This window comes from Lepisosteus platostomus, chromosome 9 (assembly GCF_059453375.1).
Source record: "Lepisosteus platostomus isolate fLepPlt1 chromosome 9, fLepPlt1.hap1, whole genome shotgun sequence".
In the NCBI taxonomy this organism is placed as follows: domain Eukaryota; kingdom Metazoa; phylum Chordata; class Actinopteri; order Semionotiformes; family Lepisosteidae; genus Lepisosteus; species Lepisosteus platostomus.
Genome location: NC_142619.1, coordinates 31,034,805 through 31,095,878, shown reverse-complemented (window position 1 = coordinate 31,095,878; position 61,074 = coordinate 31,034,805). Strand labels below are relative to the sequence as shown.

The 61,074-nt window shown below is 38.7% G+C and overlaps 1 protein-coding gene across 3 annotated transcripts; it reads right to left on the bottom strand.

Moving 5' to 3' along the window:
• Positions 1-2,921: 2,921 nt before the first annotated feature.
• On the bottom strand, positions 2,922-39,516 carry LOC148654769 (rho GTPase-activating protein 8-like). 3 transcript variants are annotated; one of them, XM_088644701.1, is made up of 13 exons: positions 39,333-39,516; positions 34,857-34,961; positions 29,241-29,366; positions 27,998-28,085; positions 26,706-26,837; positions 26,030-26,116; positions 24,626-24,724; positions 16,436-16,546; positions 15,605-15,678; positions 14,917-14,994; positions 14,430-14,558; positions 11,871-11,974; positions 2,922-4,679 (listed from the first exon to the last, which is right to left on the bottom strand). In XM_088644701.1, the coding sequence occupies exons 2-13, from the start codon at positions 34,897-34,899 to the stop codon at positions 4,482-4,484; spliced, it is 1,269 nt and encodes a 422-aa protein (XP_088500827.1). In that variant the 5' UTR covers positions 34,900-34,961; positions 39,333-39,516; the 3' UTR covers positions 2,922-4,481. The 3 variants fall into 3 exon arrangements, with proteins under 3 accessions (XP_088500827.1, XP_088500826.1, XP_088500828.1); XM_088644700.1 differs by having other exon boundaries at positions 34,857-34,948; positions 39,333-39,515; XM_088644702.1 differs by lacking the exon at positions 34,857-34,961.
• Between the last annotated feature and the right edge of the window lie 21,558 nt (positions 39,517-61,074).

The following is a 61,074-nucleotide window of genomic DNA, read 5'->3' as shown; positions in this document are numbered from 1 at the left end:
ATGAAAGGACTGTCATAATCTCTGGAATGGTTTGGCCAATTACTAGACTACAATCTTATCAAACATTTGTTGACAAATATTGACCATTGACTCACCTCCAAGCTGTCCTCAGTACAGAGCAGGATTTATAATTGTGTCTGCAAAAATGCTATATAAATTGATCACCTATTGAAAAGTAAATGAATAAGGCTTTTTCATTGAGGTTTCAGTTTTACCATTGTTTTTTTCTTCCTGGTATAGCCTTAAAATACATTCACCATCTTTAATGTCTGGGCAGCAAAAGACCACATGAAATGTAGCATGTCTGTTTCTTGGAAGATAGTATTAAAACCCTATGGTTTTTGTAAACATACTTCTTGTAGAAAAAAAATATTTGAAAACCATTTCTGAAAAACTCCACAGCTGCCAAAAGCCGCATAGAAACCAGTACCACAGAGAAAACATATTTCCACTTCATGTCGGAAAATTTTATTTTATGTGATATGTGCCACTTACTCTGTACATCATCTGTACACAGGAAATACGTTCTGCTGCAGCCAAACAGTCCAAAGTGAAGAACAAAAACAATAGTGTGTTGCAAAAATACTCTCCCCATGGATGCCCGTTTTGTGAAATCACAAAATGAGGTTTACACATTACTTATAACTTAATATTTAATTCAAAACCTGAATGCACAAACTAAAGACTTCTAAGGGTAAGATACGTTACAGAAAGTGTCAGCAAAAACTCAAAACCCAAAAAGCAAAATGTATTGATTGCATAAGTACTCAGATGTGCAAACTACAGTGCCTTGCGAAAGTATTCGGCCCCCTTGAACTTTTCAACCTTTTGCCACATTTCAGGCTTCAAACATAAAGATATAATTTTTTTATTTTATGTGAAGAATCACCAACAAGTGGGACACAATTGTGAAGTGGAACGAAATCTATTGGATTTTTGAAACTTTTTTAACTAATAAAAAAATGAAAAGTGGGGCGTGCAAAATTATTCGGCCCCTTTACTTTCAGTGCAGCAAACTCACTCCAGAAGTTCAGCAAGGATCTCTGAATGATCCAATGTTGTCCTAAATGACTGATGGTGATAAATAGAATCCACCTGTGTGTAATCAAGTCTCTGTATAAATGCACCTGCTCTGTGATAGTCTCAAGGTTCTGTTGAAAGCGCAGAGAGCATCATGAAGACCAAGGAACACACCAGGCAGGTCCGTCATACTGTTGTGGAGAAGTTTAAAGCCGGATTTGGATACAAAAAGATTTCCCAAGCTTCAAACATCCCAAGGAGCATGTGCAAGCGATCATCTTGAAATGGAAGGAGTATCAGACCACTGCAAATCTACCAAGACCTGGCCGTCCCTCTAAACTTTCAGCTCAGACAAGGAGAAGACTGATCAGAGATGCAGCCAAGAGGCCCATGATCACTCTGGATGAACTGCAGAGAACTACAGCTGAGGTGGGAGAGTCTGTCCATAGGACAACAATCAGTCTTACACTGCACAAATCTGGCCTTTATGGAAGAGTGGCAAGAAGAAAGCCATTTCTCAAAGATATCCATAAAAAGTCTCGTCTAAAGTTTGCCACAAGCCACCTGGGAGACACCCCAAACATGTGGAAGAAGGTGCTCTGGTCAGATGAAACCAAAATCGAACTTTTTGGCCACAATGCAAAACGATATGTTTGGCGTAAAAGCAACACAGCTCATCACCCTCAACGCACCATCCCCACTGTCAAACATGGTGGTGGCAGCATCATGGTTTGGGCCTGCTTTTCTTCAGCAGGGACAGGGAAGATGGTTAAAATTGAGGGGAAGATGGATGCAGCCAAATACAGGACCATTCTGGATGAAAACCTGTTGGAGTCTGCAAAAGACCTGAAACTGGGACGGAGATTTATCTTCCAACAAGACAATGATCCCAAACATACAGCAAAATCTACAAAGGAATGGTTCACAAATAAACGTATCCAGGTGTTTGAATGGCCAAGTCAAAGTCCAGACCTGAATCCAATCGAGAATCTGTGGAAAGAGCTGAAAACTGCTGTTCACAAACGCTCTCCATCCAACCTCACTGAGCTCGAGCTGTTTTGCAAGGAAGAATGGGCAAGAATTTCAGTCTCTCGATGTGCAAAACTGATAGAGACATACCCCAAGCGACTTGCAGCTGTAATCGCAGCAAAAGGTGGCTCTACAAAGTATTAACGCAAGGGGGCCGAATAATTTTGCACGCCCCACTTTTCATTTTTTTATTAGTTAAAAAAGTTTCAAAAATCCAATAGATTTCGTTCCACTTCACAATTGTGTCCCACTTGTTGGTGATTCTTCACATAAAATAAAAAATTTATATCTTTATGTTTGAAGCCTGAAATGTGGCAAAAGGTTGAAAAGTTCAAGGGGGCCGAATACTTTCGCAAGGCACTGTATGTGGTGGAAGCGCCATTGGCAGCAATTTCCGCCACCACTTCAAACTTTGTACACCGTCTTGGTGCTGACTGTGCCCATTCCTTCTTGGCAGATTTGCCCAAGCTCTGAAGTTGCTTGGGGATCACTAAAGGACAGCAGTGTCCAAGCCTTTCCACAGATTCTCAACAGGACTGAAGTGAGAATTTTGACGTGGCCACAAAACAACACTCACTTTCTAATTTTTAAGCCAATAGGTGGGAGCTTTGGGTCACTATCCTGCATAAAGGTGAAATTCTGTCTTAGTTTTAGACCTGAATTAGGTTTTCCTTAAGATCTGCAAGTACTTTGCACCATCTATGTACCCATCAGGCTTTCCAAGTTTTACAGTCCCTGTTAATCCAGCAGTAGCATTAAAATGTGATGCAGCCACCAACATGCTTTACAGTAGGGATTGTGTGGACTGAATGGTGTGCTATTTTGTGTTTGCGATGACATTTCTGATTTAATTTGTTGCAGACTCCATGCGGGATTTGAGATGTGTTTACTGCTCTGCCATACAGGGCAGCTTTGTTCATGAATCATGCTCATTTTCTCAAATCTCAGTCACAGACCCCTGGAGCCCTTTGAAAGTCACAATTGGCCTCATAGTTGCATCCCTGAATAATTTCCTCCTTGCCCAGCTGCTCAATTAGGAGAAACAGCCAGATCTAGGCAGTGTCTGGGTGGTACCATGCAACTTCACATGCAGTGATTGACTTCACATGATCAAAGGGATATTCAGTGTTTTATGAATGGCTCGGCACCTCAGTACCTGTCTATTACCGCCCTACTCCCCACCTCGCAACCTCCGCTCTTCAAATTCTGCCCTCCTTACTGTCCCCCAAGCCCGTCTACATTGTATGGGTGACAGGGCCTTCTCCTGTTATGCCCCCAAGCTCTGGAACTCTTTGCCCAAGGATATCAGAGAGTCACCTTCTCTAAACTCCTTCAAATCCAGACTCAAAACCCTCTTCTTCAGAAAAGCCTTTACTTAACTGGTTCTATTCTTCACCACTCTGCTCTTCTTAGTACCACCATCCACGGTCTCCTCTATATATTGTAATTGTGTCTTGTCTTGTGTATTCTCATTATTTATTGTTATACTCTTCTTATTTATTGTTATTTCATCCTGTAAAGTGCTATGAGAAGCCAACTTTAAAGGCGCTATATAAAATAAAGTTTATTATTATATTATTATTATATTTTTATACCTTTCTCCTGACCTATTACCTTCTAGAGCTTTATCTCAGAGTTGTTTTAAATCTCCATGGTGTTTATGGTTGAAGCATTGCTAGAAATGCCTTATCTCACCGACGGAACTTACAGAGACAGGTTATTATTGTACTCAACTGATTGTGTGGCTGCTTTAGGTAATTATGTCCGCCTAAATTAATTTAGGTTTGCCACAACAAAGGTTTGGAATACTAATGCAAACAGGAGTTTTCCATTTTTCTTCTGCATTAATCACTTCTTTGTGTTTGTTGCAGTGAATGTGTATTGTGGTTGTGTATATAACCAATATTAATTGCTGCTCGACTGCCAGCTGTAAAGCAACACAAAGTGAAAAACTTGGAAAGGGTCCCGGTATTTTGCAAGGCACTGTATATACTGTAAGAAGAAATCAATGTACCTCTTCCTTTTGGGTTTAAAATAGGGGTTCTGTACAGCTGAAAAATACAGGGTTAGTCAAAATGCTGTCGACAACTATAAATGCCAATTATTTTACTAAAGTTTTGTTTTCTGCTCCACAGATGGTGAAGGATTGTAAGGAACTGTTAGAAACTTTGACAGTTTATTACAAATTAATTACATGGTTACTGTGTCAAAAAAGGTTTCAAACGAAAGCATAAATATCAAAGCTGTTGACAGCATTTTGACTAACCCTGTACACTGAAGTCAAATGTATGTCCCAAGATACCAATCATCCACACATCTTTATGGCATATAGGACATACAGTATATGTTCTGAGTTAATCCACAGATTTCCTTCATTTCCTCTGAGCTGAATTCTTTTATTTTTAGGGTATGACTCCTCTGCAGCTGCTAGGTCAGGGTAGTACCTGATTTGGTGGTGAGCGAGTGCTGAAGACAGTGTGGTAGTGTTCAATGAGAATCTCTGTGAATATGTTCAGGGGGTTCAGTTCACTCAGGGAGACAGATCCTTGTGGAGGCCAGATCAGATTCACTCCTAACACGCAGGCAAGGTTGGAAGGATTCATCTTGTTTCTGATGCTCTCCTGTGATATCTGTCAACAGAAAAGGTAAAGGATCTCAGAAGGAGGCAAATTACTGAAAAATGTCCAAAAGTAACAATAAAATTATCAGTCCAGAAATCTGAAGTGGCCTCAAAAATGACAAGCTTAATAGGATATAAATGCTAAGTCTGGGGTGAAACATCATTCTATATCAACACAAGGCCGTTCTCACTGTAATTTGTTTTTAATTTAATCCATCCACCTCATTTCCAACCGTTCACTCCTGGTGAGAGTCGTGTCCCAGGCTATCTCAGCGGGCAGTGTCTGGTTCAACTCCAACAGTAGGCACCAGGGGGCATCCTCACCAGAGGCCCAAACCACAACTGGCTCCTCTCGATCCAGAGGAACAGCAACTTTATTCCTAGATCCTCACAGTCTGCTGAGCTCCTCACCCTGTCTCAGGCAGAGAGGACGCCCAGCAGCCCTACAGAGAAACCTGATTTCCATCACTTATACCCAAGATCTCATTCTGTCAGTCACTACCCCAAGCTTGTGACATATTTAAATCAAGAATTCCAAATGCAATGTGTGGCTCAAATTGTATTTGTCGAAATGTTCAAAATTGGACTTATTTCAAGAAATTACAATGCATGAGACAGGTTTCTTTTGAGTTTTGCAAATTTGAGAAATCAGAAATTTAAAAAAATGTGGAAATCATAGTAGAATGCTACCTAAAAAATATTCATTAATGTACCATTCAGAGAGAATCTGGATCTAGGTTTTTTAAAGGTTTTTCATAGGTAAACAAAATCCATTAGTGCTAATTATACAATTACAAAACATAAAGGTAAAAACATTTTCCAGTAAAAGTATCTGTACTGTACATCGATAAAGAAGATGGCAAAACACTTTGACTACATTTTCTTGAAAACAGTGCCGCCCAGTGGTCCTTTAAACTGGAGTTTCTAAAAGATGATGCTTTACACAAACAGCTCCTAAAAGCGAAAAAAAAACCCACTAAGCTAACATTTTAATCTTTCTACATTGATTTAATTTTAATATCAAAATTTTGTTTTTTGTCCGTTTCTTGTTCCTTCTTTGCTTGTATGTTTCATTTCTATAAAACCTTTGAACTTCATCTAGTCTTTAGACCTCCTAAAAAGTCTGCTAACGTAAATACAGTTTTGCTTCAAAACACAAGGGGGGAGGTGGTCTGGGAATGGCTACGTCACGCTCGCCCTGCCTGGCTCAGCGATGCCTGATGCCTGCCTCGCTGTTATGTGGCCACATCGGTGTTTGGTGTATCTTTGGTTTCCCTCACTGTAAATAAAAGAGCACCGTTTTTTTAATCTCATGGCTTTGTGTGTGTCTGTTGTCCTGGTCTGGACTAGTTACGGCACGCCCAATAGGCAGTCACACAGCGTGTTAGATAGATTTTGTGCTTAGCCTTTCTAGAATGTTAAGAGAAATGCAGAAAAATTCAAGCTTGAAATCACATTTCTCTTCAGTGTCAGCAGAACAAAATATGTGACTGTAGTTCAAAAAATCACAATTTTGCTTGCACTAAAAAACTATTCCGATGTTGAAAGAATGGCAGAGAACACTAAAATCGTATACCTTGCTGATGGAGGAATCCAGGAATATACTTAAATTGAGAAAATACAGGAGGACTGAAATCTTAGCACAATTGTGCTTCTTTCCTGTACAGTTAACGAGGTAAATTAATTTTGCATTGTGTTTTAATTTTCTACTTGGTTTGATTGAAGATATTAGGATACTGCATGCAAAGGAAATTAAATGCACGGTGATTTCAGGACCAAGCACATTAACACCCTCCAAACTATTATCCTTTTAGCATGTATGGAAGCTAACAGCCGTGTAACTCTTATTCATGCAATCATGATATTTTGTGTTGAGATTTTATATGATCATTATTTGATTTTCTCTGTTTATTTGTACACCAAATAACACTAATCTGTTTTTGTTCTAGTAGACTTGGGTTATGAGGTCTTATAGAATGCAGGTGCTGCAACACATTTGTAGAAATCTCTCATTTGTCAGGTGTAAGAAAACATTTTTCCAGCCATTCTGTTTATACTGTAGAGCCTTCATGAACATGGAGTAAGGGATGAAATAATGGTTTAATTTTTAAAGACATTATTTCACATTTTATTGTTTTTATTCTACTCTTTAGATCTATGGTGCCATCATTTTTGTAATATTGAAGATATTAAAGTTATACTGTATATATAAAGTTTACAATTTGAGAGGTGTGCTAATCAGCAATGAGAAAGCTTTTAAGAGCTGTAAATATGTCATCACGAGATTACTTGAAACAAGATTTCACATGTTTGAGCATTGTAAATTGCAAATAACAGGTTATGTGTGTTTATACTATATTCCAATTAATTCAGATAGCCATCTAATTCAGCCTTTGGGGATAATACAATTTTTTCACTGTAATGATTCAATTAACATAGGGTTCTTTTACACAGAGAACACAGAGAAAAATTCAGCAACACTAATGTTTTAACTTCTCACTAAGAACAAGCAATTAATCTTTCAGTGTCTGACCTGATATGTCATGTTTCCCACAAAATTTTGTTTTTGTGAAATGGAACTGATTTAGATCAAAAGGAGCACGTCTTCATGAATTGCTTTATGAGAGAATACTCTGGCTAACTCACAGGCATGCCAGTGTTTTCTGAAGGCTTATTTGTTACAGTCTTCAAGAGCAATCCACAGCAAAAACCAGTTACATATACAAAAATGTTCAGACTCACAACACTAAAGATAACAGTGAATGTAATGTAATGATGGTAACGTTCTATTTTGTTTCTTAAACGGTCCATATGCGTCTATCAGTATACAATCAGTCTGTCTCAGTATATATTATGCAACTTATATGATGATGCTGATGAGTAGGCCTTGCTATATTAACCATCTTGTTTGTGATGGGTTTATGAACTTAGAAAACAAGCTAGCTAAGCAAGACCTACCCATCACCATTATCATATAAACTTGCAGTCATTAAACATCATAAAACTCCAGAGTTTTTATACATTAACACATTAACTTAGGATCATTAACATACAGTAGCAACAAATCAGCTTAGATTTGTTTCTAGGAGAACGTAGTTCCCAAATGCTACTCCCAAAGGTATAAAACAAATATTAGAACATCAGAGTTTAACAACAAACTTCTATAGGTCTACAAAAAACAATAGTTGTAAAGGATATAAACAAAACATATGATACAGAACATTTTCAGAAGACTTTTGATCAATTATTTGAAAGCTACAGGCAATAGGTATTCCATACTTATACAGTATATTGGATAATGGACAGAAATACTGGATAAAGGGAAGGTGTGAATGTTCAAATTGGGGTGATATAACTTGCTAAGTACCACAGGGATCAGTATTAGGACAACAAGACAGCTACTCTTTCTGATTTATATGATTGGTTTAGATTAAAATAGGGAGATTAGCAACATGTACAAGTAAGTGTATCATGCAACAGGTAGATGACTTTTAATTTTAAAAAGAGCAGGATGTTGCATGCAGGTAGCAAAAACAAAGTATAAATATAAAATATGTACTGTAGCACTGAGCTTGAAGGGGCTATTTAGGAGAAATATATTTTTGAATAAACAGAATTTGTATCTTCTACACACTAAAGAGAGGCAATTAAAAAGTGAACAGAGAACAGAAGACTGTAATTCCAAGACTTCCAATTGTACAATTGTAAGAATTTAAAATAGTGTAGAACTTTCGTTACCGTGTTACAAGAACGATATCACTACTTGGAAGGCAGTCCAGAGACTAGATATCGGATACATTCTGGGGCTCAAGGAGAAGTCCTACACCGACAGGCTGAAGAAACTCAACCTTTTTAGTCTTAACCAGAGAACACTAAAATGAGATCTGATCCTTAAGGGCACTGAAAAACCCTGCATACTTATTCAAAATAAATAGTGAGACATGAAGCAGATGACACAAATGAAATACATTTGGAACAACAAGAACAGGGGCCATTTTATAAACAAAGGGTTGTTGGAATGTGGAATAAGCTAACCAAGCATGTTGCTGAAGCCAATCCAGTGGCTTCTTCAAAGAAACTGCTGAACTAAACCCTTGGATCACTTGGATACTAACTTAACCACCAAATGAGCCAGATGGACTGAATGCCCTCCTCTCATTTACAAAGCCTCTTATGCTCCATTATGTAAGTTGATTGAAAGAGATTGCTGATTCCCTGGTTTTGTTACATCCATTGTCTGCAAGTGACATATCAGTAATGCACAAAAGTAAAAACATTTCTATATAAACACAAACTCAACAGGTGTGTTGCTGTAACTTAATGTTGTGTGCTATTGCAAAGCACTATAACTTTGGCTCACCTTTCCTTCCTCATCTCCCTTACAGAAAAATCAAGTATAATGATAGTGAGATGAAAGAGCTTTCATGGGTTTTAGTTCACTCCACTGTCTTGAAACAATTTATTTCAAAATACAATGGAAGCATTTTAACATTGACAACATTGTGTTTCACACTCTTCTTTCTGCTATAATTATCTGGCACAGGGTTTCCAAGATCACTAGACAATTTATTTTTACACGTCTAGAGGGCAATTTGAAAGTGTTACATTTAAGGCTCCACGTTCTAAGGAACTCTCTTCTAATTAAACATTTAATTCTCCAGTAACAACGTAATGTTTGATGGAGTGAGAATAATGAATAATAAAATGGAAACCAAATAACTTTCTGTTAAAGAAAAGCTGAAAGATTTTTGAAGCTGAAAGAATTAATTCAGGACCATAACACAGACATGGTTATGTTAACTGTTAAGACTTTGGCATACCAAAATCAACAATTTGAAATATACAAAAGAAGAAAGAAACCAGAGGTATAATTACCAATCAGCAAAGACTGAGTCAGCCAATAAAACATCTAGAGTTGATGACAGAAAAAAATATCAGAGCTGTCAAGTAAAACCCTACAAGCACTGTGGGTGATTTCACCAAGTACCTTCAGAGAACCGGAGGTGAGCATTGCAAATCTACAGATTACAGACATTTTACAGATAGGCGAGACCAAAATTAACCTTTATCAAAGGGATGGAAACGCTAAAGTGTGGGGAAGGAAAGTAACTGCAGATGTTCCAAAGAACACTACTGCTTGAGTCATGGTGGAGGTAATGTCACGGCCACCTCTGGGACAGGCTCACTCATCTTTAAACTAATGATGGCAGCAGGATGAAGTCTGGAGTCTACAGAGAAATGATGGCTGCTTATTTAGAAGAAAATATTTCCTAACTTATTGGGCGGTTCTTCATTCTGCAACATGAAGATGACCCAATATATACGGGCAGTGTCACCAAGGAATTCATCAGGAGAAAAGAGTAGAAAATCACAGACTGGTCAAGTTAGTCTCCTGATTTAAGTCAATTCGAGCATGCACTTCACATGATGAAGAAAACTACTGAAGTCAGAAGACCCTAAGAACAGGCAAGAATGCAAGCTGGCTGCGACAAAGCCATGGCAAAGCATCACAGATGATCATGCAAAGAGTCTGTAGCTCTCAATAGGTCACATTCAGACTTCATGCAGTTGTTGCCCCAAAAGGCAACCAAATACTGACTTGCACACTCTGAAATCTACTTGAGTGACTACTTTTAAAATTCATGGTCACTTAAAATGACTGGGTTGTACATGAAGAATATTGTTTTAATAAGATCAAATGTACGCATGCAATTACTCAAAAAGAAAATATACTTTACAATATACTTATAGTTCATATTCATCCCATGATCACAATCAGAAATTGCTGAACTATTGATTTTTTCATTTTGGAGGAGACCATATTTTATTTGAGGTTTTATAAAATCCATTTCATTTTAAACATAGCTATTTAATTTAACCAACTTGTTAAACTTTCTGTTGTGCATAGTCTTAGTAATTACCTTTATCTCTTCGATCAGTCACTTCTGAACCTAACCAGTCTGGAGGGGAAGGAGGGTTATAGAAGCCTAAATTCATATATATATATATATGATAGGGAATCTCTTGGTTTAACATTGATTGTTTCCACAGCAGACATTGAACACTGAATATTGGTGAGTCCTGTTTTCAAGTTTGTTTGTTGTTGAGGCCTATGTCAGCAGGGTTCTGCAGAGTGTGCATGTAGTACTATTAAAACAAACTACACAGAAAATGATAACACATCCCATCAAATTTAACCTCTTTGCCCTTCACAGTACTTTGCAGTGTGGATGTGCTGCTTCTTCTTGCTCTTAATCTAAGCGCACAGATGTTATTACGCAATGATGCAGGAATGAATGTAAACCAGAGATCAGAGATTAGTTTAGTTGTGACAGAAGCGGCCATTTCTGGAGATCCAATTCAATGTGTATTTCCCACAGTGTCCTGAATTACATCAGTGTTACAGAGGGTTTTATAGTCTGAGTACAGCCAGTTTGGCCACCCTGTGTCATTACCATGAATGGGTTTTTGAGGTACCATTAACAACATACTGCTGCTTATGGCCCAGTGGTTATTCCTGATGATGTTATCCCCGTTTTTCATCTCTTTCTGAGATACCACATACAATAGCAAGTGTCTGTTTAAAACTCACTCAAGGGAGGTGAGGAGTAATAACCATAGACCAGAGTCAGATTATTATTGCATATTCCTGCAGTGCTCTTCTTACCTACAGTACCACCCTGCAGACGTTTTAAAAAATAAATGTTTACAGAAATAAGTCAGGCAGAAATATTAGGCTAAAAACAGAATAAACCATAAAGCTATTAAACATCAAAACTCTTCAGCTGATCAAGTACTAATGATATGGTCACATCTATCTCCAACTGTAAAAATAGTTGAAAATGAAAACCTGTATTTTGGGCAAATTTACTAAAGGTGGGTCATGCATAGAAATAAAAAAAAAGAAAAACTTGACGAGGCACTCTGGAGTATAGTTTTGATAAGATACAATCAGTAATATCATACAATAACACACAATGTGGCACATAACCATGGTACCTTAATGCTAAAGGTTTAAGATGAGAAGTTTTTTTATGAAAGTCTTTGGTATACTTACCTGTAACTACACAATCGTAAGCCACTGCGCATATTTAGAAACACAAACCATTCACTGTAACACATTCGAATGAATCAATTTTCTTGTGCTTGTGCAGAGTTAAAAAAAAACATGATCCTTTGCTATGGACAAAATTACACTTACCATGTGCAGGAAGCATATAAGGTACTTGAGCACGATAAAGTTATGTTCTGGCAGACTCTCTATGATGTCTTTGCATGCTTTTACTCGCAGACTGCTCTCCACTCCTGCAATAGAGGGGGGAAAAACACCAGACCAGAAAAACATATTCACTGGTGTTCACCTATCTCAGCATTACTCATTATCTCAGCATTACCCAATATCACATTGCCTCTTATTCAGGTAAGGGTGTCACAGAGTCTACTGTGAATTGGCTACATTACTCTGCTCTCCTCCCCACTGATATCTGATGTGTGGTGAGCGTTCTGGCGCACTATGGCTGCCGTCGCATCATCCAGGTGGATGCTGCACATTGGTGGTGGTGGAGGGGAGTCCCCATTACCTGTAAAGCACTTTGAGTGGAGTGTCCAGAAAAAGCGTTATATAAGTGTAAGCAATTATTATTATTATTATTATTATTATTACTACTGCGAATTCTTAGTGTGAAAGGCAGGACTACACTCTGTACCGGATGCCTGTCCATTGCAAGACATTAAAACACAGGAAGAACTTAGAGACGCCAATTAACCTAATGAGTCTTTGGAAAGTGCAAGGAAAACAGAGCGATACAGGTGGCTCTGGCCAAGGAGATTTGGCATCCCTTTAGCAGCACTTATATAAAATGCCAGGGCAGGACCTCTACTGACTCAGAGTACAGTTTCCTTTTTTCTTTTGTAATTCTATAACCACTGCAATGAAAAACATCCTCACAGTTTTCTTAAAGTGACGACACAATTGTAAGTACTGCAATTTAACTTTTCGCCATGGTACTGTAACTGTGCCGGGCAGTATAAATATTGCTATTTTCAAATCTAAACTGAAGAACTTAAATGAGTGCAACAGTCCTTTAAGATTAGGAACGTGAAAGACTTTGATCTAAAATCGAAAGTGTTTGCATTCTAAGACGAATCTTGTCTCTTTAAAAAGATTAAAATTAATCTTTAAAAATATGTTTGATTGTGATTAATAGAACATATACAGTACAGTGTTTTTCATCCCAAAGTACCATAAAACACCTTACATACTGCATGTGAGCCCCTTCTTTCACCACATTATGCACCAGAAACAGTCCACAGCAGGGCCGGTGGGGATGTGAGAGAGTGTTTCAGCTAATAAACTACAGAAGGAATTCCAGTAGGTAAGCCAGACTGTGCAAGACTGAAGCGGGGTTAAACGAGTGCAGCAGGATAACAGCCCTATTCTCACAAACAATACCATGGTAGGCTCCAAAAAAAGAGGAGGCCATGTCATCACCCTTGGCAAATCTATGTGGCTGATTGATCTGAGGATTTCTTCTGGTCTTTTCTATAAAGAAGCCAAGGCTTTGGCTTTAAAAGTGTGTCTGGGCAACGTGATCAAATCAACTACAATACTTTGTGCGAAAACGTTTATCTTATTCTCAGTTTGGAATGTCTACCAAATCCACTTACAGCAGCATCCAGGTCTTGTTAGAGTCTCACATCCAACTATTGATCATGTCCACCTCGTCTTTGCTTCTAAGAGCAGGCTAGAATGTGGCAACATCAAAATGGTTGCCTTCATAGTCTATTTAATCAGGTCTCTTTGAGGAAAAATAGTATTCCTTTATTAGCAAGTTCAGAACAAAAAATGTGCTTTATTTACCCCCAGAGGCATTCCATTAGACAGGACAGCTTTTCATAACGCAGGAAAACAACAAATATTCTTTGACAGGTCTCGGCTTGCATTATCTTACAGTCTTCATGCCAAGATCTTGTTTTACTGTACCACGGAATCTAATTGGCAAAGTATCCACTTAATTACCAGAGCTTATATCAACGTGTGAATGTAGTAAAAAATATGTATTATAGCCCACAGATGAGCACCATAGATGAACAACCAAACACGTGCATGGGCTTAGTCCCACATTCCAGAAATCCTAGCATGCTCAGCAGGGATTTTATAATAGGATCCTAGGTAGAGCAGCCATAATTATTTATGATGTTGCCAGTATGGCATTATGCCAGAAACACATGCAGAACATGTTTTTGGAAAGAGGCCTTTCTGGAGGATATGTGGCTGTCAAATGTCCATAAACATTTAAATGCTACAATCCGTCATCCAAGGTCAACAACCACATATTCGGAAGCTGGCAGCCAATTCAAAGTGAAAACCCCCTTCAAGTGGTCTCAAATACTATGATTTATGGCACTTTAACTTAAGTCGGATAGGATAGACTTTCCTTAAGCCTGACCAGTTTATCTGAAGCCAGAAGATAAAGTTACAAGAAAAGGAAAGACCTTGAAATTTCATTTTCTATTTTCGAATGTCGCAGAACCTTATATGGACATGGCCTTTTGATATGTTAACAGGGTAATACATTCTGATGAATGTGAAAATCATGGGAAATGAAGGCATGAAATGTACATCACTGCTACCGTGATGTACATCTAGAGACTCAGCAGGGCTGCAGCTGATCAGAGTTTAAGCCATACTACAAGTGCCCGAAAAACACACCACTGCCAGCAACAGAAACGTTTTGAAAAAATCCTCCTCCCTACTTACTGATTATATCTTGGATTTGCTCATAGAGTTCAAAGGTGAGCAGCGGCTCAGGCAGCTCTCGTAGGAAGGTTTTCAGGATGACAGCAGGGACGTGGATGTCGTTGTAGTCATCAAAGTTCACAGGCTTTCCTGATGAGAAGAGGCGGCAGTACATCTTTACAAAAACACCGGCAGTGTGCAGCCCCTTGGACTTCAACGTGACCATTTTCTACTCGACATCTAATGCACAGCACTACACTTCTCCTTCAATGCAGCCCATGAAAAAAAATCTCTTTAGCAATCAGCTACAGCGGAAACGCAGAGAGATGAATGAAATACAGCTGTTTACAAGTAACAGCGCTTCATCACAGGCACTGGTGGGTAGGAAGCAGTTCAAGTATTCACATCCTGGGTTTTTTTCAATCTCCGTGTTCTTTTATCGATTTAAATAAACTGGTGTTACTATAAATGAAGTTGCCAGTGAAAAGGCGATGAACAGAATACTCACCTACATTGTACAGTTTCTGAATGTCTTTAACAAGCTGGACTCTGGCTGACCTTCTAAAAATGCCCTCTGTGTAAAGCCCTAGCAACACAAGATTGAATCAATTACACATCCTGAAGCCAAGAGCAGCCAGTAAATCTAACAGACTTCACAAAGATCCTATTTTCTCAGTTTTAACCACAGGTGTCTAAAGTGAAATCCTCAAGCTGACAAAATTATGCAGACTGTGTCCTAAGCAGCTCTGTTCTCATCCTACACTCAGCTCACAGTTCACATCTGTCAGTACATCCTCATAGGGAAATCTCTCTAGTATTAAGCCCATCTTTTGAGAGTGGTCTTTAAATTACAGTGGATAGAAACATTTTTATTCAGGCAAGGTTTTGTAATTTGATCTATCACAATACTGTAGATCACTATATCAAAAACAGAACTGTAGAGAATAGCAATGAAGTATTTAAATATTTTCTTAATTGGCTTTTAAAAAAATATTGCTTGGCAAAACTAAGAAGAAATACTGAAAATGCTTGAGAAAATAATTATAGTTGTATACAGTTCATGAAGTTGAATTCTGCAGTGGTATTGAAATCAGGCAATTCCATTAAAGTAGTACCCTGTGTTTCTGGGGTTGTTTAAACAATTTCACTGCATCACAATAATGTTTTTGAAGAAAAATCTCCCATCAACACTCTACCTTTCTCTCGAATATAGGACACAGTTTGAGACATCACTGGGGGGATTAACAGTCCTTTGTTTTTCTCTCGAATGCTGGAGAGAACAAAATAAATGATATTTGTCATTGAATAATTGATCACAATCAATTTACCATTTATGCACACTAGACCAAAGCACAGGTGATGCACAACAGGCGTTATTTGATCTCTTCCCCTTCACCATCTGAGAATCCTAAGCAGAAATGTTGAATGTGAAAGGGCAGAGTTCCTGAGCATCTACTCAGCAATGATGGTTACAGTATATTCAGGCTAACTATACCAGAATTAGCTACCAGACCAGTGGCTCACCAGTGAAAATCAGAATTTCAGCACATTTGTTATCTTTCAATGTCAGTGAATAAGGCATTAAATCAATATCACAGAATCTTAAAAGTTATCAAAAAGCATCACCTATTTCAGACAAGATTTGACCCTTCTGTGACACAAAATGTATATTCCTGCCTTCATCTCCCAATTTAATGAGTTGATAAAGAATAAAGTATTTCTAGCATCCCACTCAAACACAATTTTAACAAAGTAAGACATACCAACTAGTTTAATTTAGGTAACAATGAGAAAAAACATTATTACCATTAAGACAAAAAACAAAAACAAAACCAATATTTTTTTTTAACTAATGCAGCCAAAACCTAGCTTTAATCTAGAAAAGAAAGGTCAAATTGCAAGAATGGTATGAACGAAACACCTACGGTAGGTCTAACTCATTCTGGGATTTTGATCCCTAAAAAAATCAAAACAGGTCTACCATTAAATCCTGCAAACCCAAACCGTCAGAAGAGATCCATACTCACTACTGCAGGCTCACCGCGAACTGCTGTGTGGGGAGAGGTGGCCGAGGGGGGCGCGTCTTTATAGGAGGTGGAGGACCTCCTCTCTGTGCAGCTCTCAGCTTCTCATCATGTCTGTGAGACACAAGAATACACAGGGCTGCCACACAAAGCCAAGGACACAAAGAAGACCAGGTGCAAGTTCAAGAAAGAACAGTACGTTTCTGATGCAGCAAGAGATGCTTCCATCTTCTAGGACACAAGAGTAAAATGCAAGAGGCTAAAGTGAACTCTTTTGAAAAGAACACTGGAACTGTTGCTACTGTAAATATGTAATAGGTTTATTCCATGCTGAAAAAAAGAAGAAAGAGAACACAACGTTTCGGCCGTGGAGCCTTCTTCAGGTGTGAGAGAGACAGGGCAGTAGGCAAAGGTAAAGTAGCGGGAGAACAAAGGTTGGGAGGGAGGAGGAGTGAGAGGCGGGAGCAGGGGACAGAAAGAGAGGCCAATCAAGAGGTGTGAAGTCAGAATGGGTGCAGAGAGGTGTGAAATGAAACTTCCAATGAATGGAGAAAATTTAAAAGAACAGTAGTCTGTCGTTAAGAGAAGGGAGAATGTGTGATCCTAGCTACAGAATAATTTTAGTTTTGGTGGTCTTTCTGATGTATGAGTTCGGAAAACCGTCTTTGAGAACACAGACGGAGAGATTAGAGTGGTCGTGGCCGTCAGAGGTGAAATGAGAAACAATGGGCTTGGAGAGATCTTTAATCTTCACAGCCCTGACGTGTTCTCTGAAGCGGTCTCCGAGTCTCCTTCCTGTTTCTCCAATGTAGATGGCTGGGCATTTACTGCAAGAGATACAGTAAATAAGGTTGCTGGATGCACAAGATGCTGTCTGGGTGATCCGGAATTGTCCTGAGGGGCCTTTAATGAGTGTGGTGGTGGCTGTGTACTTGCAGGTGATACAGCGAGCTCTGTTGCAAGGGAAAGTGCCTGGTGTGGATGGTTGTTGAGGGCGGTCAAGGGAGCTGTGAACAAGGAGGTTACACAGATTAGGTGGTCGGCGATATGAGATGACAGGGCGATCAGAAAAGAGGGCCCCAATGGAGGGATCATCCTGTAGGATGGAAAAGTTGTGGTTAATGGTCCTGGGGATAGGAAGTGTGTTGGTGTGGTAAGGAAGCACCAAAGGAATGCGGTTGTTACGGCAGGAGTTCCTGATCGGGTTGATGGTCCGGGGGGTGATTTTGGCTCGGGCAAGGGCCCTGTCAATCACACTGCTGGGGTATCCTCTGTTGATGAAAAAGGAGTACATTTCGAGGGCTTGGTTCTCGAAGTCGATGTTGTCGCTGCACAATCGTCGTAACCTAAGGAACTGTGAAAAAGGAAGAGAGTTTTTAGTGTGGTTGGGGTGAAATGAGCTGTACAGGAGGTAGCTGTGTGAATCCGTGGGTTTATAATAAACTGAAGTGGACAGTTGGGGGTAGTTGATAGACAAGTGGATGTCTAGAAACGGAAGAGTGGTGGAAGATATGTTAACCGTATATTTGAGGGACGGGTGGAAGTTGGTGAAATGGTGCAGGAAGAATTCAAGCTGATCGTTGGAGCATGTGGCGGCACCGACGCAGTCATCAATATATCGTTTGTAGAGGTCAGGGACATAGCCAGTGTAGGAAGCGAAGAAGCGTTCTTCTACCCAGCCGACAAAAATGTTGGCATAGCTGGGTCCCATTCTGGTGCCCATGGCAACTCCACTGACCTGTTGGTAAAAAAGATTATTGAAAGAGAATGCGTTCAGTGTGAGGACCAATTCTGCAAGGCGTACCAGGGTGTGGGTGGGTGGATCAAGCACTGTGCGTTTGTCCAGCGTGTGCTTGAGGGCTGTAAGGCCGTCATTATGGGGAATGACGGTGTACAGAGATGTGATGTCCATGGTAAAAATGTAGCATTCGGTACCCTGAAATTGGAAATCATTAAATTTTTTCAAAGATATATACAGTGCCTTGCGAAAGTATTCGGCCCCCTTGAACTTTTCAACCTTTTGCCACATTTCAGGCTTCAAACATAAAGATATAAATTTTTTATTTTATGTGAAGAATCACCAACAAGTGGGACACAATTGTGAAGTGGAACGAAATCTATTGGATTTTTGAAACTTTTTTAACTAATAAAAAAATGAAAAGTGGGGCGTGCAAAATTATTCGGCCCCCTTGCGTTAATACTTTGTAGAGCCACCTTTTGCTGCGATTACAGCTGCAAGTCGCTTGGGGTATGTCTCTATCAGTTTTGCACATCGAGAGACTGAAATTCTTGCCCATTCTTCCTTGCAAAACAGCTCGAGCTCAGTGAGGTTGGATGGAGAGCGTTTGTGAACAGCAGTTTTCAGCTCTTTCCACAGATTCTCGATTGGATTCAGGTCTGGACTTTGACTTGGCCATTCAAACACCTGGATACGTTTATTTGTGAACCATTCCTTTGTAGATTTTGCTGTATGTTTGGGATCATTGTCTTGTTGGAAGATAAATCTCCGTCCCAGTTTCAGGTCTTTTGCAGACTCCAACAGGTTTTCATCCAGAATGGTCCTGTATTTGGCTGCATCCATCTTCCCCTCAATTTTAACCATCTTCCCTGTCCCTGCTGAAGAAAAGCAGGCCCAAACCATGATGCTGCCACCACCATGTTTGACAGTGGGGATGGTGTGTTGAGGGTGATGAGCTGTGTTGCTTTTACGCCAAACATATCGTTTTGCATTGTGGCCAAAAAGTTCGATTTTGGTTTCATCTGACCAGAGCACCTTCTTCCACATGTTTGGGGTGTCTCCCAGGTGGCTTGTGGCAAACTTTAGACGAGACTTTTTATGGATATCTTTGAGAAATGGCTTTCTTCTTGCCACTCTTCCATAAAGGCCAGATTTGTGCAGTGTAAGACTGATTGTTGTCCTATGGACAGACTCTCCCACCTCAGCTGTAGTTCTCTGCAGTTCATCCAGAGTGATCATGGGCCTCTTGGCTGCATCTCTGATCAGTCTTCTCCTTGTCTGAGCTGAAAGTTTAGAGGGACGGCCAGGTCTTGGTAGATTTGCAGTGGTCTGATACTCCTTCCATTTCAAGATGATCGCTTGCACAGTGCTCCTTTGGATGTTTGAAGCTTGGGAAATCTTTTTGTATCCAAATCCGGCTTTAAACTTCTCCACAACAGTATTACGGACCTGCCTGGTGTGTTCCTTGGTCTTCATGATGCTCTCTGCGCTTTCAACAGAACCTTGAGACTATCACAGAGCAGGTGCATTTATACAGAGACTTGATTACACACAGGTGGATTCTATTTATCACCATCAGTCATTTAGGACAACATTGGATCATTCAGAGATCCTCGCTGAACTTCTGGAGTGAGTTTGCTGCACTGAAAGTAAAGGGGCCGAATAATTTTGCACGCCCCACTTTTCATTTTTTTATTAGTTAAAAAAGTTTCAAAAATCCAATAGATTTCGTTCCACTTCACAATTGTGTCCCACTTGTTGGTGATTCTTCACATAAAATAAAAAATTTATATCTTTATGTTTGAAGCCTGAAATGTGGCAAAAGGTTGAAAAGTTCAAGGGGGCCGAATACTTTCGCAAGGCACTGTAGATCCTTACGCCACACCACAACAGGAGGTGCTATTGTGCTATTGGATCTATATATCTTTGAAGCCTCTAGACAACTAACTGACACTTCTGCCTACCTCCCTCTCCAACAGGACCCTACCACTGACTACCAAAAGGAAGTGGTATCCACCATTTCTCTTCTTATCAGCAGTAATGAGCTCCCCCAGGAGGCAAACCGGCTCATCATGGAACATCCACAGGTATCTCAATTTTACCTCCTCCCCAAAATCCACAAACCGGACACCCCTGGACGCCCCATCGTTTCAGCATGTAACTGTCCAACTACTTACATCTCAGCCTTTCTCGACAGCCTCATGAGACCGCTGGTTGAAGATCTTCCCTCATACATCAAAGACACCAACCACGCGCTCCAACTTTTTAATGATTTCCAATTTCAGGGTACCGAATGCTACATTTTTACCATGGACATCACATCTCTGTACACCGTCATTCCCCATAATGACGGCCTTACAGCCCTCAAGCACACGCTGGACAAACGCACAGTGCTTGATCCACCCACCCACACCCTGGTACGCCTTGCAGAATTGGTCCTCACACTGAATGCATTCTCTTTCAATAATCTTTTTTACCAACAGGTCAGTGGAGTTGCCATGGGCACCAGAATGGGACCCAGCTATGCCAACATTTTTGTCGGCTGGGTAGAAGAACGCTTCTTCGCTTCCTACACTGGCTATGTCCCTGACCTCTACAAACGATATATTGATGACTGCGTCGGTGCCGCCACATGCTCCAACGATCAGCTTGAATTCTTCCTGCACCATTTCACCAACTTCCACCCGTCCCTCAAATATACGGTTAACATATCTTCCACCACTCTTCCGTTTCTAGACATCCACTTGTCTATCAACTACCCCCGACTGTCCACTTCAGTTTATTACAAACCCACGGATTCACACAGCTACCTCCTGTTCAGCTCATTTCACCCCAACCACACTAAAAACTCTCTTCCTTTTTCACAGTTCCTTAGGTTACGACGATTATGCAGCGACGACATCGACTTCGAGAACCAAGCCCTTGAAATGTACTCATTTTTCATCAACAGAGGGTACCCCAGCAGTGTGATTGACAGGGCCCTTGCCCGAGCCAAAAACACCCCCGGACCATCAACCCGATCAGGAACTCCCGCCGTAACAACCGCATTCCTTTGGTGCTTCCTTACCACCCTAACACACTTCCTATCCCCAGGACCATTAACCACAACTTTTCCATCCTACAGGATGATCCCTCCATTGGGGCCCTCTTTTCTGATCGCCCTGTCATCTCATATCGCCGACCACCTAATCTGTGTAACCTCCTTGTTCACAGCTCCCTTGACCGCCCTCAACAACCATCCACACCAGGCACTTTCCCTTGCAACAGAGCTCGCTGTATCACCTGCAAGTACACAGCCACCACCACACTCATTAAAGGCCCCTCAGGACAATTCCGGATCACCCAGACAGCATCTTGTACCTCCACCGACCTTATTTACTGTATCTCTTGCAGTAAATGCCCAGCCATCTACATTGGAGAAACAGGAAGGAGACTCGGAGACCGCTTCAGAGAACACGTCAGGGCTGTGAAGATTAAAGATCTCTCCAAGCCCATTGTTTCTCATTTCACCTCTGACGGCCACGACCACTCTAATCTCTCCGTCTGTGTTCTCAAAGATGGTTTTCCGAACTCATACATCAGAAAGACCACCGAAACTAAAATTATTCTGCAGCTAGGATCACACATTCTCCCTTCCCTTAACGACAGACTACTGTTCTTTTAAATTTTCTCCATTCATTGGAAGTTTCATTTCACACCTCTCTGCACCCATTCTGACTTCACACCTCTTGATTGGCCTCTCTTTCTGTCCCCTGCTCCCGCCTCTCACTCCTCCTCCCTCCCAACCTTTGTTCTCCCGCTACTTTACCTTTGCCTACTGCCCTGTCTCTCTCACACCTGAAGAAGGCTCCACGGCCGAAACGTTGTGTTCTCTTTCTTCTTTTTTTCAGCATGGAATAAACCTATTACTTGTTCCTTTGCAGCCTACGCATGCTGATGCAGCACCCCACTGTAAATATGTACTATATACTGTACAAAATACATAAATAATGCTGTAAAAAGAGAATGGAAACTATTTTTAGTGACATAAAAAAGAGCGTAGTTCAAAAGGAGAGCCGCAGACTGTTCTCAGAGCCAGAAAGAGAAAAATCTGGAGGAGGACATACAGAGAAGCATCCGCTCCTATGGAGCAACTGAAACAGCAGTAGAAGGCTCTAAGTTTAGGAGGGTTTCCGAAAGAGCAGTGGTTCAACTCATCAATAGGAACTGTGGGCCTCTGTGACTGAAGAGAAGGGCTTGAGAGAATATGGGGTACAAGAGGCAAATCAAACTCACAGAAGGACTCTTCTACCAAGACATCCAATGTGCTAGACAGAGGAGCTGTTTCTTTAAGGCAGCTGGCCCATTAGTAGAGCGACAGGCATGGAGCTGCCACTGCGGGCGGAGGCCTGTGGCTCACAGGAGGAGAAGCACAGCATGCGAAATGAGTGGAGAGGTCTGATGGTGATGATGGTACTGGTGGCAACTCACGGGCTGGACAGAGGAAGAAACGGCCTTTCCATAGTCTGGCCAAACCACAGCTTCAGGAAAGAATCATGGAGCGAGAATCCCAGAGAAAAGGATACAGAAAATCCCAGAGAAACATAGGAAAGGATATAACTTGAACTTGAACTTTATTGCCATACTGTATGTAACCGGTACTGGTACAATGGAATTCTTACTTACAGCAAGTCTCTCGATTGTAAAACAAGTGTAAAAAACAAAACAAAGTGCAAACAGTGCATTAAGACAATGTACAAACAAACAATAGACAATGTGCAAGTAAACATGAAGACAGTTTGAATGTAAACAATACAGACGTGTAAACAATGACTGGAGATGTGCAATAGATAAGAAATCATAAAGAGGTAGATGGTGATGGTGTAGGTGTGGTCCGAGGGGGATGGCTAAATGTGTTCGCCAGTCTCACTGCTTGTGGATAGAAGCTATTGAAGAATCTAGTGGTAAGTGTCTTATGCTCTTATATCTCTTGCCTGAGGGCAGTGGGGTGAAGAGCTCATGCCCGGGGTGGTGACTGTCCTCTGTGATGGCCAGAATTCTACCACGGCAGCGGTACTCATAGAGCTGTTTAATCTCGGTGAGACCGCAGCCGATGATCTTCTGGGCCAAATTGACCATTCTCTGCAGTGCCTTTCTTTCTCGTGAAGAGGTGTTGCCATACCACACGGTGATCCCGTTGGTGAGGACGCTCTCGATGGTGCAGCGGTAGAAGTTCACCAACACATGTATTGGCATCCCCCATCGCTTGAGGCACCTCAAGAAATAAAGGTGCTGCTGAGCCTTCTTCATGATAGAGTCAGTGTTCACAGTCCAGGTTAGATCTTTAGAGATGTGAATTCCCAAAAACCTAAAGCTGGTGACTGTTTCCACTTCCATTCCATCAATACTGAGTGGGCTGTGAGTGTATGGCCTGTGTCTCCGAAAGTCCACTATTAGCTCTTTCGTTTTCTTTATGTTCAAGTCCAGGTTATTGCTATGACACCACCTAAGCAGCTGTACAACTTCATCCCTGTAAGTGGACTCGTCATCATCACTGATCAGTCCTATTATAGTGGTGTCATCTGCAAACTTAATGATGCGGTTGTTGCTGTGTCTTGCTGTGCAGTCATGAGTAAATAGGGAGTACAACGTTGGACTCAGACAGCAGCCTTGTGGGGTTCCAGTGCTCCAGTCAGTGGAGTTGCCATGGGCACCAGAATGGGACCCAGCTATGCCAACATTTTTGTCGGCTGGGTAGAAGAACGCTTCTTCGCTTCCTACACTGGCTATGTCCACACCCTGAGTGGTGTTGATGTTTTATTGCCTATCCGCACCACCTGTGGTCTCTCGATAAGAAAGTCCAGCAGCCAGTTGCAGACAGAGTTGCACAGACCTAATCCCCTGAGCTTTGTCACCAGTTGACTGGGTATGATGGAATTGAATGCTGAACTGTAGTCCACAAACAGCATTCTCACAAACGAGTTCTTAGTGTCCAGGTGTTCCAAGGCTGTATGCAGAGCCAGGGAGACAGCATCATCCACTGATCTGTTGTTCTGGTAGGCGAAATGCAAGGGGTCGCGTGAGCGGAGCGACCCCTTGCAGTTGAGAGGAGGTCATCAAGCTTGTTTGGTTTGTAAGTAGGTCATTGAGCCGAACCATTCAATTCATCCAGCAATTTCATGAAAGAAGCTGATGTTTTGACTTCAAGAATATACAGTAGCTACATTATAGGTGCAAGAAGTGCCTCCTTTTCTTACACTTCAATGCACTTCCATGTAATTTCATTCTTGATACTGAAGACGTCTACTGCGTCTAAACCTTTCTGTTGCCACTGTTTCTGTTTGCCTCTCTGCCTATTTAAGTATAATCAGCAAATCTGACTAGTTTGCTAATTATATGATATAGATTCGGAAGAGCAACAGGCCAAAAAAAAGTACTGTGAAGGATGGCTGGCAAGATCCAAGCAAATACTGTACCTCATGACTTCAGGTGGAATTATAAGCTGGTCGTAGTTAAGATGCTCTCTTAATTCACCCAGATAGTTGACGTATGTAACCTTCTTCCCAAATTTATGACTGTAAATAAAAACAAAGGGGTAGATAATTAATGTTAGACAAAAGAAGCATTTCAATCTACAAAAAAGCTGTGACTACTAAATGCTCAGACATTAAAACTGAAACATTAATAATGTATGTAAAATATATTTTTTACCTTAATTCTCAAACATGCAACTCAAATGATTTACTATACAAGAACTTGTGATATGGCTGTACAATGCCAGTGCTAATTAAACATGAGTATGAAAAAACTTGTTAGTTTGGATTTGCAAACTAGATGTGCTCATACATGGGATGTATGCTCTGAGAAATTGCAGTCGGGAACGTCAGAAAGTGAAGTCATTATAGCATTCAGAGCCCATACATGTACCAGAACTAGATACAAGCCATGTTACTAGCTGAAGCATCAGTGACTGACCCACAATTTTTGGTCCCCTGAAGGTGAAGGTGGGATGAAACACCTGAAGGGTGTGTGATCTCCTGAATGATTGTGCTCAATCGTCTGATGCCCCTCTCTTGGCCATGCTATGACTAATATAACCAGGCTGCAGTGGACTCACTTGTGGTCCATATGAATCGCAGGTAGCATTTTAGATTTGCCATAGGTGGTGCTTTTTTTGCTGAATCTTGACTCTTTGTCTAATTTGCTGCATTTGGCCCATTGGCAAACAAAAAATTCCAAATATTATTGGAGATGCATGCTTAAGAGTCACATTCAGTTGATGGCGGTAGTATAATTGTGGAAAACATCAGTGACGACTGTTTGTTGTTAAACGTAATCCCATTGGACAGTTATTGTGTATGCCTAGCAAATTTCAATATTTATAGAATTATCTTCCATTCCTTTTAACAACAACACTAACATTAACGTTATTTCTTATTCTTTAGCACTAAAGAATAAGTGACTAAAAACATTTTGTATCAAACTCTGATCAGTGCCATACAATATGTATTTGATACTGTAATGCTAAACTCTTACTCAACACAGCACTACAAGGATGATTTGGATAGACATCTCTCACATTTCCTTGCTTTGATCAAAACTAATACTGAACCCGTCAGGTACTGATGACTTACCTTTCTTCAACGTATCAACGTAACGTACTGTAATGTGTCCTTTGTTTGGCAAAGTTACGAACTACCCCGTCAAAGATGTACTGAATAGTTACGAAGAGTTGCCACAGAAACATACAAACCTAACTTTATCCTCTGTAAAGGATGTACCCAAATCTGGTGCTGTATGTCGACAGTGTTTTGCCAACTACAATGTAAAACTTCACCTGACAAGGCACTCAGCCAATGGTAAAACAGCATGGCACATACCTTATAAGGGGCTTAAATATGTTCCATAGGATTCTGATAAAGTTAGTGGGATGGACAACATACAGAGCTTTCAAATTTTTCTTGTATCTGTACGAATAAAACAAAAACAAGGGGGTTTATATTAAAATAATTTACAAAGAACTAACAAATTTAAAATTTACAAAAGTTACAAAAATAACTGTAATTCTGAAAACGTTTCTTCTGGTACAATGTGCCATTCAACTAAACAGCACTGTGTACTTTTTACTTTATACAGTATAATCCAGATTATATTTTTCATATACAGGTGCATGACTACGTTTCACAGATAAAAAGCATTTAACTGCAATGTAAAACATAAACCAAGCTAACTCTGTGCCCTCCCCATATGTTTTCAGTATCTCTTTAGGGATCATTAACTAGTAACAAATATTCCAGCACTTGTTTTCATTAGTGCTACGCAAGGAAAAATGTAACAAGAAGCAAGCAGAAATATTTTGCTCAACATCAGAGATTTATAAAGTCTCTCGTTTAAGAAAATTTAATTTAATTGAATTATTAACTGTGGCACTTAAGTATACGTTTGAAGTGCCAGCAGACTAAATTGAGACACTGTACACAAACACTTCAGTGCTTAAAATATTCAAGCATTGGGGGAGTAAATACTGTACGGAGTGAGGAGTTATAAATGTCATACTTTCTGTCAAATTCCTTGTAGGCTTGTCGAAGCCACGCAAGGGAGGGTTTATTGCGGCTCCTGAGTCCGTAGTGAAAGTAGACAATGGTGTAATCGCTCTCCACATACTGATCCAGTGTGTATTTTAAGTATCTTTGAAGAGAGCAAAGAAAACATACACTTTAACACAAGATAGCTATGAAGCAAACCCTGAGTAAAATCAGACTTAAACATAAGTGCAAGGCACACATAGTTCTTTTACTTTGGCTGTTTTAAAATGTCTGCATTGAAAAAGATAAATGACTAAATAAACATTTCACTACATGGAACGTTATTGTATTTTGTATAATTTTGCTTTGTTAATTTACCAGAAATGAACATAAACCCAGATGCACAGAATGTGTAGAATTTAAAAGGAGGACACTTAAAAACAATTATAAAGAAAAGGGATGTAGGACAGACACATATTGGAAAGTCAAAGTCACAATTTACAGAAAGCTTGATACCAGTTAATTGGATGAATGGATACAAAAATGTGGCTGAAAAAATCTGTTGGTGGCCAGAAACAGCGATCACACTATTTCATCTTCCACTCCTTGAACCATTTATTCTCTCTTATCTACTGAACATGAAAAGGAGGGGCAGTATGCTCCTGTATAGATAAAAGGCGGCGTTTGACCAGTATGATGATGTAAAAACAGTAATGAGTCAGGATCTACCATTACTGTAAGACATGAGAAGGAGACTCCAACACTGGGAGAGCAGAAAGGGTTAAACCTGGCAGGGTAAACGTTTGACCATCTTCACCTTGGATGAATGAAATGTTGTAATGTTATGAACCGAGTTAGTTCAAGTCTTCAACAAACTGAACCTGAGAGTACTCCAAAACTCTCATTAGACTACCAGACTAGTTTTTAGTTTCAGAGTTCTCAGAGCTGTATTTTTAAAACATAATAATAAAATAATGAGCCATCATATGGTCTTCCTGCAGCTTACCGAGTTCACATACACAGTTTAGTTTGGAATGACTACATCACTTTGATTTTGATAGTACTGTGATCATTTATATCTCACTATATGGCACCTGAAAAATTTTTTTTTAGTTTGTACTGTAAATCCTGTGTACATATTGTTAATCTAGTACACCCTAACTTTTCTGGAAGACATTAAAGTCTTTTCACGTGACCATTGGCCATACACATTCAGGTAACACACATGAACCCCTTTAGCATTTTTGAACACATTTTGAACTCATTTTTTACTCTTCAAAAACAACAAAATAGTCTTCCAGGTAAAAAAAAAAGCCTACTTACTCAAGGAGTCTCTGGTGATTGAGCTGGTGGGAAGGAGGCATGCAGCAGCTGCTGAAGATAATCAGCTTCCTGCCGTAATTGTCATCCCCTGGAGAGAACACACGTTCAACCAAGAAACAAGTCAGGCTGCTGCTTGATCTCTTCCACTCTGGGTGGAATAAAGAATCTGAAATGAACTGCGTCGCTTCACTAACCCAAACAACGGGGCTCATTTTTGAATTTCTCAAGCAGGCAAACTGCCAGCACACAAAAGCTAAGGGAAGCAAGGTAAGGTTGCTGCTGGAAGAGGTGTTAGTGAGGCCAGTAGGAGGCACTCACCCTGCGGTCTGTGTGGGTCCTAATGCTCCAGTGTAGTGACGGGGACACTATACTCTAAAAAGATGCTGTTCTTTAGATGAGACATAAAACCGAGGTCCTGACTCTCTGTGGTCATTAAAATCCTAGTGCGTTTCTCAAAAAGAGTAGGAGTGTTACCCCGGCATCCTGGCCAAATTTGCCCTTGGCCTTTACCAATCACGGCCTCCTAATACTCCCCATCTATAAGAGCAGCTTCATCAATCTGTTCTCCTCACTGATAGCTGACGTGTTGTGAGTGTACTGGTGCACTATGGCTGCTGTCACATCATTCTTGTTGGGGCTACACATTGGTGTTGGTGGAGGGGAGTCCCTACAACCATTAAGTGCTTTAAGTAGTGTTCAGAAAAGCTCTATATTATTATTATTATTATTATTATTATTATTATTATTATTATTATTATTATTATTATTAAAAGGCATGATATATTGTAAGGTTTTTAAGAGGCTGCTGAGTTTTTTCGATACGATGACAAAAGCACACTAATCATCTGGTGAAGAAAACTGGATCAACATCTAGTTAAATCTATAATGTCCAGATGTACAACATACAGAAACCCCTAGATGTCTCTCACTGAGTACTGCTCAGATCAGAGGTGTCAAACACATGGCCGGTGGACTGGGTCTGGGCTGCTAAGCCCATTTGTTCATTTATTTGAGAGATAAAAATAAAAAAGCTCAGTTTTGCTTGAACAGCAGTACAGTAGATGGTAAAACTATGACTCAAGCAAATGCAAGCAGTATGATTAAACTCAGTCAGGCATCATTACACGGTAGAATAACAAAGTCATGTCTGACTGTTAGATGTTACTGCAAAACACTTAGTTTGGCACATTTTTTCATTTGTTTAAAATGACTGACTACTGTCCAGCCATTTACTTTAATGTACCAGTGACTTGCAGAATCCCATGTCGTGCCACATCATAATAAGGGTGATTGTAGTCAAACGCTGCTCCTGATATGGATCCTGGACTCTCTCCTAGTTGCTCTTGCTCTTCCTCTTCTTTCTGTAACTCTGTGGACAGAAGAAACAGAAAGAGGAGATCAGCACAAGCTGACATAACATCAGCATTCATGAAAGATAAGCTTATCCAATGATTTGCAAAAGGCTGAAGGTTTAAAGGTTACATTCACTGAATATCTAATCCCAGACCTTGATATAATTTTGGGACTTGCTGCAGATCAGTATTCAAAAGTAAATGACACAATAATGTCACACATACAGATAAGGCTGACTCTAGGGTTATGGTTAGTATTACAGTACTTCTAGGGTTGGGGGTAGGTTTGGAACTATGGATAGGACAAGCACAAAAGCTTAGAGCTGGAAGAAGGATTTAAGGCGAGACTGAAGATACTGTGATGACCAGGTGTGGACTTTAGAGTTAGGGTTATGGCTAGGGTTTATGTAGGTGATTCATTATTTTTTCAAGGTAGTACACAACTTGGGTTTAATGACCCTTAAATAACTAATTACAGATTTATTTATTTTTGTAATTGTCAGGAATGAGCACATACTGTAAGGCACACTATAAACACAAGGTACACTTTAAGAAAAGGAATTACAAAAGAAAACAGCATACATACAGCAATGGTCCCTCGAATTTTTAATGGCCTGTGCGCGCAAAAAAAGTTGTGCAATTTTTTCTCCAGTATCAAAAACGTATGCGCTAAATTGAGTGTATGTAAAATTGTAAACCTGAAATTATTTTTTGTTAATATACTCATTCTCATAGAAGCATAGAGATCCATAAGACCGCGATTGTTTTATTATTAGAATTTTTTTTTTTAATTTTTTGTGCGGAATTCAATTTCCTGTGTGCGCTGATTTCATAACCTGTGTGGGTGTGCGCGCACACGCACAGCTTAGAGGGGACATTAATATTGTAAGTATAGGTGAGATTTGATTGGAAGAACTGGAGAGTGGTGTTATTTGTGTTTCCAAAATCACAGCTTGTGAAAAATGGGCTGTGACCCAAAGCTGAAAGAATGTTGGCCTATTCCTATTCCTGTTTGGATTTGATAACAATACACTGTTATCAGCCTCCACGAAACAGTTATTAGTATCAGTAGCCTTTATCTTTACATGCCACCTGTTTTTTCCTTGCAACAATTGTTCTCATAAAACAGTTCAGAAAACATATAAAACATTTTGTTCTGAGAATGCCTTTTTTTAAGTGACTCACTTCCTTATCCAAAACCAGTCATCACCAGAAGTCAGAGAAGTTATTTATAGGAGTGAGGAGTCAGTCAAAATGCTACAAATCTCAAATTAATTCCAGCTGGGTACAGGGCCTGCAAAAATGTCTTATATTCATCAATATTAATGTACCTTAGGTAAATGAATATGGATGAATCACAAGAACACTGCTGATATTTAATTGCAAACCTAGTGTTCTTTTCACAGATCTAAGGTGTTACAAATGTAACAGAATTCTACTTTAAAATTAATTTTGGCAGCCTGAGAATCAGTAAGAGAAACTTTACAACAGTGAGATTTTTTTATAACGTCACATTTTTCAGAGACAGAAAAGGCTACAAACCTTAAGTATCAAACTGTCCTTCAGGTACAACAAGCACACTGATATTTGCGCTTCCTAATCTCTTGTTTGGTTCTAATTTGATTGATTGCACAAAAAAAAATATTTATTTCCAGGTTTCAAAGTGATTTATAGGTTGTGTATCTCGAATCCCCCTTATCTTTCATACAATGAACAGCATAAGACAAGGACAATGTTAAATATGTCCTATTGGAAATGATTATATTGTCTCAGTAACTGAGGCCCACAGATAGAACCCTCTGGGGCCGAGAATTCAGCACTTGTATATACAAAACAAACTTTTAATCTAGGTTCAAATAAAAACAGTATAATCGGAAAAGCTTTACTTAATTTCCAAACATTTTTTTTCAAAAACACAATTTAAAAGTACAAAAATAACCATTCCCTACCATTACAGATGTTGGAAGTAACTTTTGCGGTGCCATAAGAATCTAGGGACAATAATCAAACATCTAGCTACTGTCAACATTTTCAATTCTCTGGAGCTTCAAAGCAAGAAAGGAACTGAAATGTTCTTGAGTTGTTTTGGGTCTGAGACACATTGACAAAAGAAAACATCTGGTTTACCTAGGTTAATTAAGTTCTCGCTGAATCATTACCAGTGACTAACAGTCCAGGAACAGACAAAGGGGTTAGAAAGGGACAGCCAGCAAGACAAGGGAAGAGGAGAAGAGACAGATCCAGGGGGGAGGTCCTTATGTAGATTTAACACCAGATTCGAGATGAGTATTTGAACCATTCCGTACCTTTATGAAATTGATTTTTCTGTATAACGAATTGAATTAATTATGAGATTATAATTGGGAAACATAGGAGAATGGACATGCCATGTCCTTTGTGATCTTGTCTTTCTACTTAGTGACAAGTCTTGAGTAATAATGGCATTATGGAGGTGGTATCCCAATGTAAATCCCATCTTTAAGTCTATGTGGTGAGACCAGACTTTCTTCAAGTGGAAAACACAGGAGTGTTAGTGTTCAAACGGATTGTGAACACAAACAAACAAAACATGTCAACAGCACGTCTCCTACAGATCTTATACTGTAGATTAAAAAAATTAATATGCAATCACTTCCCCTTCCATTAATTTAGAATTTAAGAATACAATCTATCCTAATAACTTCAGGAGGACAAAGGAATATAAAAAAAATTATAGTACTGTACCTTCAATCTAAGGTTACAAACAGTAATTGAAAGTAATTCCTGTTCAAAATGCCACAGGTCATTCAACAGCTAAGGAACTCTAATTTATCATCTCCATTTGGTCTTCAAACTCCTGGGTAGGATACCAAAACCCATTTTTGCTGTGATGAAACTACATGACAAAAGGGAAAGGTTGCATATTTTGTGTTTAGGATGTTTATCTCATAAAGCCAGCAAGGAAGGCAAGGTAAGAAATTTACAGTAGTGCGATCCGTTTCGCTTTTTAGTAAATACAATTCTCAAGACGGAAATTTATACAGAATGCAATAATTGGTTTGGATTGATTTGTGGTTATAAAAGTATGTCTTTCAGCAGAACTGAAAGAAGCCTGCTGCAATGACCAGATTGCATCACCGACTCAAACACTTTTACTCTTGCTGTCTCTAATCTGGTTCACTCTACATGCATTTTTGCAAATGCACCTGAGAGACAAGTATGTTCATATTAATACATTGTCTTAGAATGGAGAATGTCATAACATACAAGAACACAGAACCCCAAATATACTAATAATGATAATGATAATAATGTTTCTTTATTAGCCCTATACAATTTCTTGCATTAGGAATTCGTCTTTTCAAATACCCCAGCTTTTCTCCATGGAGACACAGACACACAGACAGGGAGAGAAGCCTGGGGTCAGAGCGCAGGGTCAGCCATTGTACGGCGCCCCTGGAGCAGTTGGGGTTAAGGGCCTTGCTCAGGGGCCCAACGGAGTTGGATTCCTCTGCCGGCCGCAGGATTTGAACCGGCAACCTTCCAGTCACAGGCGCAGATCCTGAGCCCCAGAGCCACCGCTCCGCCCTAAGATAACTGAGAAGTAATAATGTGTAAAATTTCAAAGAAACATGTCTATAACACCTCAATTGCTGAAAATCTCATTTACAAAGTATGAAGTAAACCTAATTTTTGCAGATTAAAACGTAAAAAATTCAATAGCAGCAAAACGTAGATGCCAACTATTTTTCAAGAATGAATGAATTAACAAGCAGAACAGCAAAAAAAAAACTTTAAGACATCTTTAAGCCTCTATTGGCAGAGTCTTTGGAATTTTGGGAGCAGTCTAACCAGAAAATCAGCATGCCCCTCATTCACAATTTAAAAAGGGATACATTTTGAAGGTAAGTTATTCATGTATTGTTACAGAAGCTTTTACCTTTCAACTCTCCGTGATTATCAGATAAGATTAGTTCCTTGCGTCTCACTTCCGTATGAGCTGTGAAAGGCATCTTGGTAAAATGGTGCCCAACCCTGTCCCTGAGGATATAACCACACCATTTTCCACAGACCTACACCTTTCAGGTAAGACTATATCTGGAAACAGAGTATTAGTCTCTCACAGACTAAATGATTTTGGCCGAGTGTTTGGCTCTTCCTGAATCTCATGCTCTTTTATTCCTGGCTTTTCTGATCTCTATGCTCTCAATTTTTAAAAAAAGAAGAGGAAATGAAAGCCAATTATTCCTCCAAAGAGCTGAACTAGTTCAGTGGTGCACTTTTTGTGTGCCACCAACATTCCTTTTAGAGTCAGCATAGGAATGCTGGTATCTTGTCTGTGTTGTTTTTATCTGGGCTGCACTGGGACAAATTCCAGTCAACTTTGTTGACATGGCAATAAAGTATTGAAATATTGAATTAAATCTCGAAGTTAAAACCCAGTGGAAAGAAAGCCTTCTTCCAAGTCAAGAACTGGGCTGTTCTTGGGTCCCTTCTTTGAGAGTGCTTACCACAGCTTCTGTTGAGTCAGCTTCGGACACGGTGTCGTGTATTGGAAATAAAATTAAAATAAAGCAAAAGCAGATGAGGAATTCTTTAATTCAGAAAAGTTAGGTTGCTTCAGCATCCCTACTCGTAAATCCCTGCCAACGTTTTATCTTTTTATCTTGATCTCTGTTCAGAGAATTACCACATTCTAGCCTGATCTCGTGAGATCTCAGAACCAGAATGAACCAGTTTTCATTCCAACAGAAGAATTAAGAAAGCATGTGGTTTTGATAATTTGGCTCATCCGACCAGATGCTTTGTCAGCTCTCTTCTCACAGGTTGAATGTTTCAGTGACCTTGTGGGATTTAACCAATGAACACTTGCAGTACTAATGGCATTTCTTATAAGGCTGTTTGAAAGTGTCAATCACACCTGTGTCTACATAACATTAATTGAATAAACAATAACAGTTTTTATAAATCTATAGGGGATTAAAAGTTCCAAGTTTTACACCCAAGTTGAAACAGAATTCTGCACATCATATTTCCTGGAAACTCTGCACATGAAGGAGATTATTTGTGAGACTAAGCTTTGAATGTACACCAGAAAGCAGTAAAAATCAATCAACTGGATCAATGTAGAGCTCAAGAAATGTAGTTAAGAACAAAGTTGGAATGAAAACAAGAAAAAACAATGATAAGGACAAGGACTGGAAAACACTGCTGTAAGGAAAAACAGGCTGCTTGTGTAAGGGGTGCTCATGGACCAGTTAGCTGATTCTCCTCCCTCTGGACCAGACTTTCCAAACCACGTGAAGTACTGTAGGAGGTAGCATGCTCTGTCTACACTGCTTTTCTGCTTCATCAGTCTAAGTGATGATAAAGTCTGTAGCTCAGAAAGAATTTATTTTATTCAATTTACTATGCCCCCCTGCCACATGTCCCATGCCTAATACCAACTATGTGAGCAGGAGCTGCACCAATGGAGAAGCACTGATTGCACACTTCCTGCCGAGAATGGACACCAGGGGGTACCTTACCTATTTCAGCCATCTTCTCCAGGTCTGCCCCAGTAACCATCATTCTGTCACTGCGGAGGTCAGCAGAGGCCTTCTCTTTCTGCTCGTCGACACTGAAAATAGTCACTACATCAAATTAACATTTGAGATCTAACAAATATAAATGTGCTCCTTTCACACGAAAAGCTCCTTCTGGGATTTCATTTGCTTTGCAAAATATATTAAGAAAAGTGAAATGGAACATCTGGCAATGCAGAGGAAGTCAAGGAATCAACCTTCCAGTACGTTGTAGTGAGAACTTTCTGAGCGGTGCTGATGCTCAGTATGTCAGCTATGTGAAATGTGATCTTTGGTTCACCACGATGATGCAGAAATGTTTTTTTTTTAATGGAACTAGTGCATGAATTCCTTTGTATACCTCCTACTTCCCTTAATCAACAGCTACAGTATTGGGAAATCTCTACATCCTAATAAAGAGAAACCTGTGAAGTGCTATCAGATTTTTAAATATATTTTATTGTTGTATGTATGTCTCAAAAGTAATCTGCTTGTATCTAAATCTTCAAACAGTATTATGTGTTGTTAACTACATTATCAGAAATAAAAATATAATATAAAATTGTGCTCAACTGAATGAATAAGAACGACAACAATATCAAGTTGATTTGGCTGGCAGGATGCGTTTCATCTGTATCTTGTATAATAAGATTGCCCTCAACATAATAATAATAATCATTGTCCCCGATTTCTTGGTCTTGCATAGGTTCATATTCCACATGTAACACTGCAAGGTGAACACAAGACTTCTTGGCCAACTTGTACAGATGGAAAGGCAATAATTAGCTCATGAGGAACAGTGACATCCAAGAACCAGATGCGTTGCGAATGTGGAAAGAACATTTAATTATAAGAGGTTTTGGCTCAACTAACTTGGTTAAGAGGTAGCCTCCTGGCCAAAGGATGAGGCCTATTCAGAATGAGGAGTTAATCAAGGGCTAGTTGCAAAGGTGGAGATAGGGTGGAGGCAGGAGGAATCCAATGATAATACCAGAGAGGTGTGTGCAAGATTGATATCTACTGTATATAGAGCAAACCTTTCAAACTTCAGTCAAGAGCTTCAGTTTCACAAGGAATAATGACATCCAAGAATTTGATGTTTTGTAAATATTTATTGAGTGTTTATATATATAATAATATTACAAATGGGTTATACAAATGTAAGCCAAATAATTAATAAGCAAAATGAAAATGATATGTCCCAGACTGTAAAGATATGCCAAGGATATACCCAAGCATTTGGTATACTTAAGTGGTACTTGAGGTCTTGTCTTTGTTCTCTGGCACAGCTATGGCAAAAGACTAATCCCAGAGGCACACTGGGATAAACAAAATCATTTAACAACTACAATAGCACACACTTATAACACAGGCCTATTTTCTGACCAAACAGAAAAACCTAGACTGTTACCTAGCATAACAAATCATATATAATGGCCAAGAGGCCAACAAGAGATAAATCTGCATCCTAAATAAAACAGGATGTAACATAGAGTTATAATATAACTTCCTGTAAATTAAGATGCTTTAGAATTTGATGGGACTCCATCACCCTATTCTAAATCAGTATAAATAAAACAGGATATAAACCACAGTTACAGTATCTCTTCCTGCAAAACACCCAAAAAGGAACAGGTGAACCCCAAAACCACCAATGTAGAAAGAGAAATGGAAGGAAGGAATAACCAGGCACAGTATAGAAATGTCTACTTTTTGTTGTTATTGTAGTGTACACATTAAACGCTTTAGGATGTACAGTATGCTGACTGAGAGGCAGGACGCCAGACACGCATGGAATCAATCAGATTGCAGCAAGAGCTGAGAGCAAAGTACCCAGGACTGCTCAAACCCCCGAATAAAGAGTGAACCCCAACACCACCAATAGAGAAACAGGCAGAAGGGACATGGAGTATGGTCATTACGTTAAAGAAGAAGGCAGACATTAATAGATGTGGGATGCCTGCTACCTGCACCAGAGGTAGGAAACCAAACAAGCCCAGGGCTGAGGAGCTGGTATCAGGAGCAGCAGGGGCCAAGAGGAAGAAACTCGAGGCTGAATTGGACACTGGAAATAGTGTAAACTTTAGGACACCTGCTGACCGAGCCACACACATCTGTGGTCAAGGAGGTGGCACCTCGAGTATCAGTGGCCAAGAGGGAGGAACCCGGGATTGGGTTGGATGCCAGGGAACAGAAGCAGAAGAATGATTCTAGATTAAATGAAAGGACGAAAGGAAGAAGAAGTGGGGATTGAAATTCTGAAGAGCATGGCCCTATATAGACGAATAATGCATGAGGCGAATGTGAGACAAGTACCATATTTTCTCTCATTCTTGTTTTGCTTTCTTGCCTGTTGTTTAGAACATGGTCCACATATAGAATGCAACAAATACGCAAGAGTGTGCAAGAGTAAACTATAGCGAAAGTCTGTAATGTTTGTGATTTTAAAACAGCTGGGTGAGACTGGCTTGTCTCTCATTATCCCTCCCCATCATCAGCTATGACCTTCTATTTATTACTAGATACTGTGAATATCCATCTCCTTAACTATATCCATTAAAGGTCACACAAAAAGACCAGATCAAGCTATTACTAGGACAATTAATTCCTGGACAATTGATGAAACATTTGTGGAGGTACTTAGCTATTTCAAATCAATTGTTAACACACTCTTAGCTTGCTGGTGGTATTTGTAGGCCTGAAAAACATAAAAGAATATTGTTTGTATAAGCATTTTATTAACTCTGAGCACTCACTCTACAGATGGGGGGCTTACCACTTTGTTCAATATTCAAACGGCTCACGGGGAACTTCTGCAGATTTACAAATTTACAGCACAACCAAAGGAAGTTGATCTTCCTTTAATGTAACATTTTCTGCTCTTTTGAGATAACGTTCAGCCTGATGACAGGCTGTGCCAAACTCCAGTCTGGACTCTGTCGAGCAGCTACAAAAACAGAATGAGGTATGCTGCTTAACATGAATGGCAAAATAGACTAACGATGATAAGATTCAGCACACAACGCATATGTTTAAAGATAAAATATCTACTTAATGTCTCACAGCCTTTCCTTGTTAGAGAATTTTTGTGTATCATCTATGAAATGTAGAGATTTGTTAGAAAAATCTATTTAATAACCCGTGAATTACTGATATTGTAAGAACACTCTTGCTTTATTGCATCTGTATCTGAAATCAAAGTAAAATATAGTATTAAATTCAATTTTGATTTTCTTAAGAGACAAACACCATACAATACTCATTAGAGAATGATGAGTGCTACACTGACTTACATTGAGTGATTCCTGGAGAGGTCTCTGATGGATAAGGTCACTCAATAATCCACAAAACGTGCACTGAGCTAATATTTATTAAAATAATACACAGATTTTCTTTCTGTAGTGCCACTGAATAACACGAGCAGCATTTGTCTACACAAATATGCTGTGCTTCCTAATGTTCTTATGCTTGTGTTTTCTACAGTTACTGGCTGTTTTAAGTGCGATACCCCTGTTATTCTGTTCTGTTGACGAACTATCAGCACCGGAATTCAGACTATGATGACTATGTAATGTACTATGTAATGGAAGCTACACTGTATACAGTCCTTTGGAAAAAGTATTCACTCTAATGATGTCCCATTTCGTTGCCTCGCGAAGTGAAATCTCAACAAAAAAGAAATATAAAAAACTAAAATATTTTTTCTTACATAAGTACTTAATTTGTTATGGCAAATCTAAATTAGTTAAGGTGCACAAAATGGAAAGTCACGCAATGGTTTGTATGCCCTCTGTGTACAAGAGAAGTCGTTCACATGATTTCAAAGCAAATACACCTGCCTCCATATGGTACAGTATTGTACCTCAGTCCGGTAGTGAATTTGCAGCAGAGATTCAACTACAGTATGAAGACTAAGATAATTTTCAACACAACTCAGCGATAGTTCTAGAAAGGTACAGGTGAGAAGGATACTTTTTATAGCCAGAGTTTAATGGCCGAGAAAGGAGAAAATATCCACGAGTCAACAATATTCGGATTATTCCACAAAAGGGGAAAGGGAAAGGAACACTGTGAATGTAGAATGAAAACTAGCCTAATGCAGTACATACAGTACCTAACTTTGGCAAAAGTATCCGCCAGGACACAAAAATCATTAACTGTTTTAAACACGAACACAATACACACCTAGATTCTGCACTTTCAAAATACTGTAGAAAGAGCGTACATAATGCACTTCTCATACTTGGGAAGACATGTTTTGCATGTCTCCTTTCACGTTGACGCCTGTGTAAAACACCGAAACAAACGCCACGGAGCCTAGTTTATCCAGATAGCATACGAAATTGAAAGAAACCAATGGAATACTAGGACCGAGCTTCCCACACGCTTTTTAGCCTACAGATGATAATTACAATAAATCAGCAAAACAACTTTTCCTACCTTTTTCTCTCAAAGCGTGGTTAAAAGTGACTTGATACAGTTTTGTGTTCTTAGAAACAATTGCATATCATAGGAATACAATTCTTTCAACACGTCATAAAATCGAAAACGTGTTCTTGTAAGAAAAAAAATCCGCTTTCCTCTTCCTTGTAGTCTGGTAATTAAAGAGGAGGAGCAAGTTTGCAAATCACCCTTGAGGTAAACATTCCACAAGTGAGGGAGCCGAAACAATTCCATTGGTTTTACCAAACGCTGAATGTTTATTTTTTAAAATTTGTCACCCCATGTTAAACATTTCGCGGAAATATTCGTTTATTATAACTAAAGCCCATTGAAGTGGACTTCTCTAAAGAACTACGATCTGTACTTTTATTGTGTGTGTTGACTCTTTTCAAGGTGATGGAAGTTACAAGTCAGAAGCATTCTTGCTGTTTTATCTTGTATTTGAGTGCTTAAAGTTATCATATATTATTTCAACAACTGTATACGATCTGCAAAGCATTACACCAGCTAATTGTGTTGCCTATAAAATGTAAACATTGAGGTTACTTGAGTGAAAATGCTGGTGGGTTTTGGGTTCTTTTACTTAGCAGGCTAAACACCACAGGGGGCACTACAGGACAGAAACACAAGAAAAACACTCACAATATTTTCACCACGATTCTGTTATTTGCAGGTGAAGTGTCTGTGTCCTGTGCCAGACCCTGGCACAGGATGAGTATCGAATCTAGAGGTATCAATGCCATGTGTTTATGGCCAGTACCTGGCACGGCATGCACAGCCTGGATCACCAACATTCTGCAACTCGCATACCTACAGTATGTGTAAGGTCCTTCTCCTGTGGCAATGAACTCTACAAGACCACCCAAGGGCTAATCTGGTCCATGGAATGAAATCCCCCTATATAAGGGGTGACCTCGGTCCCTAAGTCAGGTTGAGACACTGTTGTGTCATCTCTTAGATGTTGATTCCCAATGATTCTTCAACAGAATCTGTGGTGGACTCACCCCCTACATCATGTCTCTCCTACAGCTGTTCACAGCAATGGCACAGCTTCACCTCATAAAGCGCACCAAAAGAGAGCAATACAGCTGAGGGGATGAGTCTAATATCACAGCCCAGTGCCGATGTTGAGGGTGTAGATTGTCCAGTCTGCCAGAAGCATTCAAAGACATCAAAGGCTTTGGATCGTGCCAGGTAACATGTCTTAGAGCACCATTTACCATTATGTTAGACTACTGTACTACTCAGATTAGGGGATGAATGCCAAGCCTGCAGAAGCCACATACTGTACCACCACGGCGTAGTGATATAGCTGCCCAATTCCCTCCTAGAGATGCCAGCCGTAGCTCTTATTTTAAGTGTCAACTCTACATAGTCTATAAAACACTCTGTAGAGGTTGATGAAGTTAATCCAGTGAGAGGCAATGGATTAGTGGTGCAGCGCTGTACCTCATCAATGCCAGGGAGTGAGTATAGGACTTTCCTCATCACATTACTCTGAATCCACAAGGAGGTTATCGGTGCAGATGCCCCAGAACCTGAAAAAGATGGCCTTTTCTCACCAGGACCAGGGCTTTCAGCGTGTTCAATGATCGCCAACCCCAGCACTTCCCAGTACTTCTGTACATGAGCCACTTTCCTGAAGAAAAGACTGTGGCAAAGGTGGGCCCATACAGAGGTGTGGCACTGTGATCCTGACAAAAGAAAAACATTTTTAGAAAAAACACCCAAAATGAGGTAGTTGATTTGTATATTTTTGATTGTATAAACACTGGTGTATAAATGGGAGAAAACGGATGCAAATGTTTAAAATCGAAAGAAGGCATAAGCTAAGCAAGCCGTCAGAGTTGCTGTGTGTTGGTGTGCTTGTTTTTAAATGCTGAGGTTGATGACAATGCAGAACTAGGGGAAATAATTTCCTGCTGTTTCTCCAGTTGATTTACTGTGTACCTTCTAACTGGCTTTACAGTACATGTCAGTACTAAAATAATACATTACTCCAGCAAATGAATGCCATTGGCTTGCAGTTCCATTAACATGTGGGGAAGAATTCATGTGAGAGAATAAAAAATAATGACAGGCAAGTCAGAAATCTTGTTGAAGATACAGTGGCAAGCTAGGCCAGATCTGATTCACAGAATGAGAAAACTAGTAGCATATATTAATCAGACCTAGGAAATTACACCTAATCTGTTTGGTGCTAGCCTGGTAATCATGGAGATAGATCACATTAATTATTTGAAGTAATTAGGGTTATTAGTGTCTCAAAATGGGATGAGTCCAAAACATTTACAGCCTACTAACTTTCTCCTCAAAGACATATTGTGCAATTTAGCAACAAGGCTAAGATCATTATTTTTTTAAATGAGAAAATGTTCTAGGGTTGTTCAAATAAAAACTTCGTATATGAAACCGTATTTCTAAGATACCAAACTGGAAACAGCTATGTTCCAGAGTCAAGACTTCCATAAGATTACACTAATCTAGTGTTTTCCAATGAATGTATATTTACAGAAATAATACCCGGCGTGTCTGGTTTTATTCGATGAGTCACGTTTTGGTCAATTGTTTCAGCTGATTCAAGTAATTTATACTTTACTCCCGTGGGAATTCATGCTACGTGTTGGAAAGAATTTCTCTCGTTTCATTTCTGACAGCTAAGTAAATACAAACTCAAGAGAAAGCCTGCCATCCAGTGGACAGATAAGCAAATACACCACAAGCCGAAGGGAAAGTTTGCACAGCTGCAAAACTAAATAAAAATCACCAAGAGAAACTATAAAGGAAATAAAGACGACAGTATTGACTTGGTTGTTTTGTGTTTGTTTTGTTTATAAAGCATACCCACTGCTCTTTAGAAATACTATTTTAGTACTTTTGTCATTCTGTGGCCTGGATTCCATAAAGCCTTTCACCCACTTACCAGTTGCAAATCATAAAAACAGTCAATGTTATGTTGTTGGTTGCCAAAGGCTTCTGGCTATTACACAGTGGAAAACCTGTTTGTTACTGAGGGTACGTTGAGTGTCTGATTAATAATAAAGTAGGCTTACGAATCCTTTCTTTTTTTCCAGAGACGGCTGTGAAGTTTTCTCAAGCTTTGCAAATAAATGAAAATAAAAACAATAAAAGTAACTTCTCAAAGAAGTGGGGAGTCTTAACCATAATAATTCAAGAAGGAAAGCTAATGTTTAAACAATATGGATTTTTATTGTTTTCAGTTATGATACCAGTGCTGGTTTGGTATAATGAAAGAATGCCTTGATACAATCTTAACCTTAAGCAAAAATACAAGGTACTGAAGCTTACTGACCGACAGTTTTGAAAATGTTTTCTTCTTGTCCCATAACAACTTCTATAGAGTTATTATCCTCAATGATCAAACTGGCATTATTGCTGAGACCCAGTGAGGTCAGAAACTAATACTAAGTGACCTCAGATTAAGTCTGTACACACCGGAAGAGTGTCTTTGAAAGAGCACAAAAAGGAAACTGTTAATCCCTTACACCTTCCTTTATACCCGGAAGGACGTTACTTAAAATGGGAAAGACCTTTTAGAACATTTCTCAGAATCTTAACCTCTGAAAGATGTCCAGATGGAAACACCAGAAATAAACAACTGACCGCTATCCAGTTCTGCAAAGAACAGGTGTCATGATATAGCTACAGATTTTTGGCTAGTAATATACAGACACCATTCAGGATCCTTAAGGGTAAAACTCAGAGACAAAAATAGCCAGGTTTATAAAGATTCGTGTGACATAAACCAGCACATTGTTATTGATACGTACAGTACAAGAAGAGAAAATGTATTGTATACAATTATGTGTTAGAGGTGAACTGAAGAAAACAAGCTAAAATCATGATCCATGTATTTAACTACTATATAGCAACTAATCATTTCATTGAACACTCAGGTTGGAAAACTGTATGTTTGTACCTTCCAGGACCACAGAAGTAGGGTTTGACAACCCTCGTCGAGACAGACACATTGATGTGTTTGAATCAACGTGCCATAAAATACAGTATGTTCTGCTGCTTGCACATACTATATACAATTGTATGTTTTTGTATTACTTCTAATTATATTATTATATTTTATAGTTCAGACCTTTTGAAGTTTCTTTGCTGCTGACTGAAGGCAGGCTGCACCCTTCCCCTCCCCCAATTCAATGCCATCTGGAAATTTGACAAGTTTGCTAAATATAAATATTATATAATAAGGAGCTTGGGCTCAATAGCACTCCATGAGGTTCCGCTCTGCCGGCCTTACACTGATATAGGGTAACTCCTCTAATTAGAACACCAGTGTCTGTTTTCTATGTTTTAACCACGAATCCTGGCTGATTTAGAGTTCAACCTTCAATGTCTGCCCTTTTCAGGAAATTTTATTTAGTGTCTAAAAGGTGTTGTTACTGTGGCAATAGTAGGATTTTTCTAAAGATGTCTAACATGACTTTTAGAGAGGATGTCTTAGTTTCTATAACATTACTTCCATAAAGGATTTGGGGATTTAACAAATCCATTTCCAGTTAACTCTAATAAAGCCAGCTTTTGATTATTTCTGTTGTGGTGCTTTTAAGGGATTTGAAATTACATGCTTCTTATTAATTGCACTCTTATGTCGTTTTTTATTTTTTAAAGAACTACTACTGCAGTATAATATGTTTAATGTATGTTACTTTTAGGATTGTAGCATTATTTAAATCTCTCAAATCATCATGAATACTGTTTTCATTTTATTCTTTTTTTTATCAGACATCAGCAATCATTTGTTTCTGTCATGGTGGTGCAGAGGCACACAAGACAGATTGCACATGTGCACGCATCGTTTCATAAGACAGGGAGAGGGCTGGAAATTTTAACATTATCTAAAATTTGTCATTGTGCATTGAAAACCAATGAATGATGCAAAGAATTTATGGTTGATTTTTAAAAATTTTGAATTTCTGCTCACATCTCTCCAGCACACATTATACAGATATGGGAAAATACCTTCCCATTTATCTTCCTTTTATCACAAAATGTTCTCTTTTCTGAAGTGTAAGATGTCCAGATGCCTAAATTAATTGTCTTGTGTTCGCTATTCATTTTTTCACCAGAGGGAATATCTTCTGTTTCATGGGACCCTGGATCATCCCACAGCTTCTGACGTGGAGAAGCCATCAGAAGATGGCAGTATTGTAACAGGACCTTGTATCAAGCAAGGCAAAGTTTCCACAGTGAGCTTATCGATTTACAATCCTGTGGAGTTCATTTAGTCTCAAACCAAAACACCATGCATCTTGTAAGCAAAAGCATGATAATGATAGCAAATAACATGGTTTACAATCTTAAATATTTCTATAGAACTGGTATTACTAAGATAGTCTATAAAATTCAGCAGGCAGTAAAAATAACAGGTAGGGGGTCATTACTGGAACTAAGATTATTATAGAGAGAATAATTGATATTCGTGGTTAAAAGAGTAAAAACAAGCACTATTTTAATTTGAACATGCATTTGTTCTTGCATTGTCATGGAGATAATAAAGGACCAATACTTCTTTTGAACATTAGGTAATTGATATGGTTTATTTGCCATCATAGGAGTTTTGATTCAAATGAAACCTGTTGCCTATGCTTGTAATTTCCTGCACTTGACACATTTGTACAAAGCTATTCAAATTAAGTGTAACTCTCTTAATATACTTATTGGTTTTATCCAGAGTTCCTGGTTAGGGCTCCAGGGTTCCAGGGGTAGGTCCTGGTTAGGGCCATGTATAATATTATAAATACATCCTTTTCATGTCATGAACATCCACATTATATTGCTCAGTGGAAAATACACTAATTTTATTCCTGTGATAACCTGGAAACATAGCATTACCATTTAGACCTGCTGATCATGCTATTTTGTAAGACTTTGTGTCAAATTTTAATTTAATAATAATAATTACAATAATTCTTATTCTACCAAGAATACTTTACAAGAGAAGTACTGTACACCTAAGGATTGTGACAATAACTTAAAATTTCATCTCAGCGTTTCAGAATTCTGAGCAAGTGCAAAACCTTGGCAAGTGTATTATTTAATTTTGTCTGATGAAGAAAAGAAATGCTTGTATTGCTTTATAAATTAGCACTGTTTCTACTTACCTATATTACTTTGTAACCTTCAGCAAGGGCTGAATGAAATCTTTAAGACATCAGCCCAAATCAAAATACAAGCCAGGTGCTTAATGGACTTTTATTTGCTGAAGATCCCTTACCCAATAGAAAGGCACAGTGAACTCTTCGATTGGTAATGTATCTTTTATTTAATCTGGGCTTAAGTCTTACAGGCATACTTAGAACATAATTCATTGTTCACTGACTATTTGAAAAAAAAAGGTCCTCACCTTTAATTTTGAACAAATATTTACATGAAAAGGTCATGACCTCCTTGAACCCAGATTTAAATTAAAACTTCATCCTACAGTATTTGTTAATTGCAAATTGTATTCTGGGTGCTTGGGTATGGTGTTCCTTTGGGCAGAAGCCTCTGAGAACCAGAAAAGTTACCATGACATGACAACTGAGGCATGTGGGTCAAAGACTTGACCTAATCCAGGCCTTAATGTCCTAACACCGGTTAATCAGTATAAAATCAAAGCAGATGTTCTTCAGATGAAGTATTTAATTATCCACTTTCAGATGCCATAGGGAGGACCTGAAAGGATTTTCCAGTTAATCAAAAAACCTATTGCCAGTGCAATCTCCAAGGTCTTTGGAATGTCTCTTAACACCACTTTCTTCTGCATCACCTAGCAACTCTAATTGCAGTTTTATTATTTTTTATTTTCACCTGACCAATATATACAGTATGTATACAGTATAGCAATCCATTATTCTGAGGGTAGTGCAATTCTTATCCCTAATCACATTGAACCACTCAGTACTGTATACTGGACCTTGTTTGCAGCATGTTTTGCAATTACAGTACAGTAAGTAATACACAAGTGATAATATACAGTGGACATTTAACACTATTGTTATTTAATGTGAATTAAGAACAATAGAAATAAAGGCTTAAATACATTTTAGATATTTTGAGCAAAAAATAGAATAACCCACTTAAAATCTCACCTCCTTAAAGGTTAAATATGTAAACAGCAGCTTTTAAAGCTCAAATGTGTTGGGTAAAACTGCATCCCACCAATCAAACATTCAAGGAAATTGTGAGCAGGGTTGAGGTCAATTCTAATTACTTTTTTACATTTACAGAATTGGAAAGAGGAATTGGTTTAATCAGAAATTAAAAAAAAAACATCTCAATCTTATTCATAGTGATTCCAAATTTCTGCATTGTGTTTCTTGATTTGAGTTGGGCTATGGCCAGGACCAAGGTAAAAGCTGAATTTAGGATTAGCTCCAGAACCAAAAGGTGTTCCTACTGTAAATCAGATCAGGTCAGAACCTATCTTTGCTTCAGAAAATATCAGCTCTGGTTGTGGCCTTCACTTCCGTTGTGGGGACTGGGACTCACTGCCTCTACGGTCCTGGAAAGTACAATATGAGGCAAATCAAGGCCTCCAGGAGTTTTTCCACTAAAGAAGACAAAGTAAAAGCACTTAGTTCATGGTGTAAAAGCAGTGGCTCGGCAGCTAATCAATAGGAGACGGTAATCAAGTATGGAGTTTTCCTCATTCCCCATCGTGGACATTCAGTCAGTCATGTCTACAGACTTGATATAGATGAAAGTTAATGAGCTTTTTAGATCAAATTAAAATGCATAGTTTATGCAGAGCGCATGGATCCTGACACAGCCTAATATCCAAACGCTACAGTATGTCTCCACAACCCGCAAATCCTGAATCTAGACAGTAGTCTCTCTTTGAATTAGATCCATACCAATCTAATAAACACAATATTTAAGAACTTTATGCATAAAATTACATGCTTTCGCTTTCTCCATTCACACCTCCTGTGAGTGCATACTTTGACATCTTTTTGCAATTTAAGTGAAGACATCTGTTGAGTTTTTTGTTGTGCAACACATATAAATCTCCTGTGGGCAAACTGCACTAAACAAATATTTGTTTATGGTATAATTTTGTAAGGAATGAGAACTACCCATTGGCAGTGTAATGAAATGTCACAATCTTTGCAAGTTGATTGGAACCATATGGGCACTTTAGACTAAAACTCAAATCTAATTCTTTAAGAACACTCACCTAATAATTACTCATTCATCTATTAATATAAGGAAAGTTTGTATGTTTTTGAAACATTCCAGTTTCTGCCCTGTTATCATGACCTTTCAGACATTTCGGTTTACTGTATTTACTGTAGTCAATACTTAAACCAAAGAGGTACTGTAGAAATGACCAATTCCCTTGAAACAAGAGGCAAGGGCCTGCTATCGTTTTAAGTGATCACTACATCCTGAAAAGGGTCAAATTAATACCATAGAATGAAAGAAGTGTATTTGCCTGGGTGTGTTGACCTTCCCAGTCTTTGGGTTGTTTGCCAAAATAAAATTATGTTAATAATATATTAGTAATTATAGCAAACATGTTGATTTGTCATCAATCTAGACAAATTGATAATATATTAGTACAAAGTCAGAACATCCGTGGTCCCAGAGAGCAACAAGAGAATTTATTAATCACCCTTAAATCATCAACACTTTGCTTTGACCACTTACAGAAAGTAGCTGAATTGTTCAATGTAAAGATGATTCGAATTGAAAATCCCAAAGCAAAATAGCTGTAGCTCAACAACCACAGTTAACCTTGCCTGATTTAAGTCAACCCATTCATTAGTTTTGCAATAATCCACAAATCAGTGTTTTCAGGGAAACAGTCTAGCAGGACCTACAGTAGGTAAATCTTATCTAAAAAAGTGAACATTCTGAGACATCCTGAATAACATGGAACATTTGACCTAATACAATGGCTGAAATTAACAATCTACACTCACATTACATTACAATCTACGCTGACATCTATTTAATAAGCAGAAGAGCTAAAGGTATCTATTATTAAGAACCACCTGGGTTCTCCTGTCTTCATTGGGGAATTGTCAATATGAATGAAAGCCAGGCAAATGTTATCTGAATGAAAGAATAATTACTTGAATTTTAGACTCCAATGTTAAAATGGGAATTTTTTTCTGGCTTGAAGTGTACTGAAGTGTATGTCTGTTCTTTATATAAAAGAAACTTAAAATGAGGAAATTTAAGTAGGACTCCACCACTGGGGAAGTTGATTCCCAGAAACCTTTGTAATTAATTATCTAGGTTATTTAATTATATATTGAGACAGCAATGATTAATAACAAGTTATACTATGAAATGAACAACATATGTTACACCTGAAAATATATTAAATCCGTATTTAATGACAAAACAGTCTCACAGTCAGTACTGTATATGCAAAAATAAATGAGCAATTATTTCATATGATTTGATTTGGCTGACATGTTTATCCAAAGTGATGTAAACTGGAGCAATCTTGGTAAAGTGCCCTGTTCAGAGTTGCAACAGCATTTCCACACCTGGTCCAGTCAAGGGGACATGAGCAGTTATTTCCTTCTAACAATAGTAATTTAGATATTTTAAAAACATTAAACCAAATAATCTTTCTAAAAACAAGCCCTGCATTCATGTTTAAATGAAATAATAAAATACAGTTTTCAAAGGGTAAGAAATTAACACTCAGAGCACCAAGATGGTATTATCAAATCTCATGAAGGTGCAATAAAATATACTGTAACAAAAAACTAACAAAATAGCTCACTAAATTAAAAGTTCTTTCACCCAGCAGCAGTAAAGCAGACCTGATTTCATCATAGTTACCCATAGTTTTCTTGGTCTGACTGTCAAATGTCTTTCACAGGAAGGGGGGCTGGTTTCAAGCATCTCTGGTGCAGGTAATCTCCAGGTAAAGTGTCAAAGAGGACATTGCTGCAAACTCTTATGACTTTATAGACACGTTTTCATCACATGACAGAGTGCAGCAAATATTCTTGGGATAGGCATCACAGTGTCTATTTACTGTACTTAAAACTGACTAAATCTGTGAAAATGTCTCCATTAAGATAGTAACGCCTAAGATAGGCAGTACTGTAGCTGACAATTTTTTGGGACACCCAAAAAATTAAAAAGACTTGTTAAAACAATTTACATGACATCCTTTTTAAAATATTATGCCCAAAATATTTGTTTAGGGTCTACTTTCTCCCAGTATGGAATTTCATTTGAGTTTGAAACAGTAAATAAAACAGGAGGAGAGTCTAGAGAAAGTTACCACAGAAATAGGATTGAAATCTGTATGAGTGTGAGTGTATTCATCCCTTTGGGAATGATAATGACTTAGAGCTGATCATCAGTATCCAGTTATCTGGCTTAGTCAGATTTCTGTTATTCAGTTTGTTGCTTTGACACATTCAGTAGGAAGTAATAAAACAGACTAATGGAGCCAGTTTATAATTAAGTGGTGTGCTGTATTGTTTTGAAGGTAGATTTCATTTTGATTAATGAAATGTGTTTTTACCTTTTCCTCCAATTTTATTTCTTGCTCGGAAAGCTTTATACAGGAGTCAGGTATCATTGAGAATGTGTGCTCTTACAGGAACTGACAGCACTTCCACCTGAATCTTAATGGTCAGGCTGAGAGACTGTCACCAGTGCAGTGAAACTGTGATGCTTCTTATTCTGCTAAATAAGTAATTTTGCAACAGCAGTGCATTGTGCATTGTCTGCTGTAAGTGTAAGTGAAAGTGATGCTCCAGAATTGGGCTTTTTGTGAGTCTGTTAAAGTAAATACACTTATATGTTAAGCAAAATGTAATTGTCTTATATAAACTGTATATAAATGTATAATAATATTAGTATAATTATTTGGGAGCAATATACTAGTTGCTCCAAAGTGCAAACAGTGCACAAGTGAAAAAAGAAGGTTAAAAATGATACCAATAAGGTGAGATCATTCAGACAGCATTTCCAGTTACTTGTAGCTTGATGATCCAACAATGTGATCAAGCATCAGAATCCATATTATTGCTTGACAATTTGTTCTATACAACTTTAATCCTATCTACTATGTCTCCCATATTGTCAGTTTTTAAAATGTGATTTTTGCATTTCAAATCAGAATTTGTGTTCCTGATCTCCATGGTTTTGCTGTGGAGATCTGGATCGACTAGATTCATTCATTTTGGATTTTATTTAGTCTTCCTAAAATCTTCTTTGTTCTGATGATTAAAGTATTTCAATAATTATCCTTCAAATGAGGAAAATGAGATGAGAAATTGTCTATCGTGTGACTATTTTTAACAAAGTTTCACAAACACAGTATTATCTATAAAGAGCCTTTCAAAAATAGAGTAATAACAAAAAGACATACTGTAGTACATCGTAATAAAAAAAATACAATAAAAAGTAAAAAAAAACAATTAAGCAAATTTATACAGGATAGAAGTAGGGCAATGAGACATAGGCCCTAGTAAGATAGTGACTTTTGAGTTTAGATATGAAGAGAGTACAAATATTTTTTTCTTGAAGATTCGAAGGAAGGCCATTCCATAATTAAGCAGCAGTGACAGACGTACAGTCACCAAAAGTCTGAGATTTATTCTCCGATACAGTGAGAAAAAGACCAGCCACAACTGCACAGAGCCTGTTGGAGGGATTGTAAACATGGAAGAGTTCAGAGAGTATGGCACCTGATTATTTAAAGCCTTGCAAGTCAGTAACAAGGTCTTGAACTGAATACATGACTTCATAGGCGTGAATGTAGAAAATAAAGTGTAGGAGTGACATGCTGCCAGGGTCTGGTGTGAATGAGAAGTCTGACTGCAGGATTTTGAACAAATTTCAACTTACTAAGAAGAGTGGAGTATAGAGCTGCAGAAATCAAGACTTTGATGTTATAAATGCACGAATCAGGCACTCAGCATTGGATATTGATAGAAATTACTGTACCTCGTGCAGGCAAGATTTAGTTCTGTTTACCCATTTGGTTACATTTTACAGTAAGTCGTTTAAAAGGATAATTATTTGAATGTTTTCATGGGGTGTGATGAGTTACTCTGCTCACCTGCATATGAAAATTGGTCTGTGGGAGGGAGGATGTCATTAGGGTAATCAGATTCAGGTGTCTGAACATTTAAATGTAACAGTTTGTTGGGCTTGAAGTGCAAACCAGAGATATTGAGTCTGGTAAAACTGCTGGCTGAGTGACGTATTACAGGAAGGAAAGTGAATTGGCTACATTAATTGGCTACATTACTCTGCTCTCCTCCCCACTGATAGCTGATGTGTGGTGAGCGTTGTGGCGCACTATGGCTGCCGTTGCATCATCCAGGTGGATGCTGCACATTGGTGGTGGTGGAGGGGTGAACCCATTACCTGTAAAGCGCTTTGAGAGGAGTGTCCAGAAAAGCGCTATATCAGTGTAAGCAATTATTATTATTATTATTATTATTATTATTATTATTATTATTATTATTATTATTATTATTATTAAGTAGTGTGGAACAGCAATGGACGAATGGAATTGTGCAAATGAAGAAATACAGATCACTAAAGTGATTTTGCTCTTATCTGATTTTTTTTTTCAAAACTCTCTGGATGCCGAGGTGCACCACATGGTGATTGTACCCCGAAACTGGGTCAGTCGGATCAAGACTTGAACTAAACATTATTGAATCTCATTCACTTGCAAGAGCTTATATCAGTGGTCTTGATTGTTTCCAATTCATACTTTTTGGATTTGGGGAACATGTCTAAATCGATGCCCAGGAAGGCTCAGATGTATATCGCGGAAATGTTTAGGTGACACCCCAGATAGGGTTAGGGTTAGCATTCACACACTAGTTAGACAATTTTTAAGCTCAGGGTTGGATTTTGGGGCCTAAATCAGGTTTAGGACAAGCGTTTTTTTGCTCCTATCTGATTTTTTTTAGGAAAATCCCTGGGCCTGGATGGTGAGGTGCACCGCTCAGTAAATGTATCCCAAAACTGAGTCGGTCGGATCAACAGTTGTGAGCAAGCATTATTGAATCTCATTCACTTGCAAGGGCTTTTATCAGTGGTCTTGATTGTTTTCCACTCATACTTTTTGGGTATGGAGAACATGTCTAAATTGATGCCCAGAGAGTTTCAAATATATATAGCGGAAATGCTCAGTTGACACCCCAGGTAGGGGCAGGGTTAGCATTCACACTGTAATTAGACAATTTTTAAGCTCATCGCTGGATATTGGGACCCAAGTCAGGTTTAGGACGAGTGATTTTTTGCTCCTATCTGAAAATGTTTTTGTGAAACTCTCTGGGGCCTGGATTGCAAGGAGCACCACGCTGTAATTGTATCCCAAAACTGAGTCGGTCAGATCAAAAGTTGTAACCAAGCATTATTGAATCTCATTCACTTGCAAGAGCTTTTATCAGTGGTCTTGATTGTTTCCAACTCATACTTTTTGGATTTGGGGAAGGTGTCTAAATCCAATGCCCAGAGAGGCTAGTATACAGATAGTATACCTGTACATATCTTTATACTGGTGAAAATTAGCTATAACGCTGAGTCCTATAAAGCTTGAATCAGTTTTCTATAGCAAAGTGTGGATATCACAGTTAATGTGCAATTTCTTCATAATGTTGTATGAAGAGAGTACTGTAAATTTCTGGAGAATAAACCCTGATATGTTGTGATTGTATGGGTGCACTTTGAATGCCGTTGGATCATCCAGGTGAGTGCTACACATTGGTGGTTGTGGAGGGGAGTCCCCATTACCTGTAAAGCACTTTGAGTGAAGTGTCCAGAAACGTTCCCTAGTAGATAAAGTATTCCAGGGATTGTGGGTTCTGAAATCTGTTGTGGAGGAGCAAATGTCTGGCTCCTTATGTTCTCTTCTCATAACATACAGGCATCACAGCCCTCATCACAAAACACAAAAGATTACAGGATATATACATAGATGCCCCCACTGCGTGTTGTCCTTGCTTAGCTAACTTTCTAACTGGGGGGTGTCAACATAAATTATGGCTCCCACATCTACAGTACCTACAAAACTAGAGATACAGGTCATCACACATACTGTACTTTGTCTTAGGAATTTGTATCAAAGGCAACAATTACAAAAAGGCTTGTTTTTTCCCAGTTTAAAATAATTCCAAACTGATGTTTAAAGGGGCCGTGCTTCCACTTTCTCTGGTTTCTTCATCAGGTGTGTAGGTGAGGTAGAGAAAGAAAGCTGAGATGAGGGTAAGAAGTCGAAAAGGAGGAGTGCAAATGAGACAGAGAGAATGTGTAGGGGGAGATGGAAGAGTTCTAACAGATGGAAAATGGATTATGGAAAACAACACTAACTGTAAATCAATGGAAAGATTAGAACGCGGTTAGTCAGTTAATTGCTAGTGATTGTGTGAATCCAGTTTTAGGATCATTTTGGCTTCTGATGTCTTTTTATTAAATAAATCATACAGGATGGTCAGTGTAATCATGGTTAGGAGAGGTAAAAGTGGTAACTATTGGCTTGCAGAAGTCTTTAATCCTCACTGCGCTGACTTGCTACCTGAAGTGATCTTCATCCTGTTGTCCCAATGTGCTATAAATGTTCCTTCATTCCGATTTCGGGGGTGATATTAATTTGATGCTGAAAGAGTTCCCCAGCTCTAACCACTTTATGTTTGCTTTGAAATTCAAGATTTAATTCAGCAGTACACATCACCTGAGTCAAGCACAGGGACATGCAGACATCGAAAAAGTGAGTCACCAGAACAGCAAAGCCTTCAGCAGGGACAGCAGTGAATTAGATCGCAATGCCAGGTAGGTGAACAGGTAGGTGATGGAGTGAATATCAATGACTTGAGCAGAATTCTGAGGCTGCTGGTGGTAAAATGTCTCCTACAAATGCACAAATGAACCTTGCAATGAGAATTGCACACTGTAATCCAAAACAATAGGATTGCACATACTGTAATGTGTGTATATGTTTTGGAATCTAAGCAGCAATGTAAATTGGCATAAACTAAAATACATGTAATTGAAAATAAGTGAAAAGTCAAGAAAGACAAGCAACAGGGAACAACAGGTCTTTTCAGGCATCCTGAAAAAAGCCATCTTTCAAAGTAATTGCAGTGTGATGTACTTGACATATAAAGCATGAAAAATTAAAGAATCTTTATAGTCATATTATTTCAAAGGTCATTTTGAACACGGGTCAAAACAGTGCCCACATTTCCATAATTACCAAGATTAAATTAAAACCTGAAATTGGCTTGACCGGTGTTGCCAGAGCAGCACAGCTTCGCGCACACACATGAAATGTGTTAAGGACGTAATATACTGCATTTTTCAAAACGCCACAGTGATGCCTTAATCACAAAGAGATTCTACTGTATAACTAAGAGAAAGGGCAACAGATATTTAGAAAACATGAGGTTTCTGAGGCTACTGAGAAGTTACAATAAACAGTTGTTGAATTGCACAGAATGGAATCTGAGGATGAGTCATTTGAACTAAAAACATTAGAACCAAGCCACTGCCCAAGAGGCTTTTCCGAAAACAACAGAAACATTGCTTTTTTTATGTGAGGAAGGCTTGACAATTAGAGGCAATACAATGAGAACAATTGTAGAGGTTTCTTTAACTAAGAGCAAAGGATGTTCCTATTCCAGCAGCAGGCCTCAAAGATGGGAAATATTTTGCTCACATGGAATAGAAAATGAGATTTTGAATTGTACTGTAGAAATGGAGTGGAAAGACTCAGCTGAAATGAGAAGAAGCTATTTCTTCAGCCTCATTGTTGATGGTACAACAGATGCTTCAGTGAATGAACAAAAAGCAATGATTCATCATGTTTCACGTATTTAGGAATTTCACAAAGGCTTTCTTTGCTGTTTTCAGAGTGTTGCTTAAGATTCTGTCTGCATTGTTAAGATGATAAAAGATGTATTGATTGTCTTTTATGAATGTAAGTTACCTTTTGAGGTCAGTACAAGGAAGAAGTTGTAAACGCAATTTATATTTTAAATGTTGTGCAGGCAAGTAATGCAGTGGAGAAAACAAATATTCTGTACTGTATACTGTATACAAAAGGTGTGAAAACTCTGCCGGCTTTTGTGAACTGAAAGAAAAAACACAGGAGATGGGCAGTAATTGACAAGCCTGTTGCTGCACTTATGCCCCATTGCAGAACATTGAAAAGCTCTCTAGAAACAATTGCCTCATCAGACAAAAACAGAAGCACATGGTTTTTGTGATGTAAGTTAATTCTTTTCCCAGCCAGTCTGCCAGAAAACCTTTGACCTCAAAGATGGAGAGTTCCATTTTGCAAAACCAGAGATTTGTGTGCTGTTGAAGCAAAAGCTTTGTTTAGCTAAACCCAAATGGTTTAGAAAAGCAGACTGCTGTACTGGGTCAGGACTATGTGAAAAAAACAAAACAGTTCAATATAAATAAACTTCAACTTTCTTGGCATTGGTGTCATCACAGAAAAGTCATTCAGCTTCCAGTTTAACTAACAGCTTCGCCACAGCAGAAGATAACTGATGACAAATATATATTCAGATTTTTGACAATCTAGCCAGATTGATGAGATTACAGTAGATCAAAGGAAACTTGAGATCTACTGTATGTAAGCACAGCGAGGTTACTCCTTCCTGTCACACTACTCAACAATGTTACTGTCAGACTTTAAGCAAAATTCTGACAAGCAGAAGAAACAGCTCAATGTCTAGCTATAGCTTACATATGAAAGAGCAGCCACCTTAGTACATGACATAAGGAATGAAATTATGTAATTATGCCACTCTTGACCAAAGAGAGGTTACCAATGATTTTATGATCAAAACTGAAAGGAGAAAAGAATCCTTTGTAAGATTTTAAGAGCATGAACAGTATTACATTACAATGTATTTTTGGAAATTATTTGCTCGCTCTTATGTTTGGCTGATACTGCAGCATACATATACAAAATATAAGGGGAATTTTGTGTGATTAAACAAAATTAATGTTGCTAGAGAAGAAAATTTGAATCTCACAGTGATAGCAGTTTGTTAGTCGTAGTGCTGAATCTTACACACAGTACAGGACACTTTCTTTGAAGAAACTTTTGTTTCATGTTTATTTCTTTTTTTCAGTTGAAGTGTTCCATGCAACAGCAAGCAATATAAAATTGTCAGTTCAGTTCAGGATGAAAAAATTGCATTGCTTTTTTTTTCATCTTGAATTAGGTGCATTGCGTGTTTAACTATTTATATAGTTCAGAAGATTACTGCTGCCCTTTAGTCTGCAAGAAACCTAAGACTACAGACCTTTATGACAAGTCACACACTCATACATAAATACAGAACTCATCCTAGGCCTGATAATAGCAATGACTGACTAATGAATGGTGTTGTGGCATATACAGTATCTAAATTGTGAGTGCAGATAACACTTACCAAAGTCTAATGTGCTGTAGTAAAATTGGAAATACAATTGCCTTTATTTTAGGGTTAGTGTTTATTGGACTTATGAGAATACCATTTCCTTCATTTACAGTATATTATTTTATACCTATGCAAATTCTAGTGTATTGTAAAAATAGGCTGAAGAATAGTGAACAAAATAAAGCTAGACAATACATGCATCTTCATTAACCACTTAGTCCAACACAGGCTTGTGTTGAGCCAGAGCCTAACATGACAGTCAGTACAGGATACGCCTCTTTGCTTCCTCTATTATTATGAAAGGAGTTCATTTTACCTACCCATTAACACAGCCTTTTCTGTTTTTCCTGACTAATTAAACCTGAACCAGGGTTTTATTTAGAGGATGAAAACAGCGTTCTTTGTGTGAGTAGTCCTTATATTTTCGACCTCTTGTCTGGAAGTCATTCTCAGTCAAATGTTTTTGCATTTCACGATTTTGCTCAATTAACATTTTTTTCTTCTTCATTTTGAGTTGCTGTAAGGGTTGCAGTTTCATGCTTAATATTATGAAGACATTTTATAAGTCCTAATATCCTATGTTATACTGAGACTAAGGCTGTGGTAAAAAATCAATCATTATCTTTATCACCTAGGGCCTTTGCACTGGTCCCTAAACATTTCTTCTGGTCTAGTTTCACTAGTTATTTGCAATATGAGTACACCATGCCATAGCAAATATTGATAATGAATTTATATTATAGTATTTTGTGGTATTTCTATGGCCCAGTGTAATAATGGACGGAGTATCAAAACTGTAGTAAAATCACAGTAACACTATGTTTCAACAGACATTTCCCAGACCTACTGTACACTGTAGATCAGTAGGCACAGTACTTGTGGTGTTTCATCAAGTTGCTTTGGGGCATCTAGGAGTGTTTTTTTCAGATCTCCAGCAATTCTTAAATTCAGATTGCATTAACAAGTCCCTTGAAAACTGCATGTTTCTTACAGGCCCAACAAATGAAAGGCTAAACTAAGCAAAAAGAATAATTGGCTCAATCGGAGGTTTATTTTTCAGGAATTATGTGGTCACCATGAAAGAGAACCAGAAGACGCTGGTTTCCTGAGAACCAGGATTGGGAAGCTTTGCAAGGTATTGTCTTTTTATTTGTATATCTCTCAGATTGAAAACATTGTAAGTTGTCTAAACTGAAAAAGACAAAAAACAGAAGGTCGTAATTAGTCCGACTATTTGCACAGCAAGATCTAAGCTTGTGCGTTCAGATTCCAATGCTACCAAGTGAATTAAAACCTTGTTACAAATAATCTACTTCATGGGTTGCATTGATTCACTGCTGCTGTACAGGACCTCCAGCATTTGGTTTAAGTCTCCGGAATGAATCGATAAAGATTGTCAGACACTATAGAGGTAACTAAAACCCCTGCAGGCTGGTTCCTTCTTTTCAATTGTCTTCTACTTCCAGAGGCCTTTGGAAGCAAGACAGTGAAATGAAATTATACCAAGTCCAAGTGATGGTGAGCCTGCCACTTTTATCTGTTTTCTACAATATGTCAATGAGTCTGCACTCTGCAGGCACACAGAACAGAAAATAAAGTGTATTACTCAAGAGAAGCTGAAGAGGGCAGTCAATCTATTTTACAAATCAGCAGTGAGTCTCAGACGTAACACAGCATTTTGTCTTAGCAGAAAGCTGAGGGAAGTGGTTACTTTTTTTTTTCTCTTTTATGTGGTTAATTATCAGCGGGATAACTAAACCATTAAATGGATAATTGTTTCAACCAGTAAAGAGTATATATATGGATCAATGAAGAGCTTCTTGGGAAAAAAGGCAATGTTAAGAGAAGGAACCGCAGAGAAAGAAAAACATTTTCTGCTAATAAAATCCTGTTGGAGCACAAGGAAACCAGGGTTACATTTTCTGTTTGTTATTTAAATTTGCACAAAGGGTGAAGGGAGATGTAAATCTGAAGTGATGAATAGTGATTCACTAGCTTCTTCTGTGATGCAGACTGATACTTCCTGTCAGCATTATTTTCGCTTAATTTACAAGAGGTCAGTATAACATTAAGAAGTTGATTGTGGTTTGTTTGGTCTGAAAGTGTGTTCAAGTACTTTTCTAAGTGTAACTGTATTAAATAAAGCTGAACACTATTTCTGTAGTTAATATGATTTTTTGTCTTAAGTTAGTGACTGTTAACACTTAATCCAGGATGATTTACAGTACAATTTATATAGTTTATGAGTTTCACCTTAGGTAAGTAAAAGTAACAGTTATGCAAGTACAACACTAGGCAAATGAAACAGTTAGAATTTAAACAATACAAAAACAGCACAGAAACAAAGCAATATCAATGGTACATTATGAATCCCATGGACTCTATGTTCACCACAGTGAATACATGCAATAAGCACATAACATTGCCTGTTTGAGAGCTAAGAATAATGCAATATGGTGGTAAGAAAAACTGAAAAGCAGCTGACAACTGATTTGTTACAGGTGCCGTCTAAAGACATACAGGAAGTCTGGCATAGGTGGCAAAGGGTGTTCAGGTGGACAGAGTGCTTCTGACTTCTGTGGGCCAGCACCGAGGGGCTCAGGAGTAGGGCAAATGGGCTCTGAACGTGCGAGAGCAGACAGAAGGTACAGGAAGTCTGGCGGGAGAGTGGGAGCAGGAAAAGGTGAGAGCGGGTGTAGAGACCGATAAGACACTGAAGATAGGAAGTGATTGAGACCTCGGTAGGTGAGAGTGGGATGAGGAAGAATGGGATGAGGAAGATAAAAGATAAGTTGAGCAACAGAATTCTGGAAGAGATGGAGTGGTTGGCCAAGAGTACTGTGTGTTTCGCCATTCTAGGCGAGACACTCCCAGCACTTGGCCTAGACATGGTGCACAATACTTGGCAAGGATTGTGAGTCGTGAATGCTGCTGGAGGAGAAGTGGCAGGAGAGTGCCAGAGAAAAACAAACACATAGGAGAAAGAGGGAAGAGTAACACTGAGCTTCCTGGAAGAGGATGAGGGACATGCTGGAAACAAGAGAAATCAAGGTATAAATGTCCATAGAGGTGGATATAAAAGGATAGTGGGAAGATAGTGGGAGTGTATCCAGGAGAAAATAACAGTGAGACTGGCAGAGATACAGTACATGATAAGACAGCAGCTGAAGGAGGAATATAGAGAAAGATCTTTTGCATAGATACGTTATGGAAAGCCATGGGAAGAGATGACAGGAGCCAGAGAAAACCCAGGACAGAGCACAGTGTAAGGAGCAGACAGTGAGCAGACACTTTGTATGTGCAAGAGCCAGACGAGAGCAGTGCCAGAAATTTCAAGATTATCAAAATGTTCACAGGAGAACAGAATGATCCACTGTGTTCTAGAGGTGAAGTTGGATTAAGACAGAGAATAGGTAAAGAGAGGAGAGCAGCTTCAGTGGAGTATGCTGCTCAAGAGCTGGATAAGACACAGTCACACAGTGAGTGCTGTGAGAGGAAAGCACAGAGCTGGTGGTGCTACAGTACACCCACTTGAGCTTTTAGAGAGAAAGGGAAGAAGGGAGACGGGAGGAATCATGAGTATGTGTTTAAAATCAGAGAAACGTCTTCTGGGAAAAGTTAAATAAAATAAAAAACTTGATGAAATAGCCATGCAAATGAAACTTTCTGGAAAACATATTTTGAAAATCTTTACCAAAGGTTCCCAAACGCAGAATTTTTAGGCCAAAATAAATGTAAAAACTCAAAAATTCATAATTTAAATTAGTCATTTAATTGACTATCAAACTCAATTAAAACCCCTTAGACTTAATCACAGAGTAGGTGCTACTAGACAAATTCCCCGCCCACAAACCATGATAAGCCAAGTTAGAGTCAACAATGAGATACTGAGACAGAGCATTCCTGAGTTGCAGCAAAGCCTGCACGAGCTCTTCAGTCTCGTTCTGGGAGCTGGGTGTTCCCCTGAGGTCTGGAATCAAGGATTAACCACTCCTATTCATAAAAATGGATACAGACTCAACTTCAATGACAAGCTGATTCATCAGATGGATGTATTTCAGGTTTTCTGGGGAGGGATGAGAAATGTGTTGTACAGGTACTGTATGTCATGGAAAATGGAACATTGCAGATTCACTTGTAAATTGCTTTTTAAAATATATTGAATTTATGTATCTATCCTGAGAGCTGACGACAATCAAAAGGTTGTAGTATGCCGTGGGAATTGTTTTGTTGTCTTTTTATTAAAATCAATAAGAGACATGTAGTTCATATTAACTATGATGTCACTTATCTTGCATTCAGACCGTCTCACACTTCACAGATTTCTGAACTCAAGATCAGTG

Bases quoted from the DNA above. Each gene is read 5' to 3' on its own strand.
- LOC148654769 (XM_088644701.1), bottom strand. From the start codon at position 34,899: ATGATGGTTACTGGGGCAGACCTGGAGAAGATGGCTGAAATAG. The intron at 14,995-15,604 runs GTAGAGTGTTGA...TTGTGTTGCTAG, and splicing joins GTCCTATATTCGAGAGAAAG to GGCTTTACACAGAGGGCATT. The intron at 11,975-14,429 runs GTAAGTAGGGAG...CCTCTATTGCAG, and splicing joins GCAAATCCAAGATATAATCA to GAGTGGAGAGCAGTCTGCGA.